The sequence below is a fragment of the Triticum aestivum genome, chromosome 4D (assembly GCF_018294505.1).
Source record: "Triticum aestivum cultivar Chinese Spring chromosome 4D, IWGSC CS RefSeq v2.1, whole genome shotgun sequence".
Classification (NCBI taxonomy): domain Eukaryota; kingdom Viridiplantae; phylum Streptophyta; class Magnoliopsida; order Poales; family Poaceae; genus Triticum; species Triticum aestivum.
Window position 1 is genome coordinate 141,232,353 of NC_057805.1, and position 72,089 is coordinate 141,304,441.

The 72,089-nt window shown below is 44.0% G+C and overlaps 1 protein-coding gene across 2 annotated transcripts; it reads right to left on the reverse strand.

The window, feature by feature from the left end:
- Positions 1-34,219: 34,219 nt before the first annotated feature.
- Positions 34,220-46,456, reverse strand: LOC123096906 (uncharacterized). 2 transcript variants are annotated; one of them, XM_044518702.1, is made up of 9 exons: positions 46,243-46,441; positions 45,896-45,898; positions 45,337-45,588; positions 43,904-43,975; positions 43,106-43,170; positions 35,382-35,538; positions 35,059-35,139; positions 34,894-34,983; positions 34,220-34,723 (listed from the first exon to the last, which is right to left on the reverse strand). In XM_044518702.1, exons 3-9 carry the CDS (start codon positions 45,556-45,558, stop codon positions 34,583-34,585), a joined length of 828 nt encoding a protein of 275 aa, XP_044374637.1. In that variant the 5' UTR covers positions 45,559-45,588; positions 45,896-45,898; positions 46,243-46,441; the 3' UTR covers positions 34,220-34,582. The 2 variants fall into 2 exon arrangements, with proteins under 2 accessions (XP_044374637.1, XP_044374636.1); XM_044518701.1 differs by lacking the exon at positions 45,896-45,898 and having other exon boundaries at positions 45,337-45,586; positions 46,232-46,456.
- Positions 46,457-72,089: the final 25,633 nt, after the last annotated feature.

Below are 72,089 nucleotides of genomic sequence, written 5' to 3' on the forward strand. Positions count from 1 at the left end.
TCGCCTGCCAAAGGCTCTAGTGGTGACGCCGTATTGGGCTCCACGGTGACCTCCGTCCTGCCATCCTGCTGGTCTTGGTCTTGTTGCACTGATATGGAAACCTTTGCCTGATGCCTCGGGACTCCTCGCCTGCGCTTGCCTCTTTAGCACCAAAGAGGAAACGAGGACACTGTGCGCACTGGCACCTGCCTGGCTCCGGTCGTCATGGCTTGCATCACAGGAACCTCGCGAGGTGTCCCTTGCCTTGATCTATCCGCCCCTTGCGAGCCAGCCTGGTGAGGCCGCCCCCGAGGAGGTCTTGCGTCGTCCGCCTCGCGAGGTTCGGCCCCTCGCGAGGGTCTTGAGTGTTTGCTGGTGAAGATGGGTTGTACAGGGCTGCTGGTGGAGCCACGCCGTGGGCCGTAGGTAGGCAAGTCTGGGGACCCCCGTTCCCAGGACGCCGACAGAATTAAAATGCCATGGCACTCCATGCATGTGTCCATGCCGTGAGACCAATATGTTTGAAAATTCCTTCTAATTTGCTGCACATGGAATTAACTCGCACACAAGTACACAAATATGATTTTACGAACCGTTATGGTTAGGCGTTGCATGTAGATGTAGTACAAATTTGAATTACAGTCATTAAATGGCTAGAAAATCACTTAAATGTCTTTAAAAGTTCAAACGACCCCTAGAATTTTCCAAATTTTCACATTACAGTTGTAGTAATGCACGTTAAGCATAGAAAAAATTTGAAGGCCGTAAGAGGAAGCTATCTCCTGTTCGTCATCAAATATGCATTGTTCCCTCTCGGAACCACGAGCCTTCTAGTGAATTGCTCCGGTTTGTGAGGGGTGTGTGTCAAAACTTTGGTCAAACATGCCAATTTTTTTACCACATCATCTTGGTGGCATGACATTACATCAAGCAAGGTTCAATGTTTTTCTGATCATTTTTTAATTTTTTGGAATTAAAATGCCATGGCACTCCATGCATACATATGCATGTGTCCATGTCGTGAGACCAATATGTTTGAAAATTACTTCTAATTTACTGCACATGGAATTAACTCACACACAAGTACACAAATATGATTTTTCAAACCATTATGGTTAGCCGTTGCATGTAGATGTAGTTCAAATTTGAATTACGGTCATTAAATGGCTAGAAAATCACTTAAATGTCTTCAAAAGGTCAAATGGCCCCTGAAATTTTCCAAATTTTCACATGACAGTTGTATTAGTGCACGTTACACGTAGAAAATATGAAGGTTGTAAGAGGAAGCTATCTCCCGTTCGTCATCAAACATGCATTGTTCCCTCTCAGAACCACGAGCCTTCTAGTGAGTTGCTCCGGTTTGTGAGGGGTGTGTGTCCAAACTTTCGTCACACATGCCAAAAAAATTTACCACATCATCTTGGTCGCATGACAATACATCAACCAAGGTTTCATGAGTTTCTGATATTTTTTTAACTTTTTGGAATTTAAATGACATGGCACCCCATGCTTAATTGTGTCATAGCCGTTAGACCAATATGTTTGAGAATTCCTTCCAATTTACTGCACATGGAATTAAATCGCACACAAGTACACAAAATATGACTTCTCAAACCGTTATGGTTAGTTGTTGCATGTACATGTAGTTCAAATTTCAATTACAGTCATTAAATGGCTAGAAAATCACTTAAATGTCTTAAAAGGTCAAATGACCCTGAAATTTTCCAAAATTTGACATGACAATTGTATTAGTATTACAAATTTTCTCGTACATTTAAAACACCATTCGTTGCCACTTTACTCCAAATTCGTCTTTCACAGCTAATAAAAAAAATCTACAACATCACACACAGTTGTTTTCTAGGAACCGTTTGCGATGAAAATATCTTGGTCTATTTAAATCTTCCTCCTTAAGCTTCACCGGCTCGTCTGCTCCAGTGCCGGAAACCCCCGAATCCCAATCCCCATTCCGGCACCCCCTTCTTGCAAAGATGACATCGTGGAAACGCTTCGCGAAGGCCCGTATGGTGGTCGCCCCCCCCCCCCCCCCCGAGCACGGCCGCCTACGCCGAGAGTGCCGTCGCATCTGCATTGAGCGCAATCGCTTCCACTGAGAGGGTATCTGCGGCAGCCGACAGGGCAGCTGCAGCAGCCGAGACGGCTGCATCTGCTGCTGCCATGGCGGCTGTAAATGCCGAGAGCGCTCAAGGTGCCGTTCCTGCCGCCGATGTCGCCCTGGCCCGAGTCGAGGCCATCCATGCCAAGATCGAGGATGCACACGCCAAGATATTCTAGGCCACCTCGGAATCCAGCATGCAACCCATGTCCGAAAAGGCGGCGGTGGCCATGGAGCACCTACTTCCTCATGAGGTCGTCGAGCCGGAGCTGGAGATGTAGGAGGCGGCGGAGATTGAGGAGCGCCGGGAGGAGGAGTTGCGTGTGGCCGAGGTCGAGGTAGAGAAGAATCTGTACGTCGAGGAATCGGCACTGGAGTACCAACGCGAGCTCTGGCGCGGCCACTGCTACGAGTACTACATCCTTGAGGGCGGCGCCGAGGACGAGGACGCGGTCGACTTTAGCAGGGGGGACGCGGAGTCCACCAACAGCGGCATGTCGCCAGGACAAGGCATCAACGTCTCATCTCACACCGGCGATGCATAGGCCGGCGCGGCGGCGGATTTGTTAAAATTATGCGTACTTTGGCTTTGTTTTTAATGCTGGTCTTTTGTTAGAGCAATGTTTAGGTCAACTGGCTCTGTTTAATTACTAAAATTGCTCGATTCAGTAAGTGTGGTATGTCTGTTGTATGCTCTTTTGTGTGCCCAATTTAGCAAGCGGTGTTAGATGACGTACCCGGGGAAATTTCCACCAAAATTTGAATTATCAAACTCATCCCATGCGCGTAAAGCAGAAGAATCGTTTGCGATGCACACAATCGTTCAAAATGAATGGTCCGGCGGCACCACACGCAAAGTTTTCCTCCACATTTCCAAAATTTTGGCCTACCGCCAAAATATCTACCCCCGCTCCCCTCCCCCCTTCCCCACCCCCTTTTCTCCCCGACCACAAGTCACATTTCCCCTGTTTCCTCCTTCCTTCCTTCCTTCCTTCCTAAGCTATAGCCGCTTCCTCGCTTGCTTCCTCGCTCTCGCCGTCTCGCATCCTACCACCGGGGTCGCCATGGTCTTCTCCAAAGACCTCTCTAGCGTTTCCTCCTCCGGCGACGACTCCTTCATGTCTACTATGCAAGCTTCTCCTTGTAGACGTTGTTGGGCCTCCAAGTGCAGAGGTTTGTAGGACAGTAGCAAATTTCCCTCAAGTGGATGACCTAAGGTTTATCAATCCGTGGGAGGCGTAGGATGAAGATGGTCTCTCTCAAGCAACCCTGCAACCAAATAACAAAGAGTCTCTTGTGTCCCCAACACACCCAATACAATGGTAAATTGTATAGGTGCACTAGTTCGGCAAAGAGATGGTGATACAATGGATGGTAGATATAGGTTTTTGTAATCTGAAATTATAAAAACAGCAAGGTAACTAATGATAAAAGTGAGCGTAAACGGTATTGCAATGCTAGGAAACAAGGCCTAGGGTTCATACTTTCACTAGTGCAAGTTCTCTCAACAATAATAACATAATTGGATCATATAACTATCCCTCAACATGCAACAAAGAGTCACTCCAAAGTCACTAATAGCGGAGAACAAACGAACAGATTATGCTAGGGTACGAAACCACCTCAAATTTATCCTTTCTGATCGATCTATTCAAGAGTCCGTAGTAAAATAACATGAAGCTATTCTTTCCGTTCGATCTATCATAGAGTTCGTACTAGAATAACACCTTAAGATACAAATCAACGAAAACCCTAATGTCACCTAGATACTCCAATGTCACCTCAAGTATCCGTGGGTACGATTATACGATATGCATCACACAATCTCAGATTCATCTATTCAACCAACACAAAGAACTTCAAAGAGTGCCCCAAATTTTCTGCCGGAGAGTCAAGATGAAAACGTGTGCCAACCCCTATGCATAAGTTCACAAGGTCACTGAACCCGCAAGTTGATCACCAAAACATACATCAAGTGAATCACGTGATATCCCATTGTCACCACAGATAAGCACATGCAAGACATACATCAAGTGTTCTTAAATCCTTAAAGACTCAATCCGACAAGATAACTTCAAAGGGAAAACTCAATCCATTACAAGAGAGTAGAGGGGGAGAAACATCATAAGATCCAACTATAATAGCAAAGCTCGCGATACATCAAGATCATGCCAAATCAAGAACATGAGAGAGAGATCAAACACATAGCTACTGGTACATACCCTCAGCCCCGAGGGTGAACTACTCCCTCCTCGTCATGGAGAGCGCTGGGATGATGAAGATGGCCACCGGTGAGGGATTCCCACTCCGGCAGGGTGCCGGAACAGGGTCCCGATTGGTTTTTGGTGGCTACAGAGGCTTGCGGCGGCGGAACTCCCGATCTATTCCGTCCTTCGATGTTTTTAGGGTATATGGACATATATAGGCGAAAGAAGTCGGTCAGGGGAGCCACGAGGGGCCCACGAGGGTGGGGGTGCGCCCAGGGGGGCAGGCGTGCCTCCCTGCCTCGTGGCCACCTCGACGCTTCCCTGACATCTACTCCAAGTCTCCTGGATTGCTTCTGTTCCAAAAATAACTCTCCTGAAGGTTTCATTCGGTTTGGACTCAGTTTGATATTCCTTTTGTTTGAAACACTAAAATAGGCAAGAAAACAGCAATTTGGGCTGGGCCTCCGGTTAATAGGTTAGTCCCAAAAATAATACAAAAGTGTTTAGTAAAACCCATAAACATCCAAAATAAATAATATAATAGCATGGAACAATCAAAAATTATAGATACGTTGGAGACGTATCAGCATCCCCAAGCTTAATTCCTGCTCGTCCTCGAGTAGGTAAATGATAAAAACAGAATTTTTGATGTGGAATGCTACCTAACATATTTATCCAGGTAATTCTCTTTATTGTGGAAAGAATATTCAGATCCATAAGATTCAATACAAAAGTTTAATATTGACATAAAAATAATAATACTTCAAGCATACTAACAAAGTAATCATGTCTTCTCAAAATAACATGGCCAAAGAAAGCTATCCCTACAAAATCATATAGTCTGGCTATGCTCTATCTTCATCACACAAAATATTTAAATCATGCACAACCCCGATGACAAGCCAAGCAATTGTTTCATACTTTTGATGTTCTCAAACTTTTTCAATCTTCACGCAATACATGAGCGTGAGCCATGGACATAGCACTATAGGTGGAATAGAATGGTGGTTGTGGAGACGACAAAAAGGAGAAGATAGTCTCACATCAACTAGGCGTATCAACGGGCTATGGAGATGCCCATCAATAGATATCAATGTGAATGAGTAGGGATTGCCATGCAACAGATGCACTAGAGCTATAAGTGTATGAAAGCTCAAAAAGAAACTAAGTGGGTGTGCATCCAACTCGCTTGCTCACGAAGACCTAGGGAAATTTGAGGAAGCCCATCATTGGAATATACAAGCCAAGTTCTATAATGAAAGATTCCCACTAGTATATATGAAAGTGACAACATAGGAGACTCTCTATCATGAAGATCATGGTGCTACTTTGAAGCACAAGTGTGGTAAAAGGGTAGTAGCATTGCCCCTTATCTCCTTTTCTCTCATTTTTTTGGGCCTTCTCTTTTTTTTGCCTCTTTTTTCTCTTTTTTTAATTTTTCGTCCGGAGTCTCATCCCGATTTGTGGGGGAATCATAGTCTCCATTATCCTTTCCTCACTGGGACAATGCTCTAATAATGATGATCATCACACTTTTATTTACTTATAACTCAAGAATTACAGCTCGATACTTAGAACAAAATATGACTCTATATGAATGCCTCCGGCGGTGTACCGGGATGTGCAATGACTCATGAGTGACATGTATGAAAGAATTATGAACGGTGGCTTTGGCACAAATACAATGTCAACTACATGATCATGCAAAGCAATATGACAATGATGGAGCGTGTCATAATAAACGGAACGGTGGATAGTTGCATGGCAATATATCTCGGAATGGCTATGGAAATGCCATAATAGGTAGGTATGGTGGCTGTTTTGAGGAAGGTATATGGTGGGTGTATGATACCGGCGAAAGGTGCGTGGTATAAGAGAGGCTAGCAATGGGTGAAGGGTGAGAGTGTGTATAATCCATGGACTCAACATTAGTCATAAAGAACTCATATACTTATTGCGAAAATTTATTAGTTATCAAAACAAAGTACTACGCGCATGCTCCTAGGGGGGTAGATTGGTAGGAAAATACCATCGCCCGTCCCCGACCGCCACTCATAAGGAAGACAATCAATAAATAAATCATGCTCCGACTTCATCACATAACGGTTCACCATACGTGCATGCTACAGGAATCACAAACTTTAGAACAAGTATTTCTCAAATTAACAACTACTCACTAGCATGACTCTAATATCACCATCTTCATATCTCAAAATAATTATCAAGTATCAAACTTCTCTTAGTATTCAATGCACTTTATATGAAAGTTTTTATTATACCTATCTTGGATGCTCATCACATTAGGACTAATTTTATAGCCAAAGCACATTACCATGCTGTTTAGGACTCTCAAAATAATATAAGTGAAGCATGAGAGTTCATCTATTTCTTAAAAATAAAACCACCGACATGCTCTAAAAAGATATAAGTGAAGCACTAGAGCAAATGACAAACTACTCCGAAAGATATAAGTGAAGATCAATGAGTAGTTGAACAATTATGCAACTATGTGAAGACTCTCTAACATTTAAGAATTTAAGATCTTGGTATTTTATTCAAACAGCAATCAAAACAAAAGAAAATAAAATGACGCTCCAAGCAAAACACATATCATGTGGTGAATAAAAATATAGCTCCAAGTAAAGTTACCGATGAACGAAGACGAAAGAGGGGATGCCATCCGGGGCATCCCCAAGCTTTGGCTTTGGGTTGTCCTTGAATATTACCTTGGGGTGCCATGGGCATCCCCAAGCTTAGGCTCTTGTCACTCCTTATTCCATAGTCCATCGAATCTTTACCCAAAACTTAAAAACTTCACAACACAAAACTTAACAGAAAACTCGTAAGCTCCGTTAGTATAAGAAAATAAATCACCACTTAGGTACTATTGTGAACTCATTATAAATTCATATTGGTGTAATATCTACTTTATTCAAACTTCTCTATGGTTCATACCCTCCGATACTACTCATAGATTCATCAAAATAAGCAAACAACACATAGAAAACAGAATCTGTCAAAAACAGAACAGTCTGTAGTAATATGTATCAAACGCAAACTTCTGGAGCTCAGAAAAATCTGCCAAAATAGGACAACCTAGATAATTTGCTTATTGATCTACTTCAATTGGAATCAGTATTTTATCACTTTCTGGTGATTTTTAACAATTGTTTTCGTGAGCAGAAAGTTTCTGTCTTTTTCAGCAGGATCAAATAATTATCATCCAAGAAGATCCTATAGGTCTTACTTGGCACAAACACTAATTAAAATATAAAACTGAAGGAAATATGCCCTAGAGGCAATAATAAAGTATTATTTATTTCCTTGTATCATGATAAATGTTTATTATTCATGCTAGAATTGTATTAACCGGAAACATAATACATGTGTGAATATATAGACAAACAGAGTGTCACTAGTATGCCTCTACTTGACTAGCTCGTTAATCAAAGATGGTTATGTTTCCTAGCCATAGACATAAGTTGTCATTTGATTAACGAGATCACCTCATTAGGAGAATGACGTGATTGACTTGACCCATTCCGTTAGCTTAGCACTCGATCGTTTAGTATGTTGCTATTGCTTTCTTCATGACTTATACATGTTCCTATGACTATGAGATTATGCAACTCCCGTTTACCGGAGGAACACTTTGTGTGCTACCAAACGTCACAACGTAAATGGGTGATTATAAAGGTGCTCTACAGGTGTCTCCAAAGGTACTTGTTGGGTTGGCGTATTTCGAGATTAGGATTTGTCACTCCAATTGTCGGAGAGGTATCTCTGGGCCCACTCGGTAATGCACATCACTATAAGCCTTGCAAGCATTGTGACTAATGAGTTAGTTGCGGGATGATGTGTTACGGAACGAGTAAAGAGACTTGCCGGTAACGAGATTGAACTAGGTATCGAGATACCGACGATCAAATCTCGGGCAAGTAACATACCGGTGACAAAGGGAACAACGTATGTTGTTATGCGGTCTGACCGATAAAGATCTTCGTAGAATATGTGGGAGCCAATATGGGCATCCAGGTCCCGCTATTGGTTATTGACCGGAGACGTGTCTCGGTCATGTCTACATAGTTCTCGAACCCGTAGGGTCCGCACGCTTAACGTTACGATGACAGTTTTATTGAGTTTTGATGTACCGAAGGAGTTCGGAGTCCCGGATGAGATCGGGGATATGACGAGGAGTCTCGAAATGGTCGAGACGTAAAGATCGATATATTGGACGACTATATTCGGACTTCGGAAAGGTTCCGAGTGATTCGGGTATTTTTCGGAGTACCGGAGAGTTACGGGAATTCGTATTGGGCCTTAATGGGCCATACGGGAAAGGAGAGAAAGGCCTCAAAAGGTGGCCGCACCCCTCCCCATGGTCTGGTCCGAATTGGACTAGGGAAGGGGGCGCACCCTTCCTTCTTTCTCCTTCCCCCTTCCCTTCTCCTACTCCCACAAGGAAAGGAGGAGTCCTACTCCCGGGGAGTAGGACTCCCCCTATGGCGCGCCTCTCCCCTTGGCCGGCTGCCTCCCCCTTGCTCCTTTATATACGGGGGCAGGGGGCACCCCAGAGACACAACAATTGATCCTTGAGATCTCTTAGCCGTGTGCGGTGCCCCCCTCCACCATATTACACCTCGATAATACCGTTGCGGAGCTTAGGCGAAGCCCTGCGTCGGTGGAACATCATCATCGTCACCACGCCGTCGTGCTGACGAAACTCTCCCTCAACACTCGGCTGGATCGGAGTTCGAGGGACGTCATCGAGCTGAACGTGTGTAGAACTCGGAGGTGCCGTACGTTCGGTACTTGATCGGTCGGATCGTGAAGACGTACGACTACATCAACCGCGTTGTGATAACGCTTCCGCTGTCGGTCTACGAGGGTACGTGGACAACACTCTCCCCTCTCGTTGCTATGCATCACCATGATCTTGCGTGTGCGTAGGAAATTTTTTGAAATTACTACGTTCCCCAACAGTGGCATCCGAGCCTGGTTTTATGCGTTGATGCTATGCACGAGTAGAACACAAGTGAGTTGTGGGCGATATAAGTCATACTGCTTACCAGCATGTCATACTTTGGTTCAGCGGTATTGTGAGATGAAGCGGCCCGGACCGACATTACGCGTACGCTTACGCGAGACTGGTTTCACCGTTGCGAGCACTCGTTGCTTAAAGGTGACCGGCGGGTGTCTGTCTCTCTCACTTTAGTTGAACCGAGTGTGGCTACGCCCGGTCCTTGCGAAGGTTAAAACAGCACCAACTTGACAAACTATCGTTGTGGTTTTGATGCGTAGGTAAGAACGGTTCTTGCTAAGCCCGTAGCAGCCACGTAAAACATGCAACAACAAAGTAGAGGACGTCTAACTTGTTTTTGCAGGGCATGTTGTGATGTGATATGGTCAAGACATGATGTGATATAATGTGTTGTATGAGATGATCATGTTTTGTAACCGAGTTATCGGCAACTGGCAGGAGCCATATGGTTGTCGCTTTATTGTATGAGATGCAATCGCCATGTAATAGTTTTACTTTATCACTAAGCGGTAGCGATAGTCGTAAAAGCAATAAGTTGGCGAGACGACAACGATGCTACGATGGAGATCAAGGTGTCGCGCCGGTGACGATGGTGATCATGACGGTGCTTCGGAGATGGAGATCACAAGCACGGTGCTTCGGAGATGGAGATCACAAGCACAAGATGATGATGGCCATATCATATCACTTATATTGATTGCATGTGATGTTAATCCTTTATGCATCTTATCTTGCTTTGTTTGACGGTAGCATTATAAGATGATCCTTCACTAAATTATCAAAGTATAAGTGTTCTCCCTGAGTATGCACCGTTGCGAAAGTTCTTCGTGCTGAGACACCACGTGATGATCGGGTGTGATAGGCTCTACGTTCAAATACAACGGGTGCAAAACAGTTGCACACGCGGAATACTCAGGTTAAACTTGACGAGCCTAGCATATAACAGATATGGCCTCGGAACACGGAGACCGAAAGGTCGAGCGTGAATCATATAGTAGATATGATCAACATAGTGATGTTCACCATTGAAACTACTCCATCTCACGTGATGATCGGACATGGTTTAGTTGATATGGATCACGTGATCACTTAGAGGATTAGAGGGATGTCTATCTAAGTGGGAGTTCTTAAGTAATATGATTAATTGAACTTGAATTTATCATGAACTTAGTACCTGATAGTATTTTGCTTGTCTATGTTAATTGTAGATAGATGGCCCGTGCTGTTGTTCCGTTGAATTTTAATGCGTTTCTTGAGAAAGCAAAGTTGAAAGATGATGGTAGCAATTACACGGACTGGGTCCGTAACTTGAGGATTATCCTCATTGCTGCACAGAAGAATTACGTCCTGGAAGCACCGCTGGGTGCCAGGCCTGCTGCAGGAGCAACACCAGATGTTATGAACGTCTGGCAGAGCAAAGCTGATGACTACTCGATAGTTCAGTGTGCCATGCTTTACGGCTTAGAACCGGGTCTTCAACGACGTTTTGAACGTCATGGAGCATATGAGATGTTCCAGGAGTTGAAGTTAATATTTCAAGCAAATGCCCGAATTGAGAGATATGAAGTCTCCAATAAGTTCTTCAGCTGCAAGATGGAAGAGAATAGTTCTGTCAGTGAGCATATACTCAAAATGTCTGGGTATAACAATCACTTGATTCAACTGGGAGTTAATCTTCCGGATGATAGCGTTATTGACAGAATTCTTCAATCACTGCCACCAAGCTACAAGAGCTTCGTGATGAACTATAATATGCAAGGGATGAGTAAGACAATTCCCGAGCTCTTCGCAATGCTAAAGGCTGCGGAGGTAGAAATCAAAAAGGAGCATCAAGTGTTGATGGTCAATAAGACCACCAGTTTCAAGAAAAAGGGTAAAGGGAAGAAGAAAGGGAACTTCAAGAAGAACAGCAAACAAGTTGCTGCTCAGGAGAAGAAACCCAAGTCTGGACCTAAGCCTGAAACTGAGTGCTTCTACTGCAAGCAAACTGGTCACTGGAAGCGGAACTGCCCAAAGTATTTGGCGGATAAGAAGGATGGCAAGGTGAACAAAGGTATATGTGATATACATGTTATTGATGTGTACCTTACTAATGCTCGCAGTAGCACCTGGGTATTTGATACTGGTTCTGTTGCTAATATTTGCAACTCGAAACAGGGGCTACGGATTAAGCGAAGATTGGCTAAGGACGAGGTGACGATGCGCGTGGGAAATGGTTCCAAAGTCGATGTGATCGCGGTCGGCACGCTACCTCTACATCTACCTTCGGGATTAGTTTTAGACCTAAATAATTGTTATTTGGTGCCAGCGTTGAGCATGAACATTATATCTGGATCTTGTTTGATGCGAGACGGTTATTCATTTAAATCAGAGAATAATGGTTGTTCTATTTATATGAGTAATATCTTTTATGGTCATGCACCCTTGAAGAGTGGTCTATTTTTGTTGAATCTCGATAGTAGTGATACACATATTCATAATATTGAAACCAAAAGATGCAGAGTTGATAATGATAGTGCAACTTATTTGTGGCACTGCCGTTTAGGTCATATCGGTGTAAAGCGCATGAAGAAACTCCATACTGATGGACTTTTGGAACCACTTGATTATGAATCACTTGGTACTTGCGAACCGTGCCTCATGGGCAAGATGACTAAAACACCGTTCTCCGGAACTATGGAGAGAGCAACAGATTTGTTGGAAATCATACATACAGATGTATGTGGTCCGATGAATGTTGAGGCTCGTGGCGGATATCGTTATTTTCTCACCTTCACAGATGATTTAAGCAGATATGGGTATATCTACTTAATGAAACATAAGTCTGAAACATTTGAAAAGTTCAAAGAATTTCAGAGTGAAGTTGAAAATCATCGTAACAAGAAAATAAAGTTTCTACGATCAGATCGTGGAGGAGAATATTTGAGTTACGAGTTTGGTCTACATTTGAAACAATGCGGAATAGTTTCGCAACTCACGCCACCCGGAACACCACAGCGTAATGGTGTGTCCGAACGTCGTAATCGCACTTTACTAGATATGGTGCGATCTATGATGTCTCTTACTGATTTACCGCTATCGTTTTGGGGTTATGCTTTAGAGACGGCTGCATTCACGTTAAATAGGGCACCATCAAAATCCGTTGAGACGACGCCTTATGAACTGTGGTTTGGCAAGAAACCAAAGTTGTCGTTTCTTAAAGTTTGGGGCTGCGATGCTTATGTGAAGAAACTTCAACCTGATAAGCTCGAACCCAAATCGGAGAAATGTGTCTTCATAGGATACCCAAAGGAGACTGTTGGGTATACCTTCTATCACAGATCCGAAGGCAAAACTTTTGTTGCTAAATTCGGAAATTTTCTAGAGAAGGAGTTTCTCTCGAAAGAAGTGAGTGGGAGGAAAGTAGAACTTGATGAGGTAACTATACCTGCTCCCTTATTGGAAAGTAGTTCATCACAGAAACCAGTTTCTGAGACACCTACACCAATTAGTGAGGAAGTTAATGATGATGATCATGAAACTTCAGATCAAGTTATTACTGAACCTCGTAGATCAACCAGAGTAAGATCCGCACCAGAGTGGTACGGTAATCCTGTTCTGGAAGTTATGTTACTAGACCATGACGAACCTACGAACTATGAAGAAGCGATGGTGAGCCCAGATTCCGCAAAATGGCTTGAGGCCATGAAATCTGAGATGGGATCCATGTATGAGAACAAAGTATGGACTTTGGTTGACTTGCCCAATGATCGGCAAGCCATTGAAAATAAATGGATCTTCAAGAAGAAGACTGACGCTGATGGTAATGTTACTGTCTATAAAGCTCGACTTGTTGCGAAAGGTTTTCGACAAGTTCAAGGGATTGACTACGATGAGACCTTCTCACCCGTAGCGATGCTTAAGTCTGTCCGAATCATGTTAGCAATTGCCGCATTTTATGATTATGAAATTTGGCAAATGGATGTCAAAACTGCATTCCTGAATGGATTTCTGGAAGAAGAGTTGTATATGATGCAACCAGAAGGTTTTGTCGATCCAAAGGGAGCTAACAAAGTGTGCAAGCTCCAGCGATCCATTTATGGACTGGTGCAAGCCTCTCGGAGTTGGAATAAACGCTTTGATAGTGTGATCAAAGCATTTGGTTTTATACAGACTTTTGGAGAAGCCTGTATTTACAAGAAAGTGAGTGGGAGCTCTGTAGCATTTCTGATATTATATGTGGATGACATATTACTGATTGGAAATGATATAGAATTTCTGGATAGCATAAAGGGATACTTGAATAAGAGTTTTTCAATGAAAGACCTCGGTGAAGCTGCGTATATATTGGGCATCAAGATCTATAGAGATAGATCAAGACGCTTAATTGGACTTTCACAAAGCACATACCTTGACAAAGTTTTGAAGAAGTTCAAAATGGATCAAGCAAAGAAAGGATTCTTGCCTGTGTTGCAAGGTGTGAAGTTGAGTAAGACTCAATGCCCGACCACTGCAGAAGATAGAGAGAAGATGAAAGATGTCCCCTATGCTTCAGCCATAGGCTCTATCATGTATGCAATGCTGTGTACCAGACCTGATGTATGCCTTGCTATAAGTCTAGCAGGAAGGTACCAAAGTAATCCAGGAGTGGATCACTGGACAGCGGTCAAGAACATCCTGAAATACCTGAAAAGGACTAAGGATATGTTTCTCGTATATGGAGGTGACAAAGAGCTCATCGTAAATGGTTACGTTGATGCAAGCTTTGACACTGATCCGGACGATTCTAAATCGCAAACCGGATACGTATTTACATTGAACGGTGGAGCTGTCAGTTGGTGCAGTTCTAAACAAAGCGTCGTGGCGGGATCTACATGTGAAGCGGAGTACATAGCTGCTTCGGAAGCAGCAAATGAAGGAGTCTGGATGAAGGAGTTCATATCCGATCTAGGTGTCATACCTAGTGCATCGGGTCCTATGAAAATCTTTTGTGACAATACTGGTGCAATTGCCTTGGCAAAGGAATCCAGATTTCACAAGAGAACCAAGCACATCAAAAGACGCTTCAATTCCATCCGGGATTTAGTCCAGGTGGGAGACATAGAAATTTGCAAGATACATACGGATCTGAATGTTGCAGACCCGTTGACTAAGCCTCTTCCACGAGCAAAACATGATCAGCACCAAGGCTCCATGGGTGTAAGAATCATTACTGTGTAATCTAGATTATTGACTCTAGTGCAAGTGGGAGACTGAAGGAAATATGCCCTAGAGGCAATAATAAAGTATTATTTATTTCCTTGTATCATGATAAATGTTTATTATTCATGCTAGAATTGTATTAACCGGAAACATAATACATGTGTGAATATATAGACAAACAGAGTGTCACTAGTATGCCTCTACTTGACTAGCTCGTTAATCAAAGATGGTTATGTTTCCTAGCCATAGACATAAGTTGTCATTTGATTAACGAGATCACCTCATTAGGAGAATGACGTGATTGACTTGACCCATTCCGTTAGCTTAGCACTCGATCGTTTAGTATGTTGCTATTGCTTTCTTCATGACTTATACATGTTCCTATGACTATGAGATTATGCAACTCCCGTTTACCGGAGGAACACTTTGTGTGCTACCAAACGTCACAACGTAAATGGGTGATTATAAAGGTGCTCTACAGGTGTCTCCAAAGGTACTTGTTGGGTTGGCGTATTTCGAGATTAGGATTTGTCACTCCAATTGTCGGAGAGGTATCTCTGGGCCCACTCGGTAATGCACATCACTATAAGCCTTGCAAGCATTGTGACTAATGAGTTAGTTGCGGGATGATGTGTTACGGAACGAGTAAAGAGACTTGCCGGTAACGAGATTGAACTAGGTATCGAGATACCGACGATCAAATCTCGGGCAAGTAACATACCGGTGACAAAGGGAACAACGTATGTTGTTATGCGGTCTGACCGATAAAGATCTTCGTAGAATATGTGGGAGCCAATATGGGCATCCAGGTCCCGCTATTGGTTATTGACCGGAGACGTGTCTCGGTCATGTCTACATAGTTCTCGAACCCGTAGGGTCCGCACGCTTAACGTTACGATGACAGTTTTATTGAGTTTTGATGTACCGAATGAGTTCGGAGTCCCGGATGAGATCGGGGATATGACGAGGAGTCTCGAAATGGTCGAGACGTAAAGATCGATATATTGGACGACTATATTTGGACTTCGGAAAGGTTCCGAGTGATTCGGGTATTTTTCGGAGTACCGGAGAGTTACGGGAATTAGTATTGGGCCTTAATGGGCCATACGGGAAAGGAGAGAAAGGCCTCAAAAGGTGGCCGCACCCCTCCCCATGGTCTGGTCTGAATTGGACTAGGGAAGGGGGGCGCACCCTTCCTTCTTTCTCCTTTCCCCTTCCCTTCTCCTACTCCCACAAGGAAAGGAGGAGTCCTACTCCCGGTGGGAGTAGGACTCCCCCCGATGGCGCGCCTCTCCCCTTGGCCGGCTGCCTCCCCCTTGCTCCTTTATATACGGGGGCAGGGAGCACGCCAGAGACACAACAATTGATCCTTGAGATCTCTTAGCCGTGTGCGGTGCCCCCTCCACTATATTACACCTCGATAATACCGTTGCGGAGCTTAGGCGAAGCCCTGCGTCGGTGGAACATCATCATCGTCACCACGCCGTTGTGCTGACGAAACTCTCCCTCAACACTCGGCTGGATCGGAGTTCGAGAGACGTCATCGAGCTGAACGTGTGTAGAACTCGGAGGTGCCGTACGTTCGGTACTTGATCGGTCGGATCGTGAAGACGTACGACTACATCAACCGCGTTGTGATAACGCTTCCGCTGTCGGTCTACGAGGGTACGTGGACAACACTTTCCCCTCTCGTTGCTATGCATCACCATGATCTTGCGTGTGCGTAGGAATTTTTTTGAAATTACTACATTCCCCAACAAAAACCACATCTAACCAGAGTCTAGATGATTTATTCATTACTAAACAGGAACAAAAATATAATTGGGTTGCCTCCCAACAAGCGCTAACGTTTAACGCCCGTAGCTAGGCATGATGATTTCAATGATGCTCTCATAAAAGATAAGAATTGAAACATAAAGAGAGCATCATGAAGAATATGACTAGCACATTTAAGTCTAACCCACTTCCTATGCATAGGGATTTTGTGAGCAAACAACTTATGGGGAAAAGAATCAACTAGCATAGGAAAGCAAAACAAGCATAGCCTCAAGATTTTCAACACATAGAGGGGAAACTTGATATTATTGCAATTCCTACAAGCAAATGTTCCTCCCTCATAATAATTTTCAGTAGTATCATGAATGAATTCAACAATATAACCAGCACATAAAGCATTATTTTCATGATGCACAAGCATAGAAATTTTATTACTCTCCACATAAGCAAATTTCTTCTCATGAATAGTAGTGGGAGCAAACTTAACAAAATAACTATCATGTGAAGCATAATCCAATTGAAAATTACAATCATGATGACAAGTTTCATGGTTATCTTTATTCTTTATAGCATACGTGTCATCACAATAATCATCATAAATAGGAGGCATGCTTTCATCATAATAAATTTGCTCTTCAAAACTTGGGGGACAAAAAATATCATCTTCATCAAACATAGCTTCCCCAAGCTTGTGGCTTTGCATATCATTAGCATCATGGGTATTCAAGGAATTCATACTAACAACATTGCAATCATGCTCATCATTCAAAAATTTAGAGCCAAACATTTTAATACATTCTTCCTCTAGCAATTGAGCACAATTATCGGAATCCTTATTTTCACGGAAGACATTAAAAAGATGAAGCATATGAGGCACCCTCAATTCCATTTTTTGTAGTTTTCTTTTATAAACTAACTAGTGATAAAACAAGAAACTAAAAGATTCGATTGCAAGATCTAAAGATATACCTTCAAGCACTCACCTCCCCGGCAACGGCGCCAGAGAAGATCTTGATGTCTACTACGCAACCTTCTCCTTGTAGACGTTGTTGGGCCTCCAAGTGCAGAGGTTTGTAGGACAGTAGCAAATTTCCCTCAAGTGGATGACCTAAGGTTTATCAATCCGTGGGAGGCTAGGATGAAGATGGTCTCTCTCAAGCAACCCTGCAACCAAATAACAAAGAGTCTCTTGTGTCCCCAACACACCCAATACAATGGTAAATTGTATAGGTGCACTAGTTCGGCAAAGAGATGGTGATACAATGGATGGTAGATATAGGTTTTTGTAATCTGAAATTATAAAAACAGCAAGGTAACTAATGATAAAAGTGAGCGTAAACGGTATTGCAATGCTAGGAAACAAGGTCTAGGGTTCATACTTTCACTAGTGCAAGTTCTCTCAACAATAATAACATAACTGGATCATATAACTATCCCTCAACATGCAACAAAGAGTCACTCCAAAGTCACTAATAGCGGAGAACAAACAACGAGATTATGGTAGGTACGAAACCACCTCAAATTTATCCTTTCTGATCGATCTATTCAAGAGTCCGTAGTAAAATAACATGAAGCTATTCTTTCCGTTCGATCTATCATAGAGTTCGTACTAGAATAACACCTTAAGATACAAATCAACCAAAACCCTAATGTCACCTAGATACTCCAATGTCACCTCAAGTATCCCTGGGTATGATTATACGATATGCATCACACAATCTCAGATTCATCTATTCAACCAACACAAAGAACTTCAAAGAGTGCCCCAAAGATTCTACCGGAGAGTCAAGATGAAAACGTGTGCCAACCCCTATGCATAAGTTCACAAGGTCACTGAACCCGCAAGTTGATCACCAAAACATACATCAAGTGAATCACGTGATATCCCATTGTCACCACAGATAAGCACATGCAAGACATACATCAAGTGTTCTCAAATCCTTAAAGACTCAATCCGACAAGATAAATTCAAAGGGAAAACTCAATCCATTACAAGAGACTAGAGGGGGAGAAACATCATAAGATCCAACTATAATAGCAAAGCTCGCGATACATCAAGATCGTGCCAAATCAAGAACACGAGAGAGAGATCAAACACATAGCTACTGGTACATACCCTCAGCCCCGAGGGTGAACTACTCCCTCCTCGTCATGGAGAGCGTCGGGATGATGAAGATGGCCACCGGTGAGGGATTCCCCCTCCGGCAGGGTGCCGGAACAGGGTCCCGATTGGTTTTTGGTGGCTACAGAGGCTTGCGGCGGCGGAACTCCCGATCTATTCTGTCCTTAGATGCTTTTAGGGTATATGGACATATATAGGCGAAAGAAGTCGGTCAGGGGAGCCACGAGGGGTCCACGAGGGTGGGGGCGCGCCCAGGGGGCAGGCGCGCCTCCCTGCCTCGTGGACACCTCGAAGCTTCCCTGACGTCTACTCCAAGTCTCCTGGATTGCTTCGGTTCCAAAAATAACTCTCCCGAAGGTTTCATTCCGTTTGGACTCCGTTTGATATTCCTTTTCTTCGAAACACTGAAATAGGCAAGAAAACAGCAATTTGGGCTGGGCCTCCGGTTAATAGGTTAGTCCCAAAAATATTACAAAAGTGTTTAGTAAAGCACATAAACATCCAAAACAGATAATATAATAGCATGGAACAATAAAAAATTATAGATACGTTGGAGACGTATCACTCCTTCTCCACCCGGGTATGCCTCTCTTCTCTCTCTCTCGGGATATGACTTGGAATGAAGGATTTTTTCCCGGCGGTGGATTTGAGTCATTTCTTCCTCTTGTAGCTCCCTAGGACCATCTGTGGCAACGAATGGAGAGGGGTGGCTGAAGATCTATCTGCTCGTTGTCACCATCAATTTCCATGCGTGAAGCTAGTTGTGTTTGAATCTGTGGACACTGGGAGGAAGTTTCTGGCATGTGCAGAGAAGGTTAGACCCTCTTTAGTTGTTACAAATCATTTGTTAGATGTGATTCAGACACTGTCACAGTCCCAACCCATTCATACCACACCTTCAACCAAGCGCATCCTAAGACAGTGTCACAGTTTGTACCTAGTATCTAAAATTGTTGCCATCTCATCAGCGGTGCCATTAGAAAATTATTTGGCACTGCTTCAGCAGTTTGTGCAGCCAACTTTGATCCACACATCCAAGCAGCCAAGCAGTAAAATACTAAATCTTTATGGCACGAAGGAACTGGGCATCGGAGCAACTAGGTGCTCCGGAATCTGGGTCCCTGATTTTTTTTTTCGCTTCATCAGCTCGCCAGTGCAGGGCACCGGTGCAAGATGTAGAAACAGTTGTCTTTACACCAGTTTTGGCATACATAGTGGACGGCCTTAGTGCTATTAGTTCTATGTTACTAAATTTGTGCATGTACACACCTGTTAGTATCAATTTGTTGTCATCCAAACACTGTCGCTATGCTGTTGCAGTTATATTTACCTTCCTCATAAAATGTTCAATTTGTTATTTATTGTACATGAGTAAGAACTTGTAGCGTTTTTGTAGTTAATTATAGCTTCTGTTGTTTCAAAATTTGGTTGTTGTCTCAGTAGCAATTAATTCATTTGCACATTGATCTTTTTGAGAAGATATGTCATAATTAACATGTTTCCTCAGTTTTTCAAAATAAGCATTGGTGATTTTCTATGTTTCTATAAACCCATTTCCCCTACAATTGTTACTGATCTAGTTTTAAATATTATAGGATGATCTGAAGTGTTCTTACTTGGAGTGGGTTGATCAAGAGTGGCCACAGTCTTTGGAGATGTGCCTAGCAAAGCTCTGGAGCATGTATGAGGAAGAGAACAGATGTAGGCTTAGAGAAAGTGTTGTCAACGCTGAAGAATATTTGAAGATGCGGGATAAAAAGAGGAAGGTGGAGAATGAGCTCAGATTTTTTAAATCAGACTTTGCTAAGATGGTGTTGGCGAAGGAGGAGGCACTTTCCCAGTTGGCCAGTGCAAAACAGGTTCTTACTGAACTGAAAGAAGAGGTGGATAAGACGAGCCTGGATGATCTCGATTAGGGAAATGAATATATTGTTCTAATATTGTTCTTATGAAGTTGAACTAGCTATATGTTGTACTGTGTTGTTTTCATGTAGCTATCGTATTGTGATGTTAAAATGTATTTATGTGCCTGATATGAAATTGGCAAACAGTTGTTCGATATGAAATGTGAATTTGCGTAATACTGGAATTATTAATTGTAAACTAATAAACCTGCTAAATGTGTGATGGAACATTGCAAACGGTTCTAGCAGTAAAAGCGCTTGTGATGGATAGCCCAATGCCACACAGTTTTCTTCATCAAATCGTGTTTGATGTAGTTGATAAAAGCAAACGGTTAACCAAGGCAGAGCGTGTGTGATAGTTACACCTTTCACACACGAGCCTGCACATAAAACTGTGTGGGATGTACATACGAACGGAAACATTTTCCCTGGATTGACTGTGTGTGATGTACATAAGAACGGAAAGGTATTCCTTGGATTGACTGTGTGTGATATACATACGAACGGAAACGTTTTCCTTGGATTGACTGTGTGGGATGTACATAAGAACGGAAACGTATTCCTTGGATTGACTTTGTGTGATATACATACGAACGGAAATGTTTTTCTGGGATTCACCGTGTGGGATGTACATACGAACGGAAATGATTGGGTTTTGATGCCTTGCCCGATCGCACACGAGCTCATTTTGCCCAGCTTGTGTCCCAGGAGGGCCTATCACCGACGATTTCTGGGTCGTGTGGGAAGGACCCCCCCCTATCTCCCACACTCACTTGGCGACGGTTCCAAATGTCGTCGCGAAAAGGGGTTCAAACCGTTTGTATAGCACCAATGCGTACCAGTGATAGGTGATGACGGTGTAGATCACAGTGTCGCTTGGCTCCTGACGGTGCCAGCAGTGGTTGTGCCGGGCTCCCGCCATCGGGAGCCAGTCGCTTGGATGGCGTGGTGACGAGGTGGTGGCGCGTGTGGACCAATGGTCCCGTTCAGAGCATTGGTTGGGCCAGTTTTCTCCGGGGTGGTGCATGTCCTGTGACCACGCCCGGGGTGGGGGCGGCCAGAGGATTGTGATACGCCTCAGGGCGAGCGTCACCACCGTGGTTGTGCTCCCCGGCCGGGCGGGGAGGCGCAGAAGGAATAATCTCCCTACCTATACCCCGTGGAGTGTGGTCGCCGGGATGCTATTGGTGTTGTCCTTCCCCAGTGCCTCCTGCTCCTGCTCCGGTCGCGGGGGAGGTGGTAACAACGCCGCCTGCGTCGACCATGTCCCTCGCAGTGTCCATATCCCCATGCGTCCCTACAGTCCGCGCGATGTCGGCGGTCGCGGGCGGCATGGCCTTCGAAGTGGACGGGTGAGCTACAGCACTGGGCTTCTTCTTGGGCGCCATAGTTGATGGAGCCGTCGATGAAGAAAATGGTGATAAAGACGACGCACTGCTTACACTCTCGGGTTCGCGCAAGTGACTCCCCCTACCTGGCGCGCCAAAGATATCGTGGGAAACCAGGGCCACCTATGGGGCCATGAGCCCCTTTTGGTTTGACGGGGGATGGGCACATTGCACAAAGAGCGAAGAAGCGTAACATAGCACGACAGAGATCACACGGGCAGTTTTACGCAGGTTCGGGCCGCCGTGAGGCGTAAAACCCTACTCCTGATTTGGTGGATTGATGGTCGATTATGGTGGAGAACGCGGCGCTCTTGCCCGGCAGGGTTGCCTCGGGGCGAGAGCGGCTACACACTTATGAATATGCCAGGGTCCGAATCCTCTCTATGGTTGCCATGGGCCTCCTTTTATAGGTCAAGGGGTCACCACAGTGGCAAATCAGTCATTACGTACTGATTAGATAGCAAATAGTGCTATCATACCTAACTCTGCCGGCGGATAGAGCGCATTAAATGCGTTGCTTAGTGTCACATCACAGCGTGCCCGGCAAGCCTTGCTAGGCTGTTTTGCCAGCTTCGCGCCTGCTTGCTTGACACGTCTCAGGATGGGTGTCATTTGGAGGTGTTTTCCATAGGAAGTCCTGCCATGTGGCAAGAAGCAGCCACTTAGTCACTTAGGGGCTTGACACCGCACTGATCGGTGACTTGCGTCGCTATGAGGTGGAGTGGTGAAGCTTTGGCGGGGCAGTCCGCCCTTGCTGTGCCCGGCAAACCTGCAGGGGCGGTCTGGTGGCTTGTCTTCGGGGCAATCCTCGTCCTCGCTGGGCTCGCCTACCCGGCAAGGGAGGTTTTTCCCTTGGTGATATCTTGTCTCTCTGGCTTGACTTGGTCTTCTTGATCTGCACTTTGATTCTTCAAATAACTGAACTCTAATGCTTGGTCTAATCTTGGGTGCTGCAATCTTGTCCTTAGGCCTGTGCACAGTCTGGGCAACCGACCCAGACATTGTTGCACCGACACCTACGGCTCCATAGCTAGTAGCTAGATGGCTTATTCTTTCTCTCCAATCTTCACTACAAAGTTCTCCATGATCTCCATGGAGTTCTATCCGATGTAACCTTCTTTTGCGGTGTGTTTGTTGGGATCCGATGAATTGTGGGTTTATGATCGGAGTATTCATTGAAAGTAATTGAGTCCTTTCTAAACTTATTACGCATGATTATTATAGCTTTGTATTTCTCTCCGATCTATCCATATGGTTTGGCCAACTAGATTGATTTATCTTCAGTGGGAGAGGTTCTTTGTAATGGGTTCAATCTTGTGGTGTCCTCACCTCATGACAGAAGGGGTAGCACGGCATGTATTTTTGTTGTTGCCATTAAGGGTAAAACAATGGGTTTTATTCATATTGCTTGAGTTTATTCTGTCTGCAGTACACCATATTGCTTAAACTGTTACTCTGTTTGTCATGAACTTAATATCATAGATGCATGCTGGAGAGAGGTCGATTTGTGGAGTAATAGTAGTAGATGTAAACTCGTTTCGGTCTACTAGTCACACACGTAATGCATATATACATTATCATTGCCATGAATAACATCCTAACTATGCGCTTTTCTACTAATTGCCTAGCAGTAATTTGTCTACGCACCGTATGCTATTTATTCGAGAGAGAAGCCTGTAGTGAAAATGATGGCCCCCAGTCTACTTTTATCATATTGCAAAAACCAAAATACCTTGTTGCAATTTATTATCTTTTATTTGTTTTGCAATTTATATATCTACCACTACTAGATTTGATCTTTGCAAGTAACGAGTTCAAGGAGATTGACAACCCACTTGCCCATGTTGGGTGCTAGTATTTGCTCTTGTGGGTGCAGGTACTGTTCACTAGGCTTTGCGTGATTCTCCTAATGTTTCAATAACCTTGGTTCTCACTGAGGGAAATACTTATCAGCTAATATATTGCTTCACCCTTCCTCTTCGCGGAAAATCCCAACGCAACTCACAAGTAGCAGAAAAAATTTCTGGCACCATTGCCGGGGAGACATCATCAAACCTACAAGTACCTTCATTTATCATTTACTTGATCTACTTTTTATTTTCTTTTATTAGTCTCGTTACAAAAAACATCAAAACACAAAACTATTTTACTTTGTTAGTTTGCTTGTTTGTTTGCTTTGCCACTTTGGCTAGTTCTTCTCCTGATATGTCGTTCCCGCCTTACTTAGGAGAGGGCTCTGGGATTTTGGACTTTAAGAAGTCAAGTGGTGAATCTTTAAAAGAAGCTTGGGATAGATTATTACAGATACAAATGAGGGTTAATCCCAAAAGTCATATCAAGTTACTTCTTAGGAGCTTTTATGTTGGTTTATCTTTTATTCATAGATGTGTCTTCTATTCAATGTTTGAAAAGGATTTCCTTGGGAATAATGATTTTGACACCTATGGAAAGATGAAAAGTGTGTTTGGACAACCAAAAATATGAACTATTGAACCCACCATACTAGTAAGCAATCGCCAAACTGAGTTAATAAAAGAGACCAAAGCTAGTATGGAAACTCACTTTAAAGGATTACATAATATTTCCAATAAAATAAATGGTAATGTGGTATTACAAAATAAGAGATATGATACTTTGGAACAGAAGATTGATAATTTTAGTATCTTGAAAGCTGAAATAGAAACTCTCAATGCAAAACTTAATCACTTGAATCACATTATCGATGATGGCAAGGAGAGTAAAATAGGAAAAAGGAAGATTGATAGCAATGGACCCTTTGGTAAATAAATGATCAAGCATGCATATAAAGATGACAATACTTGAAACAATGCATTATGCCTTGCTAGGGGCATAAAACAATAGCGCTTGATGGGTGGCAACCCAATAGGCAAATAGTTATCTTAATTTTTTGCTTTTTCTTTCTGTGCTTGTGTGTTGACATGATTATTGCTACTGTAATTATTGTGTTTTTATGTTTAATTAGTGTTTGTTCCAAGTAAAGCCTTTGGGGATGATTTGGTTGATAGTTGACTTGATTCTGTGAAAAAAACAAAAACTTTTGCGCCCAATGCTGGAATTACTATAATTCACTGGAACGTGATAAAATTCTGAAATTTTTACACATGATTGATATACAAATATACTGTTTCAACCACCTCGTAGAGGGGAATATATTTTGAAGACTCTGTAGGTAAACAAATACAAACCATAACCAAGCATAAAATCCTCATGTGCTTTCGGTGCAAATTTTGAGTTGTGGTGTGGATCTCGAACCCAATAAGGTGTACCAAAGACTATGAGATAACTTACATTGGGTTTCTTGCCAGTTATGAGTTCATATAAAGTCTTCTTAAAGAATTTATGAAGATATACCCGGTTGATGATGTGACACACAGTGTTGATTGGTTTGGACCACCATTTGATAGGTTCTTGTATTCATCAAGCATTGTGCGAGCCATCTCGATGAGAGTCATGTTGTTGCGCTCCACGACACCATTCTACCGTGGAGTGTAGGTAGTTGAGAACTCATTAGTAATGCCAATTTCATCGAGATATCTTGTGACCTGAGTTCTTGAGCTCCATGCTATTATCACTGTGAATATGCTTAATCTTGATGTTGTAGTTGTTCATGGCCCTTTGCACGAAGTGTTTGAAGACATCCAGGGTTTCTCTCTTAAACGTAAGAAAATGCACCCATGTGTAATGTGATAAATCATCAACAATGACAAGGCCATAGACACTACAACTAAAGTTGGCATATTATTGAGGTCCAAATAGGTCCATGTGAAGCAATTCAAGTCGACGGGTGGTCATCATGATTGTCTTAGTGGGATGCTTGACCTTGGTGATTTTTTGAGCTTCACAAGCATCACAGAGTTGATCCTGACTGAATTTGACACCATCTATGCCAAGGATATGATTTTTCTTCATAAGGGTCTACAAATTTCTCATATCTACATGACCTAGTCTATGGCGCCATAACCAACACTATGAAGCTCCTGGAAGCAAGCATGTGACAAATCGTAGGACCATTAGAGAAATCGATAATATACAAATCATCTCTATGAAACCTTCAAAGGTAGTGGACATGTCTGAGTCTAGTATGACTAAGCAACGGTATTTGACAAGCATACCCAAATCACATAGAATAGACACAGACATGATGTTGTATCCAAGGGATTCAACAAGCATTACTTTGTCTATATGTTGATCCTTTGAGATAGCAACCCTACCTAAACCCAATACCTTAATTTTTCCTTTATCGACAAAGGTAATATGCTTCTTTGGAGGAAGACTTAGAGAAGATTCCATGAGCAGATTCCTATCTCAAGTCATATGATTCGTACAACCACTGTCCATAATCCATTAAATGACGCTAGAGAACTCTTCCTACAGAAGAATTATTTCCACTTACCAACGCATAGTTTTATTCGTCAAAATTCTTGAGGCTCTCTTAAGAGTGTTAGGTCTATTGGTAGGAAAGATAGTAGGAATAGCAGTAATTTCATGGACAAGAGTAATGGCTAGTCCATTTGGAAATGATAATTTGCATCCCACAATCGCTTTCAAGTCTCCAACAATATGTTTCATGATCAGTTCATTGCGTCTAGAGACTCGTCCATGTAGAAGAAATTAGTTCTTCTTAACCACCAACATTTGAATGGGTGACTTACAAGCACGAGGAACATACGAATACTTAGGATATGAAGCATTAACATTTCATTTCACAGAAGAGTTAGGGTAAGCAAATGAATAAGTAGAGAAATTCTTCAAAGATTTGTGAACATAGTGGTTCAAAAATGATGCTCATATTCATGAGACTCGGCATTGGAACATTGTGAAGCATTAGAGGAACTCCAACCGGCCGGCCCATTTCGTTCGTGCATGTCCATTTGAATTGAAACGGACAAAAAGGCCGGCCAACTGAGAGACCCATTTCCATTTTGTGTTCGTTTTGTGTCCGCTCAGACCAATTTTCGTCTCAAATTTGAGTCACATTTGGGTCGAAGGCGGACACAAAGCGAACGTTTTCTGTGTCCCCCTTGTACGTCTATGTCCAGGCCTGGCCCACCTGTCACCCACCCACCTCTCTCTCTTCCTTATTTTATTCGCTAGCCCGCAGGTCACTGCCGACGCACCACTAAACCTCGCCACTGCTGTGGGTCACTGTCGCAGCACCGCCGAACCTCGTCGTTGCCATAGTTCCCTATGTGGCCCAAGCGGCCCCCAATGTCGCCTCCACTACCACGAAGAAGAGAACCTAGTAGAAAGAAGGCTCCCCGATGACGGGAAAGAGCACGACAAATATAATGAGCGGATGGGCATCGGTTGTGCCAGTTGTGCTCTTCGAGCGGGGGTTGGAGGCCGTCGGTGGTGCCAGAGCCGTGAGTCGGTGTGCGGGGTAGCATCGCCGCTCGTGGCCCTACCGTAGCTCTCGGATGCCCGGCCGCCTCGCCGCTCGTAGCGCTCGCGCGCCCGGCCATGCCCGCCCTCTCCAAGCGCGCGTCGGGGGATGCCGGCATGCGGAGGTCCCTGAGTTTGGCGCGGATCGAGACCCCTGCCGTCTTCTTGGTCTTCTTCTCTGATGCAGGCGTGGGCGCCCGCCGGGGACGGTGGTGTAGACGGGGCGTAGGCGGCGGTGGTTGGACGACTCGGCCTCGGACGAGGAGAAGCCGCCGTAGCTGGAGCACTTGGACGAGCTGGCCCTGGCGCCGGCGTGCATGCACGGTAGCTCGTCAGGAGCTCATCGGGTGTTGGTCAGATGTAGGTTGGACGCTCGTTGGATAATGGTCAGACGCAGGTCGGACGCTTGTCCGTGGCCGCGTGCCTAGCTAGCCGATGGCCGCGTACATGCGTGCCTGATCAACCACATGCTTAGCTGCTGCTATGCTAGCATGTCGGTGCTCGCCGTGGCCTTCACTCGCCCCGCTTGCCCCGCTCGTCGTGACCTCCGTGCTCCGCGGCATCCACTTGCGTGCCCGCCTCTGCACCTGCTAGGTGTTTGACAAAACGCCGGAAGTGGACATCTCACGACTGTGGCAGCACCGTTGGATGAACGTACTGATCCAAATCAAAAGGCGTACAAAAGTGTGTGCTAGGCTGATCCAAAGGGACAAAAGGCGGACAAAATATGTGTCCGTTTGGGTCGCTGCATTGGAGTTGCTCTTAGCAACACAACCATTAGTAGGCTTGCAACCGTACAGAGACTTTGGTCCATATGAAGAATTTTTCCTAGGGTAAGTCTTCTTTGCGGGTGGTGTCATGACGACATTCACTGGGAGATTTACCACAAGACTTTAGAGAACCCAGATTTTCTTCATGGGTGGACCATTCCTATAGTTAGTACCAATATATTTGGTAAATACTTCACCATTTTCATTCTTAAATAGTTTATAGTTTGAGTTAAATGACTCATCCATGGTATATGATGTATCACAGTTATAGCCAGATAAAAGTGAAGGATCAAGAGGGAGTCCTTTTGCAGGTACCCATGTTGTTTCTGGGTATTGCTCGAGTTTCCAAGAGGAGTCGTCGGGATTAATGCTTATTTCAAAACCAACACCATCTTTACTAGGTTTCATGTTCAAGATTTACTTCTTGATCACAACACAAAGGGTTTGATACCCTTTGAGGCTTTTATACATCCCGATTTTCAGTAAGTTCTTCAACCTGGCATTCTCAACAACGGGACCGGTGGATTCATCAAATGAGGGGGTTAGTTTCCACAGGCATAGTTGAAGAAATAACATTTTCAGAAGCATTTGAACATTATATGAGGAATTGGCATTACCATGTTCAGTGCATTTTAAGCAGGGAGGAACAAATTCTTCCTTACCAGAGCTAATTTGTTGGACAAGCAAAGAATCACACTCATTCCGAAAATTATCATGAGACACTCAGTTTCTCAAGCTCTTGCTTCCTTTTGAGTTAACCATAAGTAAGCCTCTGATGATCAGCTGAGAGATCAATTCCAAATTCATTAGTCAAAGTTTAATTATGTTCCATTTCCTCGTCCAACAGATCATTGCTTTCATCTAGCCGTTTTTTAATCTTTAACATAGCAAGTTGTTGTTGGGTAGGAATTTTCGCAAGTTTGGAATATCTAGGTTTTAGATCATCGTCAGATTCATCTTGATTAGTTGAAAGCATAAGTGCCCCCGGGTGATTTTGGTGATAATGTCAACATATCTCTTGTTGGACTAATGCTTTTATCTGGTATATTTCAGACAAGTTCAACAATGGCGTGGAAAGGACTAGAGGATGTGGAACCCCTTCAAAATGCTAAGGACACATATTGGCAAAAGTTCAAGACTCTTCATTTCTATTTTAGTGATCCAAGATCACATTGAGTCCATAGGAAAGCCAATACTATAAAAAGGGGATGAGGTGTTGCTTAATGGCTTGCTTGCTCAAAATGCTTAGTGATATTGCTCCAAAGCCCTCAACCACTTTCTCATTCCAAATATGTCAAAACCCTAAACTCCAACGTAGCCCCACCCATTCTTTCTATCTGGCGCCACCGAGTTCATATGGCATAGCCACTGCGAGAAACCCTAACAGTTCGGTCACACCGATACGGATCTCGGTCTCACCGAGATGGCCCTGCCAAGTCTCAATTATTTTGATCTCACCGAAATAGCGATCGGTCTCACCGAGTTGGCTTGACATCTTCTCTGTTGCCTTATTGCTTCACTTCGGTCTCACCGAGTTGATGCAATCGGTGCCACCGAGTTGATGTTTGCCCTAAGCCCTAGAACATTGGTCTCACCGAGTTGTTCCAGTCGGTCCCACTGAGATTCCTAACGTTCACATTTTGAACTAAATCGGTCTCACCGAGTTCTTCTATTCGGTCTGACCGAGTTGGGTCAAATGTGTGTAACGGTTGGATTTTGCGTGGAGGCTATATATACCCCTCCACCCCCTTCTCCATCAGTGAGAGAGCTATCAGAACGTGCCTACACTTCCAGCATACATTTTCTGAGAGAGAACCACCTACTCATGTGTTGAGATCAAGATATTCCAATCCTACCACAAGATTCTTGATTTCTAGCCTTCCCCAAGTTGCTTTCCACTCAAATCATTTTCCACCATATCCAAATCTGTGAAAGAGAGTTGAGTGTTGGGGAGACTATCATTTGAAGCACAAGAGCAAGGAGTTCATCATCAACACAACATCTATTACCTTTTGGAGACTGGTGTCTCATAGATTGGTTAGGTGTCGCTTGGGAGCCTCCATCAAGATTGTGGAGATGAACCAAGAAGTTTGTAAGGGCAAGGAGATCGCCTACTTCATTAAAATCTACCCGAGTGAGGCAAGTCCTTAGTGGGCGATGGCCATGGTGGGATAGACAAGGTTGCTTCTTCGTGGACCCGTCGTGGGTGGAGCCCTTCGTGGAACGCACAACCATTACCCTTCGTGGGTTGAAGTCTCCATCAACGTGGATGTACGATAGCACCACCTATCAGAACCATGCCAAAAAAATTGTGTCTTCATTGCGTTTGCACACTCCAATCCCATCCCTTTACTTTCTTGCAATTAGCATGCTTTACTCTTTCCGCTACTCATATTCTTGTCATGCTTGCTTGAAATGTATTGTGAATGTTTAAACTTGTGCTAAAACTCCACCTTAACTTGAAGAACTTAAAAACTGCCACTTTACTTCTTGAGGGTCTAATCACCCCCCCCCCCTCTAGACCCCTCTTCTCAATCCTTTCATTAGTGTCAAAGCATGAGGCACATAATACCTTAGCGTCCTTGGCCATGAAGCAATAGGTTGTAGAAGCATTGTCCTCGGAGTCGTCGATGTCATCATCATCACTTTCTCCATGATCCAGGATGGGCTTGTTGACGAGTGTCGAAGCAAGTGCGAGAGTGGAAACTCCAGAATCAGATTCTTCATGTTCTACTTCATGATCATGCTCATATTCTTCAAAGTCCATTTCTCATCCCCGACTAGCATGGACCTTGCAAGAACCATTCTTCTTGTATGATGAATACTTTGAAGAAGACGATGAGGATTTCTTCTTCTTGTCATCAGAACTTCCATCATTGCTCTTCTTTCTCTTCTTTGAGTCATTTTCTCATAGAGGGCAGCCAGCAATGTAATGGCCAAGAGTCATACTTTGAATACTTTCTAAATTTGTTGAATTTCCTCACAAGGAGAGACGGTTCTTTGCTAATTAACTCAGGGTCATCAGCATCCTGATTCTTCTTCAGACACAGAAACAACATTTGCCTTCAATGCATTAGGCTTGCCATAGCTAGGACCATACTAATCTCTCTTTCCAGCCTACTGAAATTCGTGAGTATTGAGCCTCTCAAGAATGTCGGCAGAATCAAGAGACTTATAGTCAAGACCATCTTGAATCATCAAGGACAGGGTATCAACAGACCTGCCAAGGGATCTCAGCAAGTTCTTCACCACTTCATGATCGGTGATATCAGTGGCGCCTAGAGCTTGAAGCTCATTTGGGATGTCTTTGAGGAGATCAAACGTGAGATGAACACTTACATTGTTGAACCTCTTGAAGCGGCTCAAGAGATTTCTAAAAACATCAACATCGAAAGTCTCTTTGCGTTAAAACTCCTTCGTTGACCTCGGAGAGCCCTTCCCAGATCAGTTTTGCATATTCCGGTGAGCTAATGCGGCCATACTGCCCTTTGGTCAGATGACCACATATGATGTTCTTCGCCAGAGAGTCAAGTTGTGCATTCTTCGCACATCAGCAGTGGTGGCACCTTCACCTAAATCCGGAATGCCCATCTTGATGACAAACCAGAGATCATCGTCAATAGCTTCAAGATGCATGTGCATCTTATTCCTTCCAGTAAGGGTAGTCAGTGCCATCAAAGACATGACACTAGGAGGAGACTCTGAAGCTCCCTATAATCGACATAGCTGAAACTCCTGGTGGTTAAACTAAATCACACAGATCAAGGGAGCACCTTGCTCTCATACCAATTGGAAGTGCTAGTCATCGTCTAGAGGGGGTGAATGGGAGATTTTTATGAATGTCTTTGAAGATAGTTAATTCTTCAAAGATGTGGAAGCAAGATTTAAGCACGTCTAAGCTATACATGCAATTAGTATGCAGACAACATCATCAGAAAAGATAGGATGCAAACGAGGTAGCAGAATATGTAAAACAGACGCAATACAAGAAGGCGCACTAAAGAACAGCTAGACTGAAGACAAAGCAAATCATGATGACAGAAATATTGAAAGTCTTTAGGCAAAGTGTTCGAACAGAAAGCAAGCAAAGTCTTCACATCAAGTACAAAAATAAATAGGGTGAAGTGATAGAACCAGTTACTCGACAAAGACACGGGATTTGTTGCACCAGTTCCAATTGTTGTGAGAATTGTATGTTTGGTTAGAGAGGCTGGGATTTAACTCAGAAGACCGAGTCTTCACCTTATTATCCTTGAGCTAAGGTCACTTAGACCTCGCCCAATCGGTTGTGGTAAGTCTCCAAGGTAGACTTCTGAAACCTTCACAGACTCGTTCTTTGGCCTTCCACAATTGACTGCTGGAAGCTCAGAACATGAGCCTAACCGTCTGGAAGATCATATTCTTCAAGTATAATAAGTCTTCGGTTCACTCAGAACAAATTGTTCAATAATGCTCAATCATTTTGGCTCTTGGGTGTTTGAGTTTCCTCACTTAGGTTCTCTCAAATGCTTCGAAGGCTGGGTTGCTCTAGAATGACACTTGTCATGCAATAACTTGGAGCAGCCAACCAAATTATGGTGGGAGGGGGCTATTTATAGCCAGGGTAGCAACTCAAGGTGATATGACTGAAATGACCTTGGGCCATCAGCCAACCGACACGTGTCCCAATGGGCTACAAGTAAAGCTGACTCAACCACTCGGAAGAGATTTCCAATGTCTTCACTCTAAGAACTAGGTTTGGGTTGAGCATCATGTCGAACTCATTCTTTGTTCGCCTCGACCCCACTTAATAGTACGATGGTTCATAAGACTCAAATAAGAAGAAAATGAAACTACCAAAAAGACTAAGTCTTTGCGTTCCAAGTCTTCAAGCTAAGTCTTCGCAGGACACCAAAGTATTCAATGTCTTTGGACATTTACGATGGTTAAACCAAATCTCCAGAGATTTTCTCTTGTGTTATCATGTGTACACTCACAAACACAATAGTCAAAGGGGGCACTAGATGCACTTACACAGTGGTGCGTGCTCCTCGCCCATTGGCTCTGAGTCGCTGCCCTCCGGAGAGCCCAGCGGGTCTGCCAGGTGGCCGCAAGGCCGGAGTGCTCCTTCCTCTGTTCGCTGAAGAGGCCGTCCCATAATGCTTTTCGAGGCCATGGCGGGTGTAGTGCAGAGAGGAGATCGGGGAGCGAAGGTGGGATGCGCCTCTTGCGGGCCCTGGCCACGTTTAAATAGCGAGTGGGTGGACACCAGGCCAAGCGGCGAGGTGTTTAATGTCGGCCAACAGACAAAAGGACGGGTGGTCTCGCATGCGGGCACCAAAGTAGGTTGCTCGGCAATCGCACATGTTTAATGGAGGGAGGCAGACAGGCGGGCGGCATTTGAATGCGGAGTGAGGGCTCATGCACCAATACATGGTGCAGGCGGCGCTCTCGGCCGATGTGCCGCTTCAATGTCGGCTCTAGTGAGAGGCCGCATCCGCTCTGGGCTGGCATGAATACAGCGCTGACACTCTTGAGAGGACCATTTCGGGCAGGAAAGGGCACGTCCGACAAAGAGGCCTTTAGGTGGGTCCGGGTTGTCGAAAGCGTGTGTGGCAGCGGTCCGGACACCCGCAAGCCCCCCCCCCCCCAGCGTTTGCTTCTAGTTTGCAGGGTCTGCCTTAGAGATGCCCTTATCCCTAAAGTTTGTGCGCAAACACATAGTTGTCCAATAGTTGCCTTCATATCTTTTGTTCTCTGTTTTGTTGCATCAAACCAATAGTCACACACTAAATTGGAGGGATTAAAACACTATTTAAAGCTAACATTGCATTGTAAAGTTCTTGCATAGGGAAAAAAACCCGATTAGCGGCTTTTTACATTCATAAAACTAAACCATTTGTCGCCACGGCGATTGCGACAACAGCAAGATTTGATAGTGTCGACATAGTGGGGATGTTGGGGAATGCTTGAACGGGGGGAGGGGGGGCTAGTATGGTCTAGAATTCCACCTCAACAACCGGGTCCACGATCAGCAATGTGTGGACAGGTGCTAGCGTGGGGACATGTGCGGCCATGGAGACAAGCACTGGACCAAGGTGGCTTGGAGTACGGAAGAGGGGGGAGGCACCGATGAGTGGATTAGAATAGGATAGTCGTAGTCTCTAGCGTTACTCCTTCCGTAAAGAAATATAAGAGTATTTAGATAGTAATCTGAGACGGGAGTACATATGAGCTGTCAGATCACTAGTGGGGAGTACACATGAGCTGTCTAAAATGGTGTTGGCCGTGCGATGCTACCGAGAAGTAGACTTGCGTGGCGTATAAAAAAATACTGTGTTGGGTCGGTCACCTAGATGCACTAACCACTTGCAATTTCAAACGAACCTTCCTAGTTGAGCATCCAGCAGGTTACCCATATATCTTGCCCATCAAATCATTGCGCTTAGAGCACAAGACTCGGGTTGCACCAAAATAGTAAAGGTAATAGATGTTAAATTTACATTAAATCAATGCTTAAATTACATTCAGACACACAGGTTTAGTCACATTGCTCGAGACAAATAAGACTCTGACACCATACGAGGTTTTTACGTGGCCACAGGAAGGCTTCCTAGCATTCCTGAGGAGCCAGCACCAACAGCAAAATAGGCACCCAGACCTACATCTTCAAGCACGCATTATGCCAGTACTTGTGGAACTACTGGGTCGTTTAGCTATTGCTGTTGCTGCTGCTGCTGCTGTGGCTCATGCTGTGGGGTGGTTGGGGAGTCTGGAGCGATGGTAAACTGAAGGGCACGGCCCTGGGCTGATTGCAGGATGAATGCTACCTCTGCCGTGGCAATTGAGGCCGCTTCCTGCCAATAAAAAAAAAACTGTAAGGTTAGATGCTTCTCAATGGTTAAGAGGATACAAAAACTAATACATGTAATGATTTCAACAAAAAGGTTCACATGAACTAAATGGTGAGAGATATTCGCAAAAAAGAATTGGCGTGAGACACCATTGCTATTGGATAAAAAAATACCTCCCTTTGTCGCCGGCGATGCAAAATGCTGAAGATCCATGCCATTATATAGCATGGCAGCAGAAATCCAGCAGCTCGGAGAAGAAAAAGCTGCAAAACATCGGTTGAGAATTCATGTAATGAGATTAACAGGAAAAAAAAGGGAAATAAAACCATGTGACTCACAGAGAACATGGTAGAAGCGTCATCATCTCCTTCATTGTCCGAGATCGACAATGCATGTCTTAGAAGCAATAGGGCCATTAGCTGGAAAAAAAGTAGCAATTTTCAGATATTCTTCTCTTGAAAATACCAGAAATATGATAAGAATGTCAAGGAAGCAGGCTGGAACAGAAAGATGCACTCGTTTCTGTACTATTTGTAACCAACTAAAAGAACAGTTACTCAATCCATAAACCAAACTGTAGGTATGGATGATATCTAAAAGCACTGAACAGTAGGAAGTGTTGGAGGCTGGACAATAGAACCTGGAAATAGTAAATACTTACAATGAGTGCAGCAGAACGGCAGAATGCAGCACCATTAGCATCAGTACCACCATATTCGTCGTACTCTGCTTCAAGAAGACGGCGCTGTGCAGCTGCTACAGCAAGAATTCTTGGGTCGCGCATATCCAGAGGAGCTCCTGTAATGGTCCAATCCCCACTGCAAATCATGCAAATCAATAGACCTGACTCAGATATGTTCGAATTTTTAATGCACTTGAATCTACTACCCCTATAAAAGCACGAAGGACGGAGATCCAAATCTATCATGTTCATCCATACAACAAATTCTACAGCCTAAAATCCTCGAATGTTTACCGCTAATTGCAATTAGCACGTAACTCCCGAATGCATGTCTCCCACTGCCCACCTTCAATCAATAACTGCCGAATTGCAGAGCGGTATCCTCTTGAAATCTCTCGGTGCAGTTGTCCGTTCCATACACCCTATTTTACAACCAATTGTTTCATTCATTACTTCACACACCATGGCCCATGCTACTAGTTAACCGGATTCAACATTTGTGTACATATCAACTTCGAGTGGGTGCAGATTCGGGATGTACTACTAAAAGAGTGAATGCATATTAGGTATTTGTAATAAGTTATTGCTCCTTTATATACATGAATTTCCAGAAGAAACTTGGTCGATCTTTTAGTTATGTATATTCTTGAAAATGTGTATCGATTTTTCTGTTGTCCTTACAATTTTATTGGTAGTTAGGTGCCTAAGTGCCTTAGGTCAATGAAAGGAGAGCAAAGTGGCATTCAAATCATAGTTGTTCCAGAATATTTTTGCACTTGCACTTGGGTGAACAATTTGCTATGATTTTCAATTTTTGATAACTGGGCATACGCCCCTTAGAAATTTAGCCGATAACTTTCTCCCTGTTACAATCATTTTGTTTATCTTTACTTGGATTAGCAAGCAAAGCATAGATAATAATACACTTAATTTCTATCTCTAACTTGTTAACTACACCGAAGTCCTACATGTATGTCCTTCTGATATGTTCTCTCTATCACAATTGGGTACTCAAAGTTGTTAGAAAATATGCAATTTGTATTTCCAGGTGGCCATAGGCCGGTATATATACATGTACAGGTATGGTACAATATGAAGAAAGCCCCTTATAGAAAAGAGAAAGTACAAAGGGTGCACGGCCAAATAAATATAACTCTAAGACCCCCCCCCCCCCCCCCCCACACACACACACACGCCCCAAACTCATGGTGGATCAACAACACTGAGTTTGGAGAGATAGAAGCCGTGTTGTGCTCTAGCTTGGGCCTTCGTAAAGAAATCCACCAACTCTAACTCGGAAGGCAAATACTGAAGAGCAACAACCTGAATGAAGCATCAACACCAATATGCTTGGTGAGCTCATGCTTCACAGGGTCGAGCGCAATGCTGATAGCACTTGTACGACAATAGTGCAGTCAGTGTAGTGACAGACACACCAAACTACTGAAGTAACCACCGCAACCAAGTAACCTCTGTTGTCAAAGGAGCCATAGCTCGCAACTCAGCCTCTGCACTCGAATGGAAAACTGCAGACTGTTTCTTCGTAATGGGAGAACCATCAAGGAGAACACGATAAGCAGAAAGTGAACAGCGATTCGAGGGATCACTAGTCCACGTAGCATCCGATATCTGAAGTAGTAAGGAACTAGAGCGAGGAAAGAACAGAGTGTGAGAAATTGTGCCACGAAGATATTGTTGAACACGAAGAGGGTGACTAGTGAACCAAAGTACAAACTGACTCAAAATATGAACAGGATAGGAGATACCCGGACGAGTGACAGCTAAATCGACAAGAGTCCCAACAAGATGACGATAAAGCGCCGGATTAGACAAGGGGTCGCCATGAGAAGCACGGAGGTGAACATTGAGCTCCATGGGAGTCTCAACAGTGCACTCATCAGTAAGAGCAGCACGAGCAAGATCCTGGGTATACTTTTCTTGGGAAATAAAAAAGGCGTCAGAGGTCGAAGATACCTCAATCCCAAGAAAGTAGCGAAGAGAGCCAAGATCAGACATAATAAACTGCTCACTGAGACGCGCCTTAACAAAGGCAATGTACTAGGTCGTCGCCAGTGATGATCATGTCATCAACATATAAAAGAAGAGTCCAACCACGAGGAGAAAGGTGGACAAACAGTCAGGATCATGAGCGCTCCTCGAAAAACCAGCGACAGTCACCACAGAGGCGAAACGCTCAAACCAAACACAAGGGACTTGCTTGCCATATAGAGAGCAACGAAGACGGCAGACCATGCCATCAGGAACAGAATACCCAGGTGGCTGCATGTAAACCTCCGCACGCAAGTCACCATTAAGAAAGGCATTCTCAACATCAAGCTGAGATACAGACCAATGATGAATAGAAGCCACAACAATAAGTGTGCAAACAGTGGTCATATGGGCCACATGAGCGAAACTCCCATCGTAATCACAACCATGCTCCTGCAGAAAACCACGAGCCACAAGACAAGCTTTGTAGCACTCAAGAGAACCATTGGAGCGAGTCTTAACCTTGTAGACCCACTTACAAGCGATGAGACGAACACGAGGAAGAGAGACAAGATCCCACGTGTTGGTCCGCTCAAAAGCAGCAATCTCCTCTGCCATCACAAGTTGCCATTCAGGATGAACAAGAGCATCATGATAAGAAGTCGGCTCAAGAACAGCAGCGCCGGCACTAGAAAAACCAAGGCGGTCAACAGGTGGAAACGGGCAAGCACGTAAGCCATAAGTAGGCTGAGACGAGGAAGATGGCACATCAAAAGTAGATTGCGCATCGGTAGAATCATCCACAACATGCGGATGGCGAGTATAATAGTGAGGAAAAGATGGAAGAATCAAGAATACGAGGATCAATCACCACGATAGACTCGGTGATGGAGGCCGGGAAGCCACTGGGGATGAAGGTGCAGAATCCTGCGATAAGTGAGGTGAGGAAACCATGGGAGATGGCGTCGTTGGATCTGCAGCAGTCTGAGAAGTAGTAGTAGTGAGAAGGGTAAACAAGGGCTCAACTGGAGTGATGGGTGTCGGGAAAAGTGAGCAAGGAGATATCCTCCACTGAAAAGGTCGAGGAAGATGGACGCGGGTAGAAGGGGTGAGGCTCATTAAAAGTCACAACCCGAAAAATACGCATCCGACAACCGACGGGATCCAACAACGATAGCCCTTATGCTCATCATTGTATCCTAAGAAGATACACTCGATAGACTGAGCGGTCAGTTTGGTGCATTCACGGGAGGTGGGAAGAACATAGCAAACACAAACAAAGCGTTGAATAATCAGGAGAATGATCAAAAAGACGCTCGAAAGGAATGCCACCGTGTAGAGCAGCAGACGGCTGAATATAGATGAGATAGGTAGAAGTGGAAACAGCCTCAGCCCAAAGTTGAGGCAGAAGAGAGGTGGCAATCATCAATGCACGAGCTGTCTTAAGAAGATGACGATGCTTACGCTCAGCCACACCATTCTAAGACAGGCACGATAGACAGGGGACCTCGCTGGAAAGCCCTCGAGACAAATGCCACACATATGAATGCACATAAAGGCAACAAACTAGGTGTAGTTAGGGCCTGTTCAGAAGTGCTCCCACTTCCCAAATGAGCCAGCTTCTCGTGGAGCCAGCGCTGGCTAGCTTCTCGCGGGAGCGGGCGAGCGTTCGGCAGCAGAGAAAACGATTTGTGGCGCTGTAGCTTCGAGGAAAACGCTTCCCAAGGCACTCGGGAGGGCATTCCACGTAATATCGAGCAACTCCTGCTTCTCGTATTCGCGGAGCTGGTCCGACGTTACTTCTGAAATTTGCACGCAGTCCAGCTAGTTCTCCAGGAGCTGGCTTCTTGAAGCCCTCGCGTTCGGCCAATCCTCGCCCGCTTCCAGAGAAGCGCGGAGCAGGAGCACTTCCGAACAGGGCCTTAGAGCATCTCCAACAGCCGCACCAAAAGACGCGCGCGCGGTAAACTGGCTTTTTAGCGCGCGCGGGACGTTTTCGCGCGCTCCAGCGGTGGCGGGAAACTTGCGCACGCGGGAAACAATTGCGCACGCGAGAAAAGGCGGCAGCTCGCGCGCTACATTTGGCACGCCGCGTCCAGCGCGCCTATAAATTGCGGCGCTCGCCACGCGGCTATCCACAGCGCCACACGCGCTCTCCCCCGCTTTCTTGTAGCTCCCTTTGCTTCCTCGCCGCTCCAACCCCCCGCCACCGACGCGCCACCATGCCGCCGCGCCGCCAAGGAGCGTCGGGCTACCGCGGCGTCCGCCAGCGCCCCAACGGCTCGTACTACGCCGAGATCCGGTCCGGCGACGTCCGGCTCTGCCTCGGCACCTTCCAGACTGCGCACGAGGCCGCCCGCGCGTACGACGCGGCGGCGTGGCGCCTAGACAGGCCGCGCAGGCAGATGAACTTCCAGGACGTCCACACGCGCCAGCAGGCGCAGGACGTCGCCCCTCCACCTCGTCTTATCACGGATCAGGACCGTGCGGAGCACGCTCGGCGGCAGCGCCGCCTCCTCATCGCCGAGGAGGACGAGCGGGCCATGGCGGAGTGGCGCCGGCGCCACCCGAAGGACGTCGCCGACGAGCAAGCCTACTGGGCAGAGCAGACGGCAAAGCGCCGCGCGAAACGGTTGGACGGGCGTCGGCGGAAGGCCCTAGCGTTATCGCAGTGCGATATCGTTGAAAATGGTGGGCAGTCGATCTTTTCGGCTAATGATCCTCGTTGGGACGCCATGTGGCTCGATACCTCGGACCAGACCAGCGAGGATGATGATGATGATGACTGGGAGTAGGTTGTAGTTGCACTATCTAGTCGTTTTTTATGTCGTTGCACCGTAGTTTTATCTATCTATGCTATGGAACTATGTAAAATATCTATGTATCGTTTTTATCTATGAATTTTATTATGTATCGTTTTTATTTAAAATACGTACGCAATGTTCGTGCGATAGCACGCGCTGCATTTTAGCGCGGCTGCTGGAGCTACCCACGCGTGCTAAATTTTAGCGCGGCTGTTGGAGTCAGCGCTGCCCGCCGCGCTTTTCCAGGCGATGGGCGCGCTGCAAAGCACTTTTTAGCGCGCCGCGCGTTGGGCGGCTGTTGGAGATGCTCTTAGTATGATAAAAAAACTGGGCAACGAGGGATAGCAACAAAGCAGAGGATGAAGACATTGTACCTGTTTTCTTTCCTTTTCTTTACAACTGAAATCAACTACTCAGAAACCGGCTCTGTTCCAGGACAGCGGAGCGCACACCCGATGCAACAAAGAGGAAGTCCGCCAGACGGTGGAAGGAGCACGTGCAGCCGTAAGAGTCAGGTGTCATTGACTTGCAATCCAAAGCCCACGAGACTGGGTGGACCGGCTAGATCCAGCTGGTCGGACCTGCAGCAACCAGGTCGGGCAGATCAGGCAACTACAAATGCGGCTTTCAAGGCGTTGACCAGAGCAGCCTTCAGGACAAGCGGATCAAGCGGGGTTGCACGGCGGGTAGCAACCAGGGCAAGTGATCTGGCAAGGAGGTTGTTTGACCAGGCGGCGGCAACCTTGACGATTGGATCGAAGAGGTGGCTCATGGATGAAGCATGGACCAGGACGGAAAAAGACAGCAACCACCAGCCCAAGGAGAAGGACGGCAGCGTGAGCAGCATCGACCAAGAGGAGTCGAAGACGCAAGACGGGATCAGCACGAGTTGTGCGTGCGAATAAAAATACCTAGGGCTCTAATACCATGTTAGGAAATATGCAACTTGTATTTCCAGGTGGCCATAGGCCGGTATATATACATGTACAGGTGTGATACAATATGCAAAAAGCCCCTTATAGAATGGAGAAAATACAAAGGGTACACGGCTAAATATAAATAACTTAACAGTTATCATATTACTATTTGTAAACATCTGAGATCCTATGCTAGCAGACAAGTTGGTATATATTTCTTTTGATTGCATATTCATGCTAGCAGAGTATCAAAGGCACAACCAAGAGCAGTGTTCATGATGATCTCGAGTAATGCTTTGTCATGTGTGAGATCTAGGACGGTCGATATATCCTTTCAAAATTGCATCAACGTGGAAACATGGTGGGCACAATGAATATTTATTTAACTTGACATGTTCTTAATTTCATGGGTAGTGCTTTGTTTATATATCCAAAAGTACTGTGAATTTGATTGTAGAAGTACAATTCACTTGATTGATCTGTGTGAAGGTAATTAATTTTCATACAGTTTAGAATGACACAAGATGATGCATCACCCCTCTTTTCATTACGCATGCTCAGGTCGTATATGTAGACTAAGAAAAAAGGTTGTGTGACAACATCGCGAGGTTGTTGCTCTGCATGTGATCGAGATGGTCGATCAGCGTGTGTAGCCGGCACGAACACCTATTGCCAAAAAAACAGGTGGAAAACATGGGGGGGGGGGGATAGCACAAAACAGGACTTTATTTGAGTTAAATGAATAATCAAATATTTGATGAATGACATTTGAAATTACTGGTTTCATGTTAATGGTGGAATACTACCAAGCTATATATGTGCTCCAAAGCTCCATGTTTCCGCTGGAGCACAACAAGTGGGATTCCGTTACACATTCGCCTTTTTTGTATGTACTCCCTCGACATTCCTTGAGTACAACTTTAGTACAAAGTAAAGTTGTACTAAAGGAGCGTCAATTAATTTAGATCGGAAGGAGCAACTCTTTTCCTAGCCCGATTAGGGAATGACTAGCAAAAACAAGGCCTTCTATTTTACTCATGTATGCACAATTCTTTTGGTACAATGCTACTTGTTGTAATCCAAATATGTCATAAATTTACCTGAGAATTTCCCAGAGTAAGGCTCTGTACTTTGAATTTTGAACTCAACCCACAACCAACAAACTAGCTATTTGTCTGTAGTAAACTCACATGACTTTCCGTCCCAAATTACTTGTCTTTGTCTAGATACGGATGTATCTAACACTAAAATGTTTCTAGATACATCCGTAGCTAGACAAATCTAAGACAACCTTTTCAGGACGGAGGGAGAACAATTATGTCGAGTTGTTGAACCAATTTGTTGGACTATATAGGTTGCCTTCTCCTTGGGAATCTTAATGCAGTTCCCTTCTAGGCATGAGGCTGATATATGTAGCATTAGTTGTTAGAAAAAGCATTCCTATCTTCTGCTCAAGAAAAGACAATCCATCCGGTTGGGTTAATTTCGGTTTTTCTACAAAATATTGCTAATTACCGGTTCTAAAATAATTTCATTTCCTGTTGCAGGGTTCAGGGTCATCAAGCAGGGGTTAGCCATTTGCTTCAAGCTGCTTCGGAGGACATCGCAGCGTGTTTGCGTCATGCCCATGTCTTCCACAATGCATGAATGGTACAGCAGGATGTGCCCTCTTTTACAGGCGCTTGCTGTCAATTCCGCTAGATAGACTAAGACCATACATGATGCATGATTTTTGTGAAGCGATGGACATTCTTTTGTATGCAACTAGAAACACTTCAAATGCTATCGTTGTTTGACGGACTTCCCCAGACTGTTGAGTTATGTTAGTTTTCATTGTATTTGATACCACAATTCCACTGAACAAAATCTTTTGGTTTAATCTTTGCAAAGATGGGTTTTATGCTACGGAGAAAGTGAAAATCTACTAGCACCAGCCATAATAAGGTTTTTGTGCATTAATTGAACAAAAGGCAGTATCTGAAAATAAACTTGCCTTATATCTATGCTGGTCTCATCTGGTTGAACACGTGGTGGTGCTGTGTACCCAGGCTTATATTGCTGCAGGGTACCGTCAGAGCTTCAAATTAGTAAACAGGGATAGCAAGGGCACCATAAATGTGCACACTGGACAAATCAACTTGTATTCTACCAGAATATAACCATATCTGGAACATTTGAATCCATGAAAACAGCATCGGATTTCTCGTTCTCTTAATGATTTTTTTATTATCTACCATGGTAATTACCGGCAAAATTTAGGAAATACAGAATTAAAGATGATCTGGAAGAACAACATACGTACACTATGAGAAAACTAGAAATGAAGCAGTTAAGTACCCCCAGCAGATCTTTTTTTTATTGCATGTCCACCTCATCGAACTTAAGTAAAAAGAAGAAGAAAAAATAACTTCACCCCTCCAGACAACAATCATTCATGGCAGTAATTCCTCCAGGTAGACAATACAGCAGCTGCACATACTCATGGTGCATGAGCAAATGAGACAGCATTTCTAGGTGGTGGCACATAAAGGCATAAAGCTCCATGGAGTGAGGCTTTCATGTGAGCATAACATAAGGCACACAACATGAAATGCTAAGTGGTGTTGCAGGGAAATTCTGGTGGAACTACTGTGACGCATGAAGTCAACAGGTCACAACACACGGAAAAAATTTAAGCGGAAAAACTGGGGTTGCCGTTCTGGATTGTATGTAGATTAACATACTATTCAAAATTTGGATCAATACAAAGATGAAACGTGTACAATTGGTGTGAACTGAGAAAAATACTAACCTCATGGCAAATTTCACATGTAATGTCTCCTTTCTCATTGCACCAGCGTTGCACACACGCTCTATGAGCATACTGTACATGAGAAATAGAACTGTCAACTAGATACTACATAATTTGATAGATCAAACATACAAACATTTATATGATTTACAAGGATGAAAGTAGAACATAGATAGCTCAAGGTAAGTTTTACATATATGATGTGCGGCTCCGCAAGCACAATAGGACAACATGCATACACGATTCATGTAATGGGATTCAGTTGACATACATAAGCAACACAAAAGATAAAGATGTAGGATCAGCAGTTCCAATGTCAATAAATCATCATTACAATAGATCTAAAAAGATTGAACTTGATAAATGAGTCCCATATGATCGGTTATACATTTTTCAAATAAACTGAACCAGAAAACACAGGGTTAAATTACTGGTGAGGCAATGATGTGAAACAATGAAACATGTGGATGCAAAATCAACCACACAACTCGATGCTGCGAATATGTGAATGATCTGAAAGATCATGAGGACTAATGAAGATGCACTAGGTTGTAGGTATTATTGAGGCCAAGCCAGATGATTTCAGTAGCCTTTAACGCTCCCACTAGAAGTAGATATGCAGCATTAAGACTTAAAATAATTTAAGTGAAACAACCATGCTTTATTCTTGGTGTAGATTGTACGAATTTTGGCCAGCGAAACTATCATATATCTCATTGTCGCATGCTGCTTGGGAAGTTAGCGCCAAGGTAGCATTGGAACGACATAGTGGCAATACAAGCTTTGCATTGTTCTTCTCTTTTTACTCTACATACAGTACAGAAGATGAACATAGCTAGTCCCTTAATGATGTAAAACGGATTTTAAAGCTCCTTTATTCAAAACTCGACAATGTTATAAACTTCACTGTCATGTAAGTTTCTCCATACAAGATCAAAGTCAGTTCTTTGTTAAGAAATAGATGGCAGGTCATCCAACTTGACCATGGCATGAATATCCGAGAAAATAAGTTAGACACACACAGGCGCACCTTAGAGGAACATAAATGACATGGCCCAACTGGACATAATTATAGAATGAGTCAAAACTTTTGATACATAGCATTTTTCCAGTTAGTGTCCTTTAAAGGTGGATCCTTCCACTAAACTATTGCTGCCATAAGGAAGAAAAAGATGATACAAACATGATACTATCCTAAATATACACACAATCGGCTACTGCCTACTAAATTTGAAACATATCGGAGCATACTTATAAACTATACCACATGTCAAAGGAAATGGCTGACACATGCTGAAATAAAACACAAAAACTAAGGACCCCCACCATATGTGCAGTGCACAAACAACAAAACGCCTAGCAGTAGTTTCAGCCTTCCAGGAACATGAGAATCATATGCGAGATTTGAGAATAAGACTGGAGAGGACCCAAACCTTCAGACTGCCGTTGCACGTACACGGCTTCTCGAGATTCTTGATGCTGTCCTCTTCCTGGCATATGCGGCACTCTGCAGCCTGGATGAGTGGCTCATCCTCGCCATCATCCTCCGCCATATCAACAACAGCCACCGACACAGCCTCAGATGGCTTCTCAGCAACGCCATCATCCTTGGTGTTCGCCAAACCGTCCACATTCACCACCACATGGTCCCCCATCCAAAACTCCCCTCAACAAATCGAACTCCTGTAACAAATGATCACAACAATCGTAAGACGTTCAGATACTAGCAGAGACACAGTTGCAGGCCATAAAGCATGTATTGAAGTGACGGAACAGATAACAGTGACCAATATAGGGTGCAGCGGCGGTGATCAGTGCCTAAAAATGGAGAAAACAAGATGCAAATGGTACAGAAATCCCCCTCAAAAATCAACGGGTAAACTCAAAATCAGGCAACTAGAGAGCACCATGTAAACCCTAGCTCTGGCTGGCGGCTATACTGTAGCATTCTCACCTAACTCTGTCTACCAAATCCAGGCCCTGACTACCAAGTCCACGCACACCACACGATTCGACGCGGCGGTGGAGAGCAATCCGATTTCCGGTGGACTGCACAAAGAAGGAAGGTGAAGGCGCGAGCGAACCGGAGCCCCCGCCAAGAGAGGGGGACATTCGCAGCGGACGGCTCGTCTGCCAGCAGGAGAGGTCGCCGGCTTCCAGCCCCCAACCCACACATCCACAACTACAACTACTAAATCAACCGCCGTAGCAGGTGAGGGGGGAGAGATGCCCCACACGCCGAATCGCCACCGGTCCCCCGGTGCAGCCGCAGATTTCGCACCGGAGCTAGAGAAAGGGGGGAAGGGATCGGAGGAGCAGGGTACGCACCTTGCCGGCGGCGGCGGCGGCGGCGGCGTCGAGGATGACCGTTCTCCTCTCTTGGTCCGGTGGGCTAAGTCTAGAGACGTCCTCTTCCTCTCGATGTCCAATTCGTTGGCTTCGGTCTGGTCGTCTAATCAACACGCGATTTCGCTCTCTTGGTTTTGCTGGTTCGCGAGGAAAGGGAAGAAAGAGTCAAGAGAAGGAAGCTGGTGGTAAGAGGGAGTAAAATATAGGAGTACTTAAATAATAAATTGATATATATTACTATAAAACATTACGACACGATTGGCCGACGCGGTGGTCGAGGAGGGTAGGGACGCGCTCGCAACGGTCAAACATGGCGCGCCCATCGGCTACACTGACACCTCGCCGCCGTCTCGACGCCGGTTGTTTTATATGTCCGATGCTGATCCCATGGCTCGCTGCGGACCTTCTGGACGGGGCGACCGCTTCGCTGTCATAGACTAGCCACAATGGTAGTTCTATGTTACCATGTTACTACTCTATGTTACTACCTCAATAGTGGGTAGTAACATAAGTGTGGTAACATGCAAAACTTCATTTATTACGTTATAGACTCATATTGCATTGGGACATGTGATGTTACAGTAACTAGCTAAGTTACTAGTACTACATCTCTCCTCATTAACTCATTGCCACATAAGCAAAATTGCTGAGTTGGACTCGATGTTACTACCGAAGTTACTCCCACTGTGGCTAGTCATATACTACTGCTTGCAAACGGAAGAAGAAAAATATCACATGTTTTTAGAGCAAATCAAATGCGTCGATTCAAGCGGACTTGTATTTTATCCGCTTTTTGTTCATTTAGGTCGACTGTCCGCTCGACGTCCGTGTGTGTCGAACTGATGCATCCAGCCGGCCTACCCAATTCTCGTCCACGCAGAAAACAATTTAAACTTAAAAAGGCCCTCGGTCAGAGATCATGCCAACGGCCATGCCATCGCTCAGAGTTGATGCCGGCAGCCAATGCCAGCGGCCGACATACATGCCAACCTCAAAAAACACCGCACAGTTCATGTTGGCGCACTTGCAAGCGGCCGACACGTATGCCAACACAAAAAGGGTGGGAGTTCAACCACGCCATCTTGGGCGTGGTCATGCCAGCATACAAAAAAGATGGCGCTCTCCGCCATACATCAAGCTTGAGCATGTCGGCCTACATCTTCTCGAACCAAGGCCTCTTTCTTGGGGGACACCGTGCTCAAGTCCACCTTCATGATCACCACCCCCTTCAACATACAAGCGAGCGACACTTCTTTTGCTTTGGTAGCCTCTATCTCGAGCATCTTCGGTTGCATCTCCGCCTCCATCTCGAGCTTCTTCCTTTGTATCTCCATGCAGTCCTTCATTTTGCTCTTCTTTGTCTTGCTAACGCTTCTCCTTCCTTGTAGCATTTTGGGTCATCATGCCTTGCAAAGTTTCTTGCAAGGCAATCGATGCCACATCACGCTTGTCCTCTTCCTTTGAGTTGGTCTTTCCCCACGGTCGCGGCTTCTCTCCATCACCATTCTTCCCGATGGCCGCATATTGCGCCTTTTATCACCATCCAACAATGGGTGAGAGTGAACGTCTTGTCCCCATGTTGGGCCTTGAATGCTTCCAAAGCTTGGAATGCCTACAAATGAATACACAAATGCATATTCATATGGGCAATGGACATGCAAGCATGAAACAACGTAAATGAAGATGGAGGAATGTATACCAGGTCTTTGATGTCGAGGCCACTCACGGGACGGCTCTCGATTCTCTCAAGGGCGGCACAAAAACTTTTTGCACTCTTGTTCTATAACCCTCAAACGCTTCGAGAGAGACACACGTCCACGCTTGCTCTCCATCTTGTATGGCGTGAACTTCTTGTGCTCATGAAATTTGTGATGGACTCTTAGTCAAAAGGTTAATCCCTTTTGCTCGACGCAATATTGGGGTCTTGTCCAATATCCCTCCAACATTCACAAAGGAGCTTGTTCTCATCCTTTGTGTATGTCTTCGTCTGAATGCTTTGACGCTTCTTGTTTGCATTGGCTTGGGTGGTGAGCTCGTCGGCAAACAAAGGCTTCCCCTCGATGTCCACTTTATCTTCTTATTCTAGGTCGTAGTCGTCTGGGAACTCATGGCCTTGTGGGGAAGTGTTGACCATGCCATCTTGGCCTTGCGTGAAGGGGTCGGCCGTGCCACCATGGCCTTGAGCGAAGGTATCGGTTGTGCCCTCGTGGCCGACCATGGAGGGGTCTCGACCGTCTCAGCTTTGGGTCTTGTCGGGATCGTAGGCTGCGCCACCCATGCCGCCCTCGAAGATGATGTTCTCCATGATGAAACGGTTGGCCGTGTCATCGTCCGTGGTCGTCGGCATTGTGTCGAATAGGTTGCGGGCATCGGGATGCATGTCAGTGGGGATCTAACACTGTTGTTTCCTCTGCCCCCCGGTGGACGACCCGCCCGCTGATACGTCACATAAAGATTTTGTTATGGTAGATACGCTAGCACCTAGATCACACAAGGCATTACATCCATAATATTTAATATTAACTTTAATAGTAGGTTCCCATTCATCATGCAATTTCCTAGGTATAGAAACCTCCAATTCTAACTTTTCTTCATGAACTTTTATCATTATTTCTACAATATGTTTAGTATAAGCTTTATTTTTTTCATAAGCATTAGATGAATTTATCATAGATTGCAACAAGGAAATACATTCAATCAAAGAACAATTATCATAATTAAAGTTCTTGTAATCCAAAGTGGTGGGCACATCACTATTTAAAGTCTTGACCTCTCCAAACCCACTTTTATCATTTTTATTATTAAGATGATCACCCTCCGGACAATTGGGACGGCTTCTAGCTAAAGTTGATGTTGGAAACATGCCCTAGAGGCAATAATAAATAGGTTATTATTATATTTCCTTGTTCATGATAATCGTTTATAATCCATGCTAGAATTGTATTGATAGGAAACTCAGATACATGTGTGGATACATAGACAACACCATGTCCCTAGTAAGCCTCTAGGAGACTAGCTCGTTGATCAATAGATGGTTATGGTTTCCTGACCATGGACATTGGATGTCGTTGATAACGGGATCACATCATTAGGAGAATGATGTGATGGACAAGACCCAATCCTAAGCCTAGCACAGATCGTGTAGTTCGTTTGCTCAGAGCTTTTCTAATGTCAAGTATCAGTTCCTTAGACCATGAGATTGTGCAACTCCCGGATACCGTAGGAATGCTTTGGGTGTACCAAACGTCACAACGTAACTGGGTGGCTATAAAGGTGCACTACATGTATCTCCGAAAGTGTCTGTTGGGTTGGCACGAATCGAGACTGGGATTTGTCACTCCGTGTAAACGGAGAGGTATCTCTGGGCCCACTCGGTAGGACATCATCATAATGTGCACAGTGTGACCAAGGAGTTGATCACGGGATGATGTGAGTTACGGAACGAGTAAAGAGACTTGCCGGTAACGAGATTGAACAAGGTATAGGGATACCGACGATCGAATCTCGGGCAAGTAACATATCGATAGACAAAGGGAATTGTATACGGGATTGATTGAATCCTCGACATCGTGGTTCATCCGATGAGATCATCGTGGAACATGTGGGAGCCAACATGGGTATCCAGATCCCGCTGTTGGTTATTGGCCGGAGAACGTCTCGGTCATGTCTGCATGGTTCCCGAACCCGTAGGGTCTACACACTTAAGGTTCGGTGACGCTAGGGTTGTAGAGATATTAGTATGCGGTAACCCGAAAGTTGTTCGGAGTCCCGGATGAGATCCCGGACGTCACGAGGAGTTCCGGAATGGTCCGGAGGTAAAGATTTATATATGGGAAGTCTTATTTTGGTCGCCGAAAAAGTTTCGCGCATTATCGGTATTGTACCGGGAGTGCCGAAAGGGGTTCGGGGGTCCACCAAGGGGGTCCACCAGCCCCGGGGGGGGCACATGGGCTGTAGGGGTGTGCGCCTTGGCCTATATGGGCCAAGGGCACCAGCCCCAAGAGGCCCATGCGCCAAGAGATAAGGGAAAGGGAGAGTCCTAAAGGGGGAAGGCACCTCCGAGGTGCCTTCGGGAGGATGGACTCCTCCCTGGCCGCACCCTTCCTTGGAGGAAGGGCCAAGGCTGCGCCCCCCTCTCCCTTGGCCCTATATATAGTGGGAGGGAGGGAGGGCAGCAAAACCTAAGCCCTGGCACCTCCCTCTCCCTCCCGTGACACATCTCCCTCCTCCCGCAGCGCTTGGCGAAGCCCTGTTGGAATCCCGCTACTTCCACCACCACGCCGTCGTGTTGCTGGATCTCCATCAACCTCTCCTCCCCCCTTGCTGGATCAAGAAGGAGGAGACGTTGCTGCTCCGTACGTGTGTTGAACGCGGAGGTGCCGTCCGTTCGGCGCTAGGATCATCGGTGATTTGGATCACGACGAGTACGACTCCATCAACCCCGTTCTCTAGAACGCTTCCGCTCGCGATCTACAAGGGTATGTAGATGCACTCCCCTTCCCCTCGTTGCTAGATTACTCCATAGATTGATCTTGGTGATGCGTAGAAAATTTTGAATTTTTGCTACGTTCCCCGACAGTTGACTCATCTCCAATCCCTTTTTTCATCAAGTTTTATACTACTAAACAAAGTTTCAATGGGTGTCACACCAATCATTTTAATATCTTCATCGTGATTACGATAAAAACCGGGTGGAATAGTCTTTTCTATAAATTCTCGCTTAGCTCTCAACCTAGCGGTTCTCTCTTTACTTTCATTAATGGAGACTTGGATAGACTTTATTGACTCATTAATATCATGATTAGGTGGCAAAGTTTTAATTTTAAGAGTTTCCACATCATGAGTAATCATATCCATGTTTCTAGCCATATCATTAACTTTATGTAGTTTTTCTTGTACCATACCATTGAAAATCTTTTGAGAACTAATAAATGATTTAATGTTGTTCTCAAGTCCAATAGGTATACTATTATTATTACTATATGAATTACCATAATTATTAGTGGAATTTCAGGGATACGGTCCAGGCTTGAAATTACCTCTATAAGCATTGTTGTTGAAATTATTTCTGGAGACAAAATTCACATCAATAGCATCATTATTTTGCTCAATCAAAGTAGATATTGCCACATCATTATGATCTACTTGAGAATTTTTACTAGTAAACATATCCATAAGAGCATCCATTAATTTTATCACTCAAAGTAGCAATTTCTTCGATAGAGTTTACCTTCTTACCAGTTGGAGCTTGTTCGGTGTGCCATTGAGAATAATTTGTCATCATATTATCAAGAAGCTTTGTAGCCTCTCCCAATGTAATTCCCACAAAAGTACCATCTCCAGCAGAGTCTAGAAGACTTCTCGACACAAAATTTAGTGCCGCATAAATTTTTTGTATTATCATCCATAAGCTTAAACCATGAGTGGGACAATTTTTAATCATTAGTTTCATTCTCTCCCAAGATTGTGCAACATGTTCTTGCTCAAGTTGCTTAAAGTTCATGATTTGATTTCTAAGAAAAATAATCTTAGCGGCAGGAAAATACTTGGCAATAAAAGCATCCTTACATTTATCCCATGAATCAATACTATTGCAAGGCAAGGATGACACCAAGTTTTAGCACGATCCCTTAGCAAGAAAGAAACTATCAATTTGATAATATCATTATCCAAATCTTTTTTCTTTTGTATATCACGCGATTCAACAAAGGTATTAAGATGGGATGCAGCATCCTCATTAAGATTTCCAGAAAATTGTTCTTTCGTAACAAGATTTAGCAAGGCAGCAAGCATTAATATCACATGACTCCGCACTTGTGGCGGGAGGAGAAATTGTAGTACTAATAAAATCATTATTATCAGTATTTGAAAAATCACACAACTTAGTGTTCTCTTGAGACATATATAGTGACCAAGCAAGCAGATAAACGAGCAAACTAACAAAGTAAATATTTTTGATTTTTTTGATTTTTAGAGAAGTAAAGGGAGATGAAAAAGGGAGGCAAATAAAAATTAAAACAAGTAATTGATAATTTTTATGTAGGAACCTAGTAAGAATTTGATGATGTCTCCCCGGCAATGGCGCCAGAAATTATTTCTACTACTTGTGAGCTGCGTTGGGATTTTCCCCAAAGAGGAAGGGTGAAGCAATATAGTAGCAAAGAAGTATTTGCTTTAGTGAGAACCAAGGTTATTGAACTAATAGGAGAACCACACAAATCCTCGTCATCAGCATCTATAGACACAAAAGCAAATACTTGCACCCAATGCGGGCAAGAGGGTTGTCAATCCCCTTGAACCCATTACTTGCAAGGATTAATTCTGATAGTGGTAGATAGATAAGAAGAAAAGTAAAATAAATGGAGTAAAATTGCAGCAAGGTAATTTTGTTTTTAGCAATATAATTAAAGTAGACCCTTGAGCCATAGTTTTCACTAGAGGCTTCTCTCCCGAAACAATAGCATACGGTGGGTAAACAAATTATGGGCAATTGATAGAAATCGCATAGTTATGATGTTATTCATGGCAATGATTACATATATAGGCATAACTTCTGTGACGAGTAGACCGACTCCTGCTTGCATCTACTACTATTACTCCACCAATCGACCGCTATCCAGCATGCATCTATGGTATTAACTTCATGACAAATAGAGTAACACCTTAAGCAAGATGACATGATATAGACAAACTAAACTCAAGCAATATGAATAAACCTCGTCGTTTTATCCTTAATGGCAACAATAAAAATACGTGCCTCGCTACCCCTTCTGTCACGAGGTGAGGACACTGCAAGATTGAACCCATTACAAAGCACCTCTTTCACCGAAGATAAATCAATTTAGTTGGCCAAACCAAATAGATAGATCGGAGAGAAATATAAAGCTATCATAATCATGCATAATAAAGTTCAAAAAAGACTCAGTTACTTTCAACGAATAATTTGATCATAATCCCACAATTCATCGGATCCCAACAAACACACTGCAAAAGAAGGATAGAACTCCAAGAAGATCAAGGAGAATATTGTATTGAAGATCAAAGAGAGAGAAGAAGCCCTATCTAGCTACTAGCTATGGACCCATAGGTCTGTGGTGAACTACTCACGCATCATCGGAAGGGCATTAAGGTTGATGTAGAGGCCCTCTGTGATCGATTCCCCCTCCGACAGAGTACCGGAAAAGGCCTCCATATGGGACCGCAGAAGAACAGAAGCTTGCGGAGGCGAAAAAATTGTTTCGAGTGGCTCTTTGGGGGTTTCCCAATATTTGAGAATTTATAGAAGTCGAATTAGGCCAGATGGAGCCACGTAGGCCCCACAAGGTAACAAGGCGCGCCTAACCCCGGGGCGCGCCATGTTGCCTTCCCATCTCCTCTCCTCTCGAATCTTCTAGGGTCTCTTTTTCCCAGAAAAAATCGTCAAAAAGTTTTGTACCCTTTGCACTTTGTTTGGTACTAATTTTCTGGAAAACAACAAGCAGAAAATAGCAACTGGTACTAGGCACTGGGTTAATAGGTTAGATCCCAAAAATGATATAAAATAGCATAAAATGCATATAAAGTATACAAGATTGATAAAATAGTAGCATGAAAGAATAAAAAATTATAGATATGTTGGAGACATATCAGCATCCCCAAGCTTAATTTATGCTCGTCCATGAGTAGGTAAATGATAAAAACAGAGTTTTTGATGTTGAACGCTACCTAACATGTGTATCATGTAATTTCTTTACGGTATAGATGATGAGAAACGGTGAAGTAATGATATCAACATAATAATATCCATGAATATAAGAAACAAAAATCATTAAATATACAATCCTTAACGAATGTTATCCCAGCTCATTTTATCATGTTAGCATGGCATCACTCCGCCTTCATCGCATAAATATAAATCATGAGCACCTCAGTGTCAAACCAGGCAATTGGATCGTACTTCTAACGCGCTTTAGCATTTTCAACCCCAAGCAATACATGAGCGTGAGCCATGGATATAGCACTATAGGTGGAATAGAATGCGGTGATAGAGATCAATAAGGAAAGTAAAAAGGGAAGAAAGTCTCGCATCAATGCGGCTAATCGGCGGGCAATGGCGAGGCCCATCTATCAGTATCAATGAGAGGAGTAGGGATTGCCATGCAACAGATGCACTATGAGTTATAAGTGTATGAAATCTCAACGGAAACTAAGTGGGTGTGCATCCAACTTGCTTGTTGATACATCTCTAATGTATCTATAATTTTTGATTGTTCCATGCTATTTTATTATCAATCTTGGATGTTTTATATACATTTACAAACAACTTTATATCATTTTTTGGGACTAACCTATTAACTTAGTGCCCAGTGGCAGTTGCTATTTTTTTGCTTGTTTTTGACTTTGCAGAATATCAGTACCAACTGAAGTTCAAATGCCATGAAACTTTTTGGAGATTTTTTTTTCTGGCAATAAGAGACCCTTGAAGCTTCCGGAGGCCACGAGAAGATGAAAGAGGGGCCCACTAAGCACCAGGGCGTGCCAGGGGCCTCTGGTGCGCCCTAGTGGGTAGTGGGGCCCACGAGCATTGTTTGACCTACCCACGCCCCTATAAAATACTCTAAAATCCCAAAACCCTCGGGGGAGTCCACGAAATACTTTTTCCGCCGCCGCAAGTTCCAGAACCAAGAGATCCAATCTAGAGGCCTTTTCTGGCACTCTCCCGGAGGGGGAAACGATCATGGAGGGGTTTTTCATCATCCTTGCTGCCCCTCCGATGATGCGTGAGTAGTTTACCACGGACCTACGGGTCCATAGTGTCGGGCCCATGGGACTGGGGGTACCCAGGCCCATCTGCCTGCGGGCCATAGCTTGGCGTCATCAGAAGGCACAGCGTGGCCCACTTTACAAGAAAGACCCTCGCGAGGCCCCCCGCCTCGCGAGGTGGGTGACATCAAGGTCTCCCGAGGGCTTCAAGAGGGGCAGCCTCCCAAAGGCGTCTCCCGAGGCCCCTCATGGTCAGACAACTCTAGGCTCGCCACCCCGCCTCCCGATGCACGTGGGTGACGTGAGCCACGACGAGCGGAGCGAGAAGGGCGCCAGCGGGCGTAGGCAAGGACGCTTTCCTCTTTGGCGCTAAGGGAACAAGGCATCTCGCCAGTTCCTAAAGCAATCCCCAAAGGTTACCATTCCGGTGCTAGAAGACCAGGACGTGGGTGCGCCAGGACGGAGGTCATCGTCGAGCCCACCTGCGTGTCATGGACAGAAGCTTTGCAGGCGAAGACCACCTTTAGTCAAGATAGGGTGTACTCCTGTCCCCTTTGAATTGGCCGTTGTGGTATCCCTTCCCGCTTAGAGTTTTGGGGGAAGAGGACCACGGCTGGTATAAATATAGGTTAGTCTCCACCATATAGAGGGGTCGAGTCTAGAGGGATCAAGTTCATCCACCCCTCAAGCCCGGATCCACTCCTAGAGCCTGCCGAGGCCACTTGTACTCGCATATTCATCCTCCTTCACGAGGCAATCCACCACAAAGCAGGAGTAGGGTCTTACACCGCAAGGTGGCCCAAACCTGGGTAAATCTTTGTGTTCCCCCTTTCTTTCCTCTGGCTCGAGCACGTCGGAGCATCGTCGTGAGGCAGTGAGCAGCGAGTCATAGCTTAGTGGAGTTCTTCGCACACACCCCAGAGTTTGAACCATTCTTTGGGTCCCCGGAGCCCCGATTCCAACATTTGGCACACCAAGTAGGGGTGTGCCGGAGGTCTTCCACTTTGTTCCGTCCCAGCTCCATCGTCTCCATGGCCGACGCTCGCCGTGTTCGTGTCGAGCACCGCGCGGCTCGTGTCGCCCAGACGGAGCCGGCGGGCCGCGGCGGCTGCCACCACTAACCCTGCCGCTCAGGAGCAGCAGGACTCTTTGATACGTCTCCATCGTATCTACTTTTCCAAACACTTTTGCCCTTGTTTTGGACTCAAACTTGCATGATTTGAATGGAACTAACCCGGACTAACGCTGTTTTCAGCAGACTTTCCATGGTGTTATTTATGCGTAGAAACAAAAGTTCTCGGAATGACCTGAAACTCCACGGAACATATTTTTGGAAAATATTAAAAATACTGGAAGAAGAATCCACATCAGGGGGCCCACACCCTGTCCACGAGGGTGGGGGCGCGCCTGCCCCCTGGACGCGCCCCTGCCTCGTGGGCCCCCTGACGCTCCACCGACCTCAACTCCAACTCCGTATATTCGTGTTCGGGGAGAAAAAAATCAAAGAGAAAGATTCATCGCGTTTTACGATACGGAGCCGCCGCCAAGCCCTAAAACTTCTCGGGAGGGCTGATCTGGAGTCCGTTCGGGGCTCCGGAGAGGGGGATTCATCACCGTCGTCATCATCAACCATCCTCCATCACCAATTTCATGATGCTCACCGCCGTGCGTGAGTAATTCCATCGTAGGCTTGCTGGACGGTGATGGGTTGGATGAGATCTATCATGTAATCGAGTTAGTTTTGTTATGGTTTGATCCCTAGTATCCACTATGTTCTGAGATTGATGTTGCTATGACTTTGCTATGCTTAATGCTTGTCACTAGGGCCCGAGTGCCATGATTTCAGATCTGAACCTATTATGTTTTCATGAATATATGTGAGTTCTTGATCCTATCTTGCAAGTCTATAGTCACCTACTATGTGTTATGATCCGGCAACCCCGAAGTGACAATAATCGGGACCACTCCCGGTGATGACCATAGTTTGAGGAGTTCATGTATTCACTATGTGTTAATGCTTTGGTCCGGTACTCTATTAAAAGGAGGCCTTAATATCCCTTAGTTTCCATTAGGACCCTGCTGCCACGGGAGGGTAGGACAAAAGATGTCATGCAAGTTCTTTTCCATAAGCACGTATGACTATATTCGGAATACATGCCTACATTACATTGATGAATTGGAGCTAGTTCTGTGTCACCCTATGTTATGACTGTTACATGATGAACCGCATCCGGCATAATTCTCCATCACCGATCCAATGCCTACGAGCTTTTCACATATTGTTCTTCGCTTATTTACTTTTTCCGTTGCTACTGTTACAATCACTACAAAACCCAAAAATATTACTTTGCTACCATTACCGTTACTTCCATATTACTTTGCTACTAAATACTTTGCTGCAGATACTAAGTTATCCAGGTGTGGTTGAATTGACAACTCAACTGCTAATACTTGAGAATATTCTTTGGCTCCCCTTGTGTCGAATCAATAAATTTGGGTTGAATACTCTACCCTCAAAAACTGTTGCGATCCCCTATACTTGTGGGTTATCAAGACTATTTTCTGGCGCCGTTGCCGGGGAGCATAGCTCTATTCTTTGAGTCACTTGGGATTTATATCTGCTGGTCACTATGAAGAACTTGAAAGAAGAGAAACCAAAAATTTATCCCTCAACTACGAATGGAGGTAAGGAACTGCCATCTAGCTCTGCACTTGATTCACCTTCTGTTTTGAGTAAGCTTGCGACACCTAAACCTGCTTCTGCTATTCATTCTGATATGTCGCATGTTATTGATGATGCCACTTCTGCTATGCATGATACTTATGATGAAACTACTTCTATGCTTGATACTACTGTGCCACTTGGTGAATTTCTTGATGAACAACTTGCTAGGGCTAGAGAGAATGAAATTATTGAAACTGATATTGAAGATAGTGATGATGAAGGCTCTCCCCCTAATAAATATGAATTACCTGTTGTGCCTGAGGGTTATGTTCTGGATGAAGAATCTGCTAGAGCTATTTTAGCTTGCAATGATAGAAGTGATCTTAAGAAGTTATTAGCTAAATGGAAGCAGCAATCTCTTAATGCTAGAATGAAACATGACCCTGCTTTTGCGACTTCACCTATCTGTGTTACTGATAAGGATTATGAATTCTCTGTTGATCCTGATATAATTACTTTGGTTGAATCTGATCCTTTTTATGGCTACGAATCTGAAACTGTTGTGGCACATCTTACTAAACTAAATGATATAGCCACCCTGTTCACTAATGATGAAAAATCTCGCTATCTTTATATCCTTAAAATATTTCCGTTCTCATTAAAGGGTGATGCTAAGATATGGTTTAATTCTCTTGATCCTGGTTGTGTGCGTAGTCCCCAGGATATGATTTTTTACTTCTCTGCTAAATATTTCCCTGCTCATAAGAAACAAGCTGCTTTGAGGGATATATATAATTTTGTGCAAATTGAAGAAGAGAGTCTCCCACAAGCTTGGGGGAGGCTTCTCCAATTACTTAATGCTTTGCCTGATCATCCTCTCAAGAAAAATGAAATACTTGATATCTTTTATAATGGACTAACCGATGCTTCCAGAGATTACCTGGATAGTTGTGCTGGCTCTGTTTTCAGGGAAAGAACACCGGATGAAGTTGAAGTTCTATTGAATAATATGTTGACAAATGAAAATAATTGGACACTTCCTGAGCCAGCTCCTGAGCCAATTCCTGATCCTATTCCTAAAAAAAGAGGTGTTCTATTTCTCAGTCCTGAAGATATGCAAGAGACAAAGAAATCTATGAAAGAAAAGGGTATTAAAGCTGAAGATGTTAAGAATTTACCTCCTATTGAAGAAATACATGGTCTTAATTTACCGCCTGCTAAGGAAACATATGATCTTAATCCATTACCTATTGAAGAAACACATGGTCTTGATAACCCGACACATGTAGTAAAGGTAAATTCTCTCTATAGATTTGATGAAGGTGATATCCCTCACTATAAGTCTGCTAGACAATGCTTAGAAGAGTTTGATAATTTTATTGTCAAACAAGAAAACTTCAATGCTTATTTTGGTAGACAATTGAAATACAATTTCGATATGCTTGAACACTTGGGTGATTATATGTCTAGAGTTAAAGGTGAACTTAAACTCATTAGTAAACATGCTTCTATGGTTACCACTCAAGTAGAACAAGTACTTAAAGCTCAGAATGATTTGCTCAATGAATTGAATAGTAAGAATAATGACTATGATGTTAGAGTGGCTACCAGAACAGGTAAAATGACTCAGGAACCTTTGTATCCTGAAGTCCACCCTAGGAGAATTGAACAAGATTCTCAGAGAAATAATATAGATGCACCTAGTCCTTCTAAAAAGAAGAAAAAGAAAATGATAGGACTTTGCATGCTTCTAGTGAACCTATTGCTGAACCACCTGAGAATCCAAATGATATCTCTATTTCCGATGCTGAAACACAATCTGGTAATGAACATGAACCTAGTGATAATATTAATGAAGATGTTCATGATGATGCTCCACCTAGTAATGATAATGATGTAGAAATTGAACCTGCTGTTGATCTTGATAACCCACAATCAAAGAATCAACGTTATGATAAGAGAGACTTTGTTGCTAGGAAACACGGTAAAGAAAGAGAACCATGGGTTCAGAAACCCATGCCTTTTCCTCCCAAACCATCCAAGAAAAAGGACGATGAGGATTTTGAGCACTTTGTTGAAATGATTAGACCTATCTTTTTGCGTATGCGATTAACTGATATGCTCAAAATGAATCCTTATGCTAAGTATATGAAATAAATTCTACTAATAAAAGAAAGATACCGGAAGCTGAAATTTCCACCATGCTTGCTAATTATACTTTTAAGGGTGGAATACCAAAGAAACTTGGAGATCCAGGAGTACCCACTATACCATGCTCCATTAAAAGAAACTATGTTAAAACTGCTTTATGTGATCTTGGAGCCGGTGTTAGTGTTATGCCTCTCTCTTTATATCGTAGACTTGATTTGAATAAGTTGACACCTAATGAAATATCTTTGCAAATGGCTGATAAATCCACTGCTATACCTGTCGGTATTTGTGAGGATGTGCCTATTGTGGTTGCAAACGTTACTATTTTAACGGACTTTGTTATTCTTGATATTCCCGAGGATGATAGTATGTCTATTATTCTTGGAAGACCCTTTTTGAATACTGCAGGGGCTGTTATTGATTGCAACAAAGGCAATGCCACTTTTCATGTTAATGGCAATGAGCATACGGTACACTTTCCGAGGAAACAACCTCAAGTTCATAGTATCAACTCTATTGGAAAAATCCCATCGATTATTTTTGGAGGTTTTGAATTTCCTCTTCCTACTGTCAAGAAGAAATATGATATTCTTATTATTGGGATGTGCATATCCCCGTTGAGGTAACATAGTGTTATTCGAAATTTCTCCGGTTCCATGTTATTCGAAAAGAGTTTGTTAACAAGACTTGATCAACCTTGTTAGTGGATTCCTTTTAATGAGCATGAGATGGATGAAACTAGAAAAGCACAACCTTCTGTACCCTTCTTTTACTTTCTGTTATTTAGTTGAAATAAAGTAAAAATAGTATTTTTCTGTCAGTTTTCTGATTTATCCGTGCAATATAAAAATACCCCAAAAATAAAAGTCCTCCAAATGCCCTGAAAATGGAATATGATTTTTTCTGGAATATTTGAGAATATCTGGAACTGAGAACACAACAGGGGGAGCAAACACCTGGCCATGAGGGTCCAGGGCGCGCCCACCCTTATAGGGCGCGCCCCCTGCCTCATGGGCCCATGGTGGCCCCCCTCCACTTATTCCTGCACCCACACACTTCTTCCTCCCAAAAAAATCACCATCCAGCTCAAGCATGAGTTCTAGCTCATTTTGCTGCGATTTTTGATCTCCTTGCTCAAAGCACCTCTCACAAAACTGCTTGGGGGGATTGTTCCTTGGTATGCGACTCCTCCATTGGTCCAATTAGTTTTTGTTCTAGTGCTTTATTCATTGCAAATTTGTGCTGCCTAGGTGACCATGTTCTTGAGCTTGCATGTCAAATTTATATGGTTCCAAGTAGTTCTAATGCATGATATAGTCTCTAGGCACTTGTAGGAGTAGTTGCTATCAATTTTGTTGAGCTTGGTTCACTTTTGTTTGAAGTTACTAAAAAATTTCAGAAATTTTTCAGAGGAAGAAATATGCTTAGGGAAATGTACCAAGGTGGTTCTTCAAGGAAGCAAGGACCCAGGCTTGCAATGCGTGATGCTGACGATGAGCCACCAAGGGACGCTCTAGTGCGGCCTTGTGAATGGCCTTCAGAAAACTTTATGGATCGAGCGGGAATCAAGGAAGAATTTAACGCATATTTGCGTAACGCTGATCTTGTGAGCTTCGAGGAAGAAAAGTGCCGCCAGTACCACTATCTCACTAGTTCCTTTGTGAGGAGGTTTGAATTTTCATCTTCACGTAATTCTCGAACTATCCTGTTTGATCTTTATGAAAAATCTTATACGATGGACTTAGAGGATTTTACCACTGCTTGTAAACTTCCACAATGGGGTAGTGCTAGTGAACCTCGCAAATCTGAATTTAGAAATTTTCTTGCTAGTATAACTGTGGGGGAATCTAGAGATATAGTAGAAGCTACCATAGGGAGCATTCATTTTCCTGCTATACATTATTTTGCTCTCTTCATAGGTAGGTGCATAAATGGTAAAGATGAAGCATGTCATATGTGTGTCCCCGACCTCAGTATTCTTAGGAGTGCTGTGCTAGGAGACAAATCTTATAATTTGGGAGCCATTGTTGCACGCAGGTTGCATCATAATAGATTTAATGGAGATTTCTTTGGCAGAATTTATGCAACCCGCTTAGCTGATTTCCTTGGCGTAACCATACGTAATGACGATATTGAATTGCCTCCTACTTATTTATGAAGGAAATATGCCCTAGAGGCAATAATAAAGTATTATATATTTCCTTATATCATGATAAATGTTTATTATTCATGCTAGAATTGTATTAACCGGAAACATAATACATGTGTGAATACATAGACAAACAGAGTGTCACTAGTATGCCTCTACTTGACTAGCTCGTTAATCAAAGATGGTTATGTTTCCTAGCCATAGACATAAGTTGTCATTTGATTAACGAGATCACCTCATTAGGAGAATGACGTGATTGACTTGACCCATTCCGTTAGCTTAGCACTCGATCGTTTAGTATGTTGCTATTGCTTTCTTCATGACTTATACATGTTCCTATGACTATGAGATTATGCAACTCCCGTTTACCGGAGGAACACTTTGTGTGCTACCAAACGTCACAACGTAACTGGGTGATTATAAAGGTGCTCTACAGGTGTCTCCGAAGGTACTTGTTGGGTTGGCGTATTTCGAGATTAGGATTTGTCACTCCGATTGTCGGAGAGGTATCTCTGGGCCCACTCGGTAATGCACATCACTATAAGCCTTGCAAGCATTGCAACTAATGAGCTAGTTGCGGGATGATGTATTACGGAACGAGTAAAGAGACTTGCCGGTAACGAGATTGAACTAGGTATTGAGATACCGACGATCGAATCTCGGGCAAGTAACATACCGATGACAAAGGGAACAACGTATGTTGTTATGCGGTTTGACCGATAAAGATCTTCGTAGAATATGTGGGAGCCAATATGGGCATCCAGGTCCCGCTATTGGTTATTGACCGGAGACGTGTCTCGGTCATGTCTACATAGTTCTCGAACCCGTAGGGTCCGCACGCTTAACGTTACGATGACAGTTTTATTATGAGTTTATGAGTTTTAATGTACCGAAGGAGTTCGGAGTCCCGGATGAGATCGGGGACATGACAAGGAGTCTCGAAATGGCCGAGACGTAAAGATCAATATATTGGACGACTATATTCGGACTTCGGAAAGGTTCCGAGTGATTCGGGTATTTTTCGAAGTACCGAAGAGTTACGGGAATTCGGAATTCGTATTGGGTCTTAATGGGCCATACGGGAAAGGAGAGAAAGGCCTCAAAAGGTGGCCGCGCCCCTCCCCATGGTCTGGTCCGAATTGGACTAGGGAAGGGGGAGCGCCCCCTTCCTTTCTTCTCCTTTTCCCTTCCCTTCTCCTACTCCAACAAGGAAAGGAGGAGTCCTACTCCCGGTGGGAATAGGACTCCCCCCTTGGCGCCTCCTCCTAGGCCGGCCGCCTCCCCCCTTGCTCCTTTATATACGGGGGCAGGGGGCACCCCATAGACACAACAATTGATCTACGATCTTTTAGCCGTGTGCGGTGCCCCCCTCCACCATATTACACCTCGATAATATCGTAGCGGTGCTTAGGCGAAGCCCTGCGTCTGTAGAACATCATCATCGTCACCACGCCGTCGTGCTGACGAAACTCTCCCTCAACACTCGGCTGGATCGGAGTTCGAGGGACGTCATCGAGCTGAACGTGTGCTGAACTCGGAGGTGCCGTGCGTTCGGTACTTGATTGGTCGGATCGTGAAGACGTACGACTACATCAACCGCGTCGTGTTAACGCTTTCGCTATCGGTCTACGAGGGTACGTGGACAACACTCTCCCCTCTCGTTGCTATGCATCACCATGATCTTGCGTGTGCGTAGGATTTTTTTTGAAATTACTACGTTACCCAACAGTGGCATCCGAGCCTGGTTTTATGCGTTGATGCTATGCACGAGTAGAACACAAGTGAGTTGTGGGTGATATAAGTCATACTGCTTACCAGCATGTCATACTTTGGTTCAGCAGTATTGTGAGATGAAGCGGCCCGGACCGACATTACGCGTACGCTTACGCGAGACTGGTTTCACCGTTGCGAGCACTCGTTGCTTAAAGGTGACTGGCGGGTGTCTGTCTCTCTCACCTTAGTTGAACCAAGTGTGGCTACGCCCGGTCCTTGCGAAGGTTAAAACAGCACCAACTTGACAAGCTATCATTGTGGTTTTGATGCGTAGGTAAGAACGGTTCTTGCTAAGCCCGTAGCAGCCACGTAAAACTTGCAGCAACAAAGTAGAGGACGTCTAACTTGTTTTTGCAGGGCATGTTGTGATGTGATATGGTCAAGACATGATGCTATATTTTATTGTATGAGATGATCATGTTTTGTAACCAAGTTATCGGCAACTGGCAGGAGCCATATGGTTGTCGCTTTATTGTATGAAATGCAATCGCCATGTAATTGTTTTACTTTATCACTAAGGGGTAGCGATAGTCGTAAAAGCAATAGTTGGCGAGACGACAACGATACTACGATGGAGATCAAGGTGTCGCGCCGGTGACGATGGTGATCATGACGGTGCTTCAGAGATGGAGATCACAAGCACAAGATGATGATGGCCATATCATATCACTTATATTGATTGCATGTGATGTTAATCTTTTATGCATCTTATCTTGCTTTGATTGACGGTAGCATTATAAGATGATCTCTCACTAAAATTTCAAGATAAAAGTGTTCTCCCTGAGTATGCACCCTTGCGAAAGTTCTTCGTGCTGAGACACCACGTGATGATCGGGTGTGATAGGCTCTACGTTCAAATACAACGAGTGCACAACAGTTGCACACGCGGAATACTCAGGTTAAACTTGACGAGCCTAGCATATGCAGATATGGCCTCGGAACACGGAGACCGAAAGGTCGAGCGTGAATCATATAGTAGATATGATCAACATAGTGATGTTCACCATTGAAACTACTCCATCTCACGTGATGATCGGACATGGTTTAGTTGGTATGGATCACGTGATCACTTAGAGGATTAGAGGGATGTCTATCTAAGTGGGAGTTCTTAAGTAATATGATTAAATGAACTTAAATTTATCATGAACTTAGTCCTGATAGTATCTTTGCAAATTATGTTGTAGATCAATAGCTCGCGTTGTTGCTTCCCTGTGTTTATTTTTGATATGTTCCTAGAGAAAATTATGTTGAAAGATGTTAGTAGCAAAGATGCGGATTGGATTCGTGATCTGAGGATTATCCTCATTGCTGCACAGAAGAATTATGTCCTTGATGCACCGCTAGGTGACAGACCTATTGCAGGAGCAGATGCAGACGTTATGAACGTTTGGCTAGCTCAATATGATGACTACTTGATAGTTTAGTGCACCATGCTTAACGGCTTAGAATCGGGACTTCAAAGACGTTTTGAACGTCATGGGCCATATGAGATGTTCCAGGAGTTGAAGTTAATATTTCAAGAAAATACCCGAGTTGAGAGATATGAAGTCTCCAACAAGTTCTATAGCTAAAAGATGGAGCAAAATAGCTCAAGCAGTGAGCATGTGCTCAGATTGTCTGGGTACTACAATCGCTTGAATCAAGTGGGAGTTAATCTTCCAGATAAAATAGTGATTGACAGAATTCTCTAGTTACCATCACCAAGTTAGTAGAACTTCGTGATGAACTATAGTATGCAAGGGATGACGAAAGTAATTCCCGAGCTCTTCGTGATGCTGAAATCGACGAAGGTAGAAATCAAGAAAAACATCAAGTGTTGATGGTTGACGAAACCACTAGTTTCAAGAAAAGGGCAAAGGGAAAAGGGGAACTTCAAGAAGAACAGCAAGCAAGTTGCTGCTCAAGTGAAGAAGCCTAAGTCTGGTCCTAAGCCTGAGACTAAGTGCTTCTACTACAAGCAGACTGGTCACTGGAAGCGGAACTGCCCCAAGTATTTGGCGGATAAGAAGGATGGCAAGGTTAACAAAGGTATATGTGATATACATGTTATTGATGTGTACCTTACTAATACTCGCAGTAGCACCTGGGTATTTGATACTGGTTCTATTGCTAATATTTGCAACTCGAAACAGGGGCGAAGGATTAAGCGAAGATTGGCTAAGGACGAGGTGACGATGCGCGTGGGAAATGGTTCCAAAGTCGATGTGATCGCGGTCGGCACGCTACCTCTACATCTACCTTCGGGATTAGTATTAGACCTAAATAATTGTTATTTGGTGCCAGCGTTGAGCATGAACATTATATCTGGATCTTGTTTAATGCGAGACGGTTATTCATTTAAATCATAGAATAATGGTTGTTCTATTTATATGAATAATATCTTTTATGGTCATGCACCCTTGAAGAGTGGTCTATTCTTGTTGAATCTCGATAGTAGTGATACACATATTCATAATGTCGAAGCCAAAAGATGCAGAGTTGATAATGATAGTGCAACTTATTTGTGGCACTACCGTTTAGGTCATATCGGTGTAAAGCGCATGAAGAAACTCCATACTGATGGACTTTTGGAATCACTTGATTATGAATCACTTGGTACTTGCGAACCGTGCCTCATGGGCAAGATGACTAAAACACCGTTCTCCGGAACTATGGAGAGAGCAACAGATTTATTGGGAATCATACATACAGATGTATGTGGTCCGATGAATATTGAGGCTCGTGGCGGATATCGTTATTTTCTCACCTTCACAGATGATTTGAGCAGATATGGGTATATCTACTTAATGAAACATAAGTCTGAAACATTTGAAAAGTTCAAAGAATTTCAGAGCGAAGTTGAAAATCATCGTAACAAGAAAATAAAGTTTCTACGATCTGATCGTGGAGGAGAATATTTGAGTTACAAGTTTGGTCTTCATTTGAAACAATACGGAATAGTTTCGCAACTCACGCCATCTGGAACACCACAGCGTAATGGTGTGTCCGGACGTCATAACCGTACTTTATTAGATATGGTGCGATCTATGATGTTTCTTACCAATCTACCACTATCGTTTGGGGTTATGCATTAGAGACAGCTGCATTCACGTTAAAAAGGGCACCATCTAAATCCGTTGAGATGACACCCTATGAACTGTGGTTTGGAAAGAAACCAAAGTTGTCGTTTCTTAAAGTTTGGGGTTGCGATGCTTATGTGAAAAAGTTTCATCCTGATAAGCTCAAACCCAAATCGGAGAAATGTGTCTTCATAGGATACCCAAAGGAGACAGCTGGGTACACCTTCTATCACAGATCCGAAGGCAAGACATTCGTTGCTAAGAATGGATCCTTTCTAGAGAAGGAGTTTCTCTCGAAAGAAGTGAGTGGGAGGAAAGTAGAACTTGATGAGGTAATTGTACCTACTCCCTTATTGGAAAGTAGTTCATCGCAGAAACCAGTTTCTGTGACGCCTATACCAATTAGTGAGGAAGTTAATGATGATGATCATGGAACTTCAGATCAAGTTATTACTGAACCTCGTAGGTCAACCAGAGTAAGATCCGCACCAGAGTGGTACAGTAATCCTGTTCTGGAGGTTATGTTACTAGACCATGACGAACCTACGAACTATGAAGAAGCGATGGTGAGCCCAGATTCCGCAAAATGGCTTGAGGCCATGAAATCTGAGATAAGATCCATGTATGAGAACAAAGTATGGACTTTGATTGACTTGCCCAATGATCGGCGAGCCATTGAGATTAAATGGATCTTCAAGAGGAAGACGGACGCTGATAGTAGTGTTACTATCTACAAAGCTAGAATTGTTGCAAAAGGTTTTCGACAAGTTTAAGGTGTTGACTACGATGAGAGTTTCTCACTCGTATCTATGCTTAAGTCTGTCCAAATCATGTTAGCAATTGTCGCATTTTATGAAATCTGGCAAATAGATAAACAAAACTGCATTCCTTAATGGATTTATTAAAGAAGAGTTGTATATGATGCAACCAGAAGGTTTTGTCAATCCTAAAGGTGCTAACAAAATATGCAAGCTCTAGCGATCCATCTATGGACTGGTGCAAGTATCTTGGAGTTGGAATATACGCTTTGATAAGTTGATCAAAGGATATAGTTTTATACAGACTTGCGGTGAAGCCTGTATTTACAAGAAAGTGAGTGGGAGCACTACAACATTTCTGATAAGTATATGTGAATGACATATTGTTGATCGGAAATAATGTAGAATTATTCTGCAAAGCATAAAGGAGTGTTTGAAAGGAGTTTTTCAAAGAAAGACCTCGGTGAAGCTGCTTACATATTGAGCATCAAGATCTATAGAGATAGATCAAGACGCTTGATAAGTTTTTTCAATGAGTCCATACCTTAACAAGATTTTGAAGTGGTTCAAAATGGAACAGTCAAAGAAAGAGTTTCTTGCCTATGTTACAAGGTGTGAAATTGAGTAAGACTCAAAGCCCGACCACGGCAGAAGATAGAAAAAGAATGAAAGTCATTCCCTATGCCTCGGCCATAGGTTCTATAAAGTATGCCATGCTGTGTACCAGATCTATTGTATACCCTACACTGATTTTGGCAAGGGAGTACAATAGTGATCTAGGAGTAGATCACTGGACAGCGGTCAAAATTATCCTTAGTGGAATAAGGATATGTTTCTCGATTATGGAAGTGACAAAAGGTTCGTCGTAAAGGGTTACGTCGATGCAAGTTTTGACACTAAATCTAGATGACTCTAAGTCTCGGTCTAGATACATATTGAAAGTGGGAGCAATTAGCTAGAGAAGTTCCGTGCAGAGCATTGTAGACATAGAAATTTGCAAAATACTTATGAATGTAACAGACCCGTTGACTAAAATTATCTCACAATCAAAACATGATCACACCTTAGTACTCTTTGGGTGTTAATCACATAGCGATGTGAACTAGATTATTGACTCTAGTAAACCCTTTGAGTGTTGGTCACATAGAGATGTGAACTATGGGTGTTAATCACATGGTGATGTGAATTATTGATGTTAAATCACATGGCGATGTGAACTAGATTATTGACTCTAGTGCAAGTGGAAGACTGAAGGAAATATGCCCTAGAGGCAATAATAAAGTATTATATATTTCCTTATATCATGATAAATGTTTATTATTCATGCTAGAATTGTATTAACCGGAAACATAATACATGTGTGAATACATAGATAAACAGAGTGTCACTAGTATGCCTCTACTTGACTAGCTCATTAATCAAAGATGGTTATGTTTCCTAGCCATAGACATAAGTTGTCATTTGATTAACGAGATCACCTCATTAGGAGAATGACGTGATTGACTTGACCCATTCCGTTAGCTTAGCACTCGATCGTTTAGTATGTTGCTATTGCTTTCTTCATGACTTATACATGTTCCTATGACTATGAGATTATGCAACTCCCGTTTACTGGAGGAACACTTTGTGTGCTACCAAACGTCACAACGTAACTGGGTGATTATAAAGGTGCTCTACAGGTGTCTCCGAAGGTACTTGTTGGGTTGGCGTATTTCGAGATTAGGATTTGTCACTCCGATTGTTGGAGAGGTATCTCTGGGCCCACTCGGTAATGCACATCACTATAAGCCTTGCAAGCATTGCAACTAATGAGCTAGTTGCGGGATGATGTATTACGGAACGAGTAAAGAGACTTGCCGGTAACGAGATTGAACTAGGTATTGAGATACCGACGATCGAATCTCGGGCAAGTAACATACCGATGACAAAGGGAACAACGTATGTTGTTATGCGGTTTGACCGATAAAGATCTTCGTAGAATATGTGGGAGCCAATATGGGCATCCAGGTCCCGCTATTGGTTATTGACCGGAGACGTGTCTCGGTCATGTCTACATAGTTCTCGAACCCGTAGGGTCCGCACGCTTAATGTTACGATGACAGTTTTATTATGAGTTTATGAGTTTTGATGTACCGAAGGAGTTCGGAGTCCCGGATGAGATCGGGGACATGACGAGGAGTGTCGGGCCGAGACGTAAAGATCGATATATTGGACGACTATATTCGGACTTCGGAAAGGTTCCGAGTGATTCGGGTATTTTTCGAAGTACCGGAGAGTTACGGGAATTCGGAATTCGTATTGGGCCTTAATGGGCCATACGGGAAAGGAGAGAAAGGCCTCAAAAGGTGGTCGCGCCCCTCCCCATGGTCTGGTCCGAATTGGACTAGGGAAGGGGGGGCGCCCCCTTCCTTTCTTCTCCTTTTCCCTTCCCTTCTCCTACTCCAACAAGGAAAGGAGGAGTCCTACTCCCGGTGGGAATAGGACTCCCCCCTTGGCGCGCCTCCTCCTAGGCCGGCCGCCTCCCCCTTGCTCCTTTATATACGGGGGCAGGGGGGCACCCCATAGACACAACAATTGATCTACGATCTTTTAGCCGTGTGCGGTGCCCCCCTCCACCATATTACACCTCGATAATATCATAGCGGTGCTTAGGCGAAGCCCTGCGTCGGTAGAACATCATCATCGTCACCACGCCGTCGTGCTGACGAAACTCTCCCTCAACACTCGGCTAGATCGGAGTTCGAGGGACGTCATCGAGCTGAACGTGTGCTGAACTCGGAGGTGCCGTGCGTTCGGTACTTGATTGGTCGGATCGTGAAGACGTATGACTACATCAACCGCGTTGTGTTAACGCTTCCGCTATCGGTCTACGAGGGTACGTGGACAACACTCTCCCCTCTCGTTGCTATGCATCACCATGATCTTGCGTGTGCGTAGGATTTTTTTTGAAATTACTACGTTACCCAACAATTTAGACTTGAATGCTATGGTTCACCACCAGTTTGTCGAGAGGAATGAATCACCTCTCCGGTATCGCTTAATCTTTGACAGACGTCGTGCTGTCCGTATTACTCTCCCTGCTCCTGCCTTCTTTGATTATCAGGCAAAAGGAGGACATTTTATTACCAGAGAGGAGGCAGATGAGTACGAGAGGAGGGCGGAGGCAGCTCGTCGCCACGCTGCAGCCCAGGAGGCTATAACCGCCGCATCGCAATACGACCCCAGCTACAACTATGGATATCCACCAGGCCATCCGTGGCAATAAACCAACTTAGGCCAAAAGTCTAAGCTTGGGGGAGTACGTATTTCCCACCGACATTACATTTATGTTCACACACACTCATTGCTAGATGTCGGTGCTCATACTTTTTCATTGTAAAATCCATGCTAGTTTATTTTCTTTTTCTTTCTTTCTTCTTGTGTGTTTGAAAAACCTTAAGAAAAAAAATTAGTAGTAGCTTTTTAGCTAGTTTATTTTCTTGCTGTAGTAGTAATAATTAAAAAGAAAACCCAAAAAGATTTCCCGTTCCTCTTTTGCTTGTTGGGAGCTTTCCCGTGTAAATAGTTTTATTTCTTTTCTTTTCTTTGGGGGTCGATAGGAGAAGACCATAATGAATTTGTTGAAGTGGCTCTTATATGCATCATTGTTGATTTAACCAAGAGCCCATATTGCCTTGTCTTCTCCTGTTTATTGAATGCTCGCAGATTCCAGCTTAGTCCAATGCACGTGCACTCTTATTATTTTCACATCATTCGGTTGTGCAAGTGAAAGGCAATTATGACGATATATGATGGACTGACTGAGATGAGAGAACCTGGTATGAACTCGACCTCTCTTGTTTTTGTAAATATGATTAGTTCATCATTCTTGATTCAGCCTATTATGGATAAACATGTTTGCAATGACAATTAGAGATCATAGTTGCTCGTGCCATGCTTGATTAGCTGTGAGTTATAATGGTTTACCTTGCATGCCAACATGCTATAAAAATGGTTGTGATGTGGTATAGTGGGGTGGTATCCTCCTTTGAATGATTTAAGTGACTTGACTTGGCACATGTTCACACATGTAGTTGAAACAAATCATCATAGCCTTCACGATATTTATGTTCATGGTGGATTATATCCTACTCATGCTTGCACTCAATGTTTATTAATTTTAATGCATGTTCATGACTGTTGTCGCTCTCTAGTTGGTCGCTTCCCAGTCTTTTGCTAGCCTTCACTTGTACTAAGCGGGAATACTACTTGTGCATCCAATTCCTTAAACCCCAAAGTTATTCCATATGAGTCCACTATACCTTCCTATATGCGGTATCTACCTGCCATTCCAAGTAAATTTGTATGTGCCAAACTCTAAACCTTCAAATGAAATTCTGTTTTTTATACTCGAATAGCTCATGTATCAACTAGGGTTGTCCGTATCTTCCATGCTAGGCGGGTTATTCTCAAGAGGAGTGGACTCCGCTCCTCACTCATGAGAAAATGGCTGGTCACCGGGATGCCCAGTCCCATGCTTTATGCAAATCAAATCAAAATA

Excerpts from the sequence above, each read along its gene's own strand:
- LOC123096906 (XM_044518701.1), bottom strand. The coding sequence starts at position 45,558 with ATGGGGGACCATGTGGTGGTGAATGTGGACGGTTTGGCGAACACCAAG. Across the intron at positions 34,984-35,058 it reads ACGCTTCTACCATGTTCTCT|CTTTTTCTTCTCCGAGCTGC; the intron begins GTGAGTCACATG and ends GATGTTTTGCAG. Across the intron at positions 34,724-34,893 it reads ATCGCCGGCGACAAAGGGAG|GAAGCGGCCTCAATTGCCAC; the intron begins GTATTTTTTTAT and ends TTTTATTGGCAG.